General features: G+C 42.3%; 3 protein-coding genes and 1 long non-coding RNA gene across 21 annotated transcripts in view; 2 read left to right on the forward strand and 2 right to left on the reverse strand.

Moving 5' to 3' along the window:
- Window positions 1-14,943: 14,943 nt before the first annotated feature.
- On the reverse strand, window positions 14,944-28,490 carry LOC110508706 (E3 ubiquitin-protein ligase RNF152-like). Of its 6 annotated transcripts, none has more exons than XM_021589436.2 (3): window positions 28,241-28,370; window positions 16,162-16,217; window positions 14,944-16,075 (listed from the first exon to the last, which is right to left on the reverse strand). In XM_021589436.2, the coding sequence occupies exon 3, from the start codon at window positions 15,870-15,872 to the stop codon at window positions 15,345-15,347; it is 528 nt and encodes a 175-aa protein (XP_021445111.2). In that variant the 5' UTR covers window positions 15,873-16,075; window positions 16,162-16,217; window positions 28,241-28,370; the 3' UTR covers window positions 14,944-15,344. The 6 variants fall into 6 exon arrangements, with proteins under 6 accessions (XP_021445111.2, XP_021445112.2, XP_021445108.2 ...); XM_021589437.2 differs by lacking the exon at window positions 28,241-28,370 and adding an exon at window positions 26,208-26,334 and having other exon boundaries at window positions 16,162-16,211; XM_021589433.2 differs by lacking the exon at window positions 28,241-28,370 and adding an exon at window positions 26,208-26,334.
- LOC110508707 lies at window positions 26,478-28,724 on the forward strand. The gene is made up of 3 exons (XR_002471347.2): window positions 26,478-26,557; window positions 28,001-28,042; window positions 28,258-28,724. It is a non-coding gene; the product is annotated as an uncharacterized LOC110508707 (long non-coding RNA).
- Window positions 28,725-51,929: 23,205 nt separating this feature from the next.
- LOC110508708 lies at window positions 51,930-57,135 on the reverse strand. 9 transcript variants are annotated; one of them, XM_036966825.1, is made up of 7 exons: window positions 57,002-57,126; window positions 56,572-56,592; window positions 56,180-56,445; window positions 54,085-55,923; window positions 53,845-53,949; window positions 52,921-53,031; window positions 51,930-52,114 (listed from the first exon to the last, which is right to left on the reverse strand). In XM_036966825.1, exons 3-7 carry the CDS (start codon window positions 56,436-56,438, stop codon window positions 52,086-52,088), a joined length of 2,343 nt encoding a protein of 780 aa, XP_036822720.1. In that variant the 5' UTR covers window positions 56,439-56,445; window positions 56,572-56,592; window positions 57,002-57,126; the 3' UTR covers window positions 51,930-52,085. The 9 variants fall into 9 exon arrangements, with proteins under 9 accessions (XP_036822720.1, XP_021445117.2, XP_021445114.2 ...); XM_021589442.2 differs by having other exon boundaries at window positions 52,933-53,027; window positions 56,572-56,662; window positions 57,002-57,060; XM_021589439.2 differs by having other exon boundaries at window positions 52,921-53,027; window positions 56,572-56,662; window positions 57,002-57,060.
- Window positions 57,136-61,708: 4,573 nt separating this feature from the next.
- The window catches only part of LOC110508709 (E3 ubiquitin-protein ligase RNF31), a 10,169-nt gene continuing 521 nt past the window's right edge, over window positions 61,709-71,356 (forward strand). Inside the window, exons 1-24 of one of the 5 annotated variants that reach the window (XM_036966677.1) lie at window positions 61,709-61,776; window positions 61,917-62,039; window positions 62,386-62,587; window positions 62,787-62,954; window positions 63,621-63,776; window positions 63,880-63,936; window positions 64,106-64,274; window positions 64,637-64,796; window positions 64,946-65,088; window positions 65,298-65,470; window positions 65,635-65,868; window positions 66,158-66,505; window positions 66,729-66,914; window positions 67,221-67,427; window positions 67,608-67,781; window positions 67,984-68,082; window positions 68,282-68,371; window positions 68,529-68,643; window positions 69,042-69,154; window positions 69,592-69,702; window positions 70,474-70,522; window positions 70,615-70,711; window positions 70,837-71,002; window positions 71,097-71,356. The exon at window positions 71,097-71,356 is cut by the window's right edge and continues 521 nt beyond it. In XM_036966677.1, the coding sequence (XP_036822572.1) occupies window positions 62,387-62,587; window positions 62,787-62,954; window positions 63,621-63,776; window positions 63,880-63,936; window positions 64,106-64,274; window positions 64,637-64,796; window positions 64,946-65,088; window positions 65,298-65,470; window positions 65,635-65,868; window positions 66,158-66,505; window positions 66,729-66,914; window positions 67,221-67,427; window positions 67,608-67,781; window positions 67,984-68,082; window positions 68,282-68,371; window positions 68,529-68,643; window positions 69,042-69,154; window positions 69,592-69,702; window positions 70,474-70,522; window positions 70,615-70,711; window positions 70,837-71,002; window positions 71,097-71,147 (3,267 nt within the window). In that variant the 5' untranslated portion in view covers window positions 61,709-61,776; window positions 61,917-62,039; window position 62,386 and the 3' untranslated portion in view covers window positions 71,148-71,356. Of the gene's footprint in view, window positions 62,040-62,385; window positions 62,588-62,786; window positions 62,955-63,620; window positions 63,777-63,879; window positions 63,937-64,105; window positions 64,275-64,636; window positions 64,797-64,945; window positions 65,089-65,297; window positions 65,471-65,634; window positions 65,869-66,157; window positions 66,506-66,728; window positions 66,915-67,220; window positions 67,428-67,607; window positions 67,782-67,983; window positions 68,083-68,281; window positions 68,372-68,528; window positions 68,644-69,041; window positions 69,155-69,591; window positions 69,703-70,473; window positions 70,523-70,614; window positions 70,712-70,836; window positions 71,003-71,096 lie in introns of all 5 variants that reach the window. The other 4 variants (XM_021589448.2, XM_036966678.1, XM_036966679.1 and 1 more) reach the window with 4 other exon arrangements.

Raw genomic sequence — 71,356 nt, forward strand, 5'->3', positions numbered from 1 at the left:
TCTAATTATTGTATAAAATGAATGAGTAAAGATGAAACTATTTGTGAAATTGTGTAATGTGATTTTAAACCGTGAGAGAATTGTATTTCTGTTTAAAGTTTCACTAAGTCATTGGCCCGCCCCCATGAGCACAGACGTCGATCTGGCATCATGGGACAGCTTTTCCATAAAACCCCCACCTGGACAAATCATCTTCAGGCCAAGCGTACCTCGATTACCGAGAGGGCTAAGGTTTGAGTAGAGACGATGCGGACCTTCAGTATAAGCTAAAGTTGTAATGGTTGTTAAACTCTAAGACTATCCATACCGACAGAATAAGAGCAAATCTTCGATACTAATTACTAGTCTGCAGCTAGAATTTATGTTGACTGAATGTGAAGACCGACAACCGCTGAAACATCTATTCTATAAGAACATTTTTGAATGGGACTCTGAAGTATCCATTCTAACAACGAAAGACTTCATGGGAGAGAGAGAAGTTAAGATGAATTTTCAACAGAAAGACGGACGATTCCAACAGAGATCATGACGACACACTGAGCGTAAATATATATGTTGATTGCAGTTATTCCCTAATGAGTGAGCGTTCATGTGCAAAGGATTAGCATTTTAATTATTATAATTATCAACTGTGTAGTGTCTTTTGTCTTTCGCGCCCTTCTCAGTCCCTTTGTCTACCAAGCCGCCATACCAGTTTAGCCCACTAGGGCACATCCCCTATCATTTCCCTGTAACCATACCAACTGTTTGTTTGTTTGTTGTGCATTTCTGTGATTATTTAGGTAGTTAGTAAATAAATGATTAAGACAATTGATGTATGGATGATTCATAGCAAAGACTGGGTTCGTGCAGATAACCAACAATTTACGACGTTTGGAATGAGACTAACGTGAGGTAAAGAATAATTCATTAATTAAAAGGCTAATTGGTCAGATGTTAAAATATCTGAAAAGTGATATTAGGAAAATTATAACTTTGTAATCTGAAGATTTTCCTTGGTGCCCCGACTTCCTAGTTAATTACATTTACATGATTCGTTTAATCACGTAATAATAATTACGGAGAATTGATTTGATAAAATAACAGTCTTCACTTTAATGATGCCAAAGACATGACAGGAAGGACTGATGTATATTGACTAATTGATTTGAGAATGTTTTAGTATGTTTATAACTGTAGGAGTGCATTAGGATTAGTGACTATTGTGTTATGGGTTAGATGGAATGATACATTTGCAAATGTATCTGTAGCAGGAGGCGAGGTACACGAGGCCTGTGGTTGAGACAGAATGTTTACATAGGGCTGTTAAGTGGGATGGAATGTGACGGGTGGAGATCTGTGGTGGCTTATAAATTAAGGTTGTGGTGATAGAGTAGTATCATTCCCAGAGACTATGTATATTGTTACAGGAGATAACTGTCCTCCCTCTCCTCTGAGATAACTGCACAATATAGTGACTATTATGAAGTTAAATTGAACGTTACACATACCCAGATCATGGTGAGAGTAGAAGAGATACTGGTTGCATTTCAGACCATGGTAAACCTTCAAGAAACCTTTGACTCAGAGTTTTGTTAGGTTGGATATTCTTCCAACTTCATTCATCTCTTTAACAATTTCTAACAGCCAGTGAACACTTGACAGATTCCATGAAGTAGTTACTCACGGCAGTTGCTGTAGGGACAGTAATTAAAGGAGGCTATAGTAACAGCATGTAATTGGACTAAGGCGCAAATTATGGAGTTTGAGGTATGCATCATGGGCATTGTCAGTAGTTGTAGGGGTTACTTTAGTAGCATTGCTGGAATATCAGTTTAAGAGGACTCATGCCACATGGCTTGGTAGCTGGTAACTGGGAGACAGATTACCGGAGGCTGTTATTCAAATGTCACAAATGAGTGATTTGGCTATAAAGGGGGAGTTTATGTTGTCAGGAAATGACCCATGCGTTGCAGTGAGTATATCCTCAGGTGAAAGCAGCACATGACGAGCAGGAGATAACCGAGGGCACAGGCTGAATTCTGGAGATTGAGTGTACATCAAGATACACCAGGCAGGGAAGTTGGGACAGCATTGGTCTGGTCCACACACAGTACTCATTACAGCAGCGGTTAAGATCATCATGTCTCTCCTTGGTGGGTTCACAGTTCTCAAGTGAAGTGAGGTTCAGCTGCATAATGGGTGAGTGTAAATTACGTTGACACCATCTGAAATATAACTGATACACGCCACTGCACAGTAGGGAGATGATGAGGAGCAAGCAGTGGCTGTGCACTCGTGGCGTTGTGCCACTGCTCGCTCCGTTTGCTACAAATATGTGTTGTAACTTCTCACTCTGACCTTAAAGGGATAGTACAAGATTTTCTACTGTCCCAGAGTCAGATGAGCTCATGGATACAATTTATACAGTATGTCTCTATGAGCAGTTGTCTCTATGAGCAAGGAAGTTTAGTTTTGCTAGACATTGCTAACTAGCATTAGCGCAATGACTGGAAGTCTACAGGAACAGCTAGTATGACTAACACTAGTTAGAATTTGTGCTAACGCTAGTTAGAAATTGCGCTAACGCTAGTTAGCAACTTCCTTCAAACTGCATGCAGAGACATAAAAATGGTATCCAAAAGTTTACCTGACTATGGGTACTAAGAAAAGGGCTTAATTGCCAAAATCTCACTTTCCCTTTAAAAGTGTGGTGAACTGTTGCTAAATGAACAAAGGGAAACACCAAGTGATATATTAGATGTGTCTTAATTCATCCTTAGTGGTCCTTTATCCATTAGATACTGCATTTGTACTCATAACTAGCAGCAACACATCATGACTTCAGTTCATACTCTATAAAGCTATAATCTATAAAGCTATAGCTAAATAACTGTTTGGTTTCTAAGGTGGCACCAAATATAAAAGCCAATATGGAGCAGGGGATGCTTCTTCTGATGTCTTCTCCATCCAGCCACTCAGACAGAGGATGTGGACTACCTGTTGGAGGAGATTGGTCGTGGTGGTCATGATATATGCATCGGGATTGAGACCAATTTATGAATCCGGGTTTGGTGAATAAGGAATGAGACCACTTTATGAATCAGGGTTTGGTGAATAAGGATTGAGACCACTTTATGAATCAGGGTTTGGTGAATAAGGTTGAGACCACTTTATGAATCAGATTGTGGCTCAGATCAACTGTAAACATTTAGATGAAAAAAAGTAATAACTATCAGAAACCAAAATATACTGTATCTCTAGACACACTAATTGTTCTCAAATTTTGTATTGTGTAAATACAGTCCTTTCTATAAATACATATGGCTACAGTAAAAATAAAAATAAACTGGCTACAGTATAACAGTATAACATAATATATATATATATATATATATATATATATATATATATATATATATATTATGTTATACTGTTATACTGTAGCCAGTTTATTTCTACATTCATTTTATTGGTGTACAACATGAATGTAGCCTGTCTAAGAGGACAATGAGCATTGTTTAAAAAAAATCTATATCATTTCTCAAATGTCATAGTTTCATGCATTTCAAAATATAAATGTTAAAAGTAGGCAAACATTGATGCTGTAGTTTGGTAATTGTATCAACTGAAGGGTTATTAAAGTGTTTACAGTTTTTCTCAATTGCGTGCAAATATATATTTTTTTACAATGTTATCCATAAGACACAGAACTCACTGGCTTTTTGCAAAACAGTTGTTTTCAAAATGTAGTTGCTTTCTCAAAATGTAAATACATTCATCAAAACTACATTATACCATTCAAATTGAAAATACATTCATCAATGACATGACTGCCTGCAAAAATATTAATGCAACCATACTTATATCTTGAGTCCAAGCAGACAAAACAGAATGTTAGTCGGTGTAAAAAAAAATACCTGTAGGTCAATACATTTTTATTCCAGTCACTAAATCATGATGATCAAAATTGTAAGTATAACTATGCAAAGGTGCATAATTATGGGCAAGTCCTCTCCATTTGTGCATATTTCCCCAAACAATTTCATACACAAAGAAAAAACTTTTCCTGAGAAAAAAAGTAATGAAAAATAAGCACATTGTGTGCAGGATTAATGAATCTGTATCATCACAATCCAATTCCAAGCATTCAATACAAAGGTTGGTTTTGGTTTGCTCATAGTTTTGTAGACTTTCCATTGGGGCACAGAAACACAATCCACAATAGAAATAAGGAAACGTGAATACAATAGAAGAACACAACTGATATGAATGTATAGGCCTAAATCCACACCAAAGGAAAGCTCTATAATGGAACACTGTTGAAGAGGATGATTTGGGAGTAATCTAAAGTTACGTTGAAGTAATCCAATTGAATTCTCTGCATGTCCGCAGAGGTATTGTAAAACAATATATAAAAAAATACAGTCCCCATTGCCTACATCTTTCCATAAAGATGAGCAAAAAAGTAAAAATAAAAGTATATAAGTAATACAAATACTGAGCTATATGGTATGATAATAAATATATATATATATATATATATATAAATTGGTATCAAAATAACTGAATGATTCTTTAAATAACAGTTATTGAATCTGCATCAACAATGTACTTTTTTTTGGTATGTTCATCTCAGCTTAAGGAACTGTATTGTGGCCTTCCATGGCTTTTTGTTTCACTGGGGTATAAAAATGAGGTAACACAGATGTAAAATTAATCTGTCATCTATCACCATGGGGAAAAGCAAATAACTCACAAATTAAATGAGAAAAATGGTTGTTGACCTTCATAAATCAGGCAATGGGCACAAAATAATACCTAAACAAATACATATATGACTTACCACTATTAGGGCAAGAATTAAAATGTTTAAAACCACTGAAACAGTGGTTCACTTGCTGGTAAAGGACGCAAATGTACCTTGTCCCCACACACATTGAAAAAGAAGGTTCGGGAGACAAAGGAAAATCGAAGGGCCACAGGTGGAGAATTACAGAACTTTGATCGCATCGTGGAGTCACCAAGTCACCAAATCTACAATTAGACGCCACATCCATGGCATTAGGCTCTTTGGAAGGGTTTCCAGAAAATAGCCATTGATGAGAGCAACCAACAAATGTAAATGCCTGGAATTTGCTAAACGGCATTGGCACTTGGATTGGAAACAGGTGCTATGATCAGAGGATGAATATGCAGAAAATAACCTCATACCTACTGTAAAACATGGTGGTGGATCTTTTATGTTTGCTTCCAATAGTCCTTGGGTCTTTGTTAACCTCACTAGGGTAGGAGACAGCATTCTGAATTTTGGATGAAAAGCGTGCCCAAAGTAAACTGCCTGCTACTCAGGTCCAGGAAGTATGATATGCATATCATTGGTAGATTTGGATAGAAAACACTCTAAAGTTTCCAAAACCGTTAAAATAATGAATATGGCAGGCGAAAACCTGAGGAAAATCCATCCAGGAAGTGCCTTTATTTTGAAAAGCCTGTTTTTCCATTGAAAGCCTATCCACCATACAAAGACTTATGGAACAGTTCACGACCCTATGGCTTTCACAGCATGTGGCCAGTCTTTAGGCATTGTTTCAGGCTTTTACTCTGAAAAATGAGGGAGAAAAAGCACTTTCAATGAGTGGACAGTGGAAATTTCCAGACACAGACCAAAGGATATCAAGAATCTGGAAATATTCTCTATAAAGGGCTTGGTATTGCGTCACAAATCACCTAGCAACCACACCATGCACCATGTTGGAAGACCAGAGTCAGTTTGTTGGATGCCTCCAATCATCCACATGGCTGGCTGCATTCTGCTACCACCAGAAACTTTGGGAAGATTGCTCATTATTTATTTTTTCTAAGGAACCAGAAAACTGAAGCAGTGGGAGAAATCAAATCAAACTGTATTGGTCACATACACATGGTTAGCAGATTTTAACGCGAGTGCAGCTAAATGCTTGTGCTTCGAGTTCCGACAGTCCAGTAATACCTAAAAAGTAATCAAACAAATTCACAATGACTACCTATTACACACAATATAAGGGGATGAAATAATAATATGTACATATAAATATATGGATGCGCGATGGCCGTGTGGCATAGTCAAGATGCAATAGATGGCATAAAATACAGTATATATGTCACGTTCTGACCTTTATTTCCTTTGTTTTGTATTTATTTAGTATGGTCAGGGCGTGAGTTGGGTGGGCAGTCTATGTTTGTTTTTCTATGATTTGGGGATTTGTATGTTTCGGCCTAGTATGGTTCTCAATCAGAGGCAGGTGTCATTAGTTGTCTCTGATTGAGAATCATACTTAGGTAGCCTGGGTTGCATTGTTTGTTTGTGGGTGTTTGTCTATGTTAGTTGCTTGTGTCAGCACAGGTCTCATTTATAGCTTCACGGTCGTTATTTGTTTTTGTATTCAGTGTTCAGTACTTTCTTTAATTAAATATTCATCATGAACACATACCACGCCACATTTTGGTCCTCCGATCCTTCTCGCCTCTCCTCTTCAGATGAAGAGGCGAGAAGGATCGGAGGACCAAAATGCGGCGTGGTATGTTTAATAATGTTATGACTTGTCCCTTTGAATAATGCCACTTTAATAATGTTTACATATCCTACATTCCTCCTCTCAGAGGACGACCGTGACAGTATACATATGAGATGAGTAATGTAGGATATGTAAACATTATTAAAGTGGCATTATTCAAAGTGACAACATTATTAAATATATTTATTAAAGTGGCCAGTGATTCGAGTCTGTATGTTGGCAGCAGCCTCTCTATGTTAGCGATGGCTGTTTAACAGTCTGATGGCCTTGAGATAGATGTTTTTCTCTCGGTCCCAGCTTTGATGCACCAGTACTGACCTTGTCGTCTGGATGATAGCAGAGTGAATAGGCAGTGGCTCGGGTGGTTGTTGTCCATGATGATCTTTTTGGCCTTCCTGTGACATCGGATGCTGCAGGAGTCCTGGAGGGCAGGTAGGTTGCCCCCGGTGATGTGTTGTGCAGACCACACCACCCTCTGGAGAGCCTTGCAGTTGAGTGGGGTGCAGTTGCCATACTAGGCGGCGATACTCTCAATTGTGCATCTGTAGAAGTTTGTGAGGGTTTTAGGTGACAAGGCACATTTCTTCAGATTCCTGAGCTTAAAGAGGCGCTGTTGCACCTTCTTCACCATACTGTCTGTGTGGGTGGACCATGTCAGCTCGTCCGTGATGTGTACACTGAGGAACTTAAAACTTTCCACCTTCTCCACTACTGTCCCATCGATGTGGGTAGGAGGGTGCTCCCTCTGCTGTTTCCTGAAGTCCACGATCTTCTCCTATGTTTTGTTGACATTGAGTGAGAGGATATTTTCCTGACACCACACTCTGAAGGCCCTCACCTCCCCCTGTAGGCTGTGTCGTTGTTGTTGGTCTACAAACTTGATGATTGAGTTGGAGGCGTGCATGGCCACGCAGTCATGGGTGAACAGGGAGTACAGGAGAGGGCTGAGAACGCACCTTTGTGGGGCCCCAGTGTTGAGGATCAACGGGGTGGAGATGTTGTTTCATACCCTCACCACCTGGGGGCAGCCCCTCAGAAAGTCTAGGACTCAGTTGCACAGGGCGGGACCCAGTCTCAAGCTTCATGATGAGTGTGGAGGGTACTATGGTGTTGAATGCTGAACTGTAGTCAATGAACAGCATTCTTACATAGATATTCCTCTTGTCCAGATGGGATAGCGCAGTGTGTAGTGTAACGGCGATTGCATCGTCTGTGGACCTATTGGGGAAGTAAGCAAATTGGAGTGAATCTAGGGTATCAGGTAGGGTGGAAGTGATATGATCCTTGACTAGTCTATCAAAGCACTTCATGATGACAGAAGTGAGTGCTACGGGGTAATAGTAATTTAGTTCAGTTACCTTAGCTTTCTTGAGAACAGGAACAATGGTGGTCATCTTGAAGCATGTGGGGACAGCAGACTGGGATAGGGATTGATTGAATATGTCCGTAAGCACACCAGCCAGCTAATCTGCTCTGAGGCTAGGGATGCCGTCTGGGCCAGGAACCTTGCGAGGGTTAACACGTTTAAATGTTTTACTCACGTCGGGCACAGAGTGGGAGAGCCCACAGTCTTTGGTAGCGGGCCGTGTCGGTGGCACTGTATTGTCCTCAAAGCACGCAAAGAAGTTGTTTAATTTGTCTGGGAGCGAGACGTCGATGTCCGCAACGGGGCTGATTTATTTTTGTAATCCATGACTGTCTGTAGACCCTGCCACATGCGTCTCGCATTTGAGCCAATGAATTGCGACTCTACTTTGTCTCTATACTGACACTTTACTTGTTTGATTGCCTTGTGGAGGGAATAGCTACACTGTTTGTATTCGGTCATGTTTCCAGTCACCTTGCCATGATTAAATGCAGTGGTTCGTGCTTTTAGTTTTGAGCGAATGCTGCCATTAATCCACGGTTTCTGGTTAGGGAAGGTTTTAATAGTCACAGTGGGTACAACATCTCCAATGCACTTCCTAATAAACTCACTCACAGAGTCAGCATATACTTCGATGTTGTTGTCTGAGGCTACCCGGAATATATCCCAGTCCGTGTGATCGAAGCAATCTTGAAGCGAGCAACCCGATTGGTCAGACCAGCGTTGGATAGACCTAAGCACGGGCGCGACCTGTTTATTTTCTGCCTATAGGAGGGGAGCAACAAGATGGAGTCATGGTCAGATTTACCGAAGGGAGGGCGGGGGAGGGCCTTGTATACATCGCAGAAGTTAGAGTAGCAGTGGTCCAACATTTTGCTCGAGCGGGTACAACAATCAATGTGCTGGTAGAATTTAGGTAACCTTGTTTTTAAATTAGCTTTGTTAAAATCCCCATCTACAATAAATGCACCCTCGGGATATATGGTTTTCAGTTTACATATAGTCCAGTGAAGTTCTTTCAGGGCTGTCGAGGTATATGTTTGGGGAGTGATATACACGGCTGTGACTATAATCAAAGAGAAATTTCTTGGAAGATAATGCGGTCGGCATGTGATTGTAAGGATTTCTAGGTCAGGTGAACAAAAGTACTTGAGTACCTGTAAGTTGTTATGCTTACACCATGAGTCGTTAATCATGAGGCATACACTCTCGCCCTTCTTACCAGAGGGATGTTTGTTTCTGTCGGCGCGATGCATTAAGAAACCCGATGGCTCTGACAACATATCCCGAGTGAACCATGTTTCCGTGAAACAGAGAACGTTTCACGGAAACAATCTCAAACAAATTACTGCATAATTTCCTACGGACGTGAAGCGAGGCAACCATCTCTGTCGGCACCATCTTGCTAGTAAGTAAATATATTTTGAAATGATCAAAAACAATGTATTTTCAGCTAGCTTGCTGCAGAAACTAACTCAAATTTGCTGCTCATGTAATATTCGCTACAGTAGTTAGCTAGCTATGCAGTATGTAAAGTTAGCTAATTGAATTAAATATCACCAGCTTGCTAACGTCATATTAGTTAGCCATCTTGATGTATTTATTGTTTAACTAAATGCATTTGAAGCTAGGTAGTTAGCTAGCTAAAAATCATGGAAGAGAGTGAAAGGATTAGCTAACAGTTCCAGCTGTCAGAGAAGGGAGAGTAGGCTACTCAGGATAGAGCATGTACGTTTGTGGGAGGACATTATAAAAATATTCTCCAGTTCCTGTCCCTAGGTGAGAAAAACTGAAGACAGAGATATATAGCAACATAATATTCAGGGCCATCTAATTGTATTATAATGCAGCCTGTTCTTTGTTATGTTTTCTGTCTTGTGTCTGCAGATGAAGAGGTCCCAATGACTTTCGCAAGAGATTATATGTAAACAAAAAAATACAGTTTAAAAGTCACACACAAATGTATAAACCTATTACAACTGGAGCAGGCCAACCCTGCTGGGTGTGCACGATTCTGTTCCAGACCAGCATTAACACACCTGATTCAATGTATCAAACCTCATTAGTTAATAATCAAGTGTGCTATTGCTGGGCTGGAACAGAAGTCTGCTCACCCAGTAGATCATGGATCAGTGGAGTGAGGTTGGCCACCTCTGGTATTTACTTTTTTTTGATCCCCTGAAATTATGCTTTAGTAGTAATAGCCTACTTGTTACTAAAATGTCTAACCTCTACATATTAGTTAGCGTACTCGTACACTTTGAAATTATATGAAATAGTGTTGAATCTTTGAAGTTGTGTTTAACCTGAACTATTATTCAAGATTAACTAGTGTTGGTGTTGATTAATCACAGATCACAATCCTGCAATAAAGAAGGGAAGGGAATCTGTCTCTAATTTGTCTGTTTCTGTGTTGTATTTTCAAATTAACATAACTTTTTTGTTCAGTCAAAAGCTCTCCAATTAGTTGATTGTCACAATTTTCAGGAAATCAGCGATGTGAACCCATTTCGCAGATGCTAATGGCATTCAACACCAATTCAACCATAGGCCTTCAGCAATGGTACCCCCCAGCACACATTTTTATTGTAGCCCCGAACAAACACACCTGAGTCAACTCAGAGAGCCTGATGATTAGTTGACAAGTTAAATCAGGTGTGTTCGTCCGGGGCTACAATAAATGGTACTGTTGGGGGTACTAGGGGACCGGAGTTTGGAACCACTGCCCTACAGTACGATGGCATTAACCTTATGGGAATTTGCAATGCACCACTTGACATTGTGCATCTGAAGTAGAGAATAGCTTAACTCGCACATTTTTCAGATATATGTTCTCAATATAAAAACAATACCAGTAGATAATGTATGAGGCTAATCATAATACTAGATTTGGTACATGCCTTGTGCTGACATGAAATTGTTTAGTGCAAATCCAACCCTTGTAATCTAGGTGGTGAAATGTCAAAGCAAGAAATGATGGGATCCTTCTCTTCAAACATACAACTACTACCACCAAGTTCAATGCCAGATACTTTTCTCCCAGAAGGTCTAAGTGGCACTTGGCGGTGCCACTGTGATAATGAAGATTGTTTGCCTAAGACTACCACGACAATTACATTGTCTACGTGAAATGTGTTTAAATGGTAAAATAAAGACAATAGTTGGGCTATAAGAAATGCTTTTTATTCAATGGGGCTAGGCAAAGAAGAGATAGCAAAATACTTTCATTTCACCCATACAACAATATATTATTTAAGTACAGTATGTTTACAATACAAACAATAGTCTTTTACAAGTTCCAAATTACACACACACACACACACTTTGAGGGGGCAGTTTAGTCATGACGACAAGGTGAAGGTGCTCTCTACATATCTGACACAACAGAATCATTCAGATTGTCCAAAGCACAGCATATGACAACCATCTCATATAACTGAGGGATGTCTCCTTTCATATTTGGAAAAGTATCAAGTTGAAGGAGAAACTGATGTTGCTCCTCTTCACAGTGGGAATCCAGTTGACATGGGTGTCTTGATAGAGGTCAGCTGGTAAACCTACAGTACATAAACAAATGAGAAGCACACCTGATGTTAGAAAATCACTTATTCAGGTCACATATACAAATCAGGGCTCTTAAGTATTTGGTTGTTTTTAATGGGTGTTTTAATGTCATATGGATATCATTTATTGTTGGACTGGAACAACCAAGTCAACAAATTAGGTTGTCATATCCCATTGTGGCTTTTGTCATATGCTGTAATGACCATACATTTTCCTTCCTCTTATGAATAAACTTATCAAATTATCATTGGGTTATTACCATTGGAGTTTTGTGGGAAAATAATGTCCTCCAGGATATACAGAAGTGGTCAAATGACACAGATGCTAAGCTACAGGACTGTTTTGCTAGCACACGGACTGGAATATGTTCTGGGATTCTTCCGATGGCATTGAGGAGTACACTACATCAGTCACTGGCTTCATCAATAAGTGCATCGATCACGTCGTCCCCACATTGACCGTACGTACATACCCCAACCAGAAGCCATGGAAGACAGGCAACAACCGCACTGAGCTAAAAGGGTAGAGCTTCCGCTTCAAGGAGCGGGACTCTAACCCGGACGCTTATAAGAAATCCCGCTATGCCCTCCGACAAAGATCATCATCAAACTGGCAAAATGTCAATACAGGACTAAGATTGAATCGTACTACACCAGCGCCGACGCTCGTCAGATGTGGCAGGGCTTGCAAACTATTAGTCTACAAAGGGAAGCACAGCCTCGAGCTGCGCAGTGACACGAGCCTGCCAGAAGAGCGAAGTAACTTCTATGCTCGCTTCGAGGCAAGCGACACTGAAGCATGCATGAGTGCATCAGCTGTTCCAAATGACTGTGTGATCACGCTCTCCGTAGCCGATGTGAGTAAAACCTTTAAAACAGGTCAACATTCACAAGGCCGCAGGGCCTGATGGATTACCAGCAAGTGTACTCCGAGCATGCACTGCCCAACTGGCAAGTGTCTTCACTGACATTTTCAACCTGTCCCTGACCGAGTCTGTAGTACCAACATGTTTTAACAGACCACCATAGTCCCTGTGCCCAAGAACACCAAGGTAACCTGCCTAAATTACTACCGACCTGTAGCACTCACATCTGTAGCCATGAAGTGCTTTGAAAGGCTGGTCATGGCTCACATCAACACCATTATCACAGAAACCCTAGACCCACTCGAATTTGTATACCACCCCAACAGATCCACATATGATGCAATCTCTATTGCACTCCACACTGCCCTTTCCACCTGGACAAAAGGAACACCTACTGTACGTGATAATGCTGTGCATTGACTACAGCTCAGCGTTCAACACCATAGTGCCCTCAAAAGGTCATCACTAAGCTAAGGACCATGGGACTGAACACATTCCTCCTTAACAGAATCCTGGAATTCCTGATGGGCCACTCCAGGTGGTGAGGGTAGGTAACAACACATATGTCACGCTGATCCTCAACACGGGGGCCCCTCGGGAATGTGTGCTCATTCGCCTCCTGTACTCCCTGTTCACCCATGACTGCATGGCCAAGCACAACTACAACGCCATCATTAAGTTTGCGATGGCACAACAGTGGTAGGCCTAATCACGGACAACGATGAGACAGCCTATAGGGAGGTCAGAGACCTGGTAGTGTGGTGCCAGGATAACAACCTCTCCCGCAACGTGATCAAGACAATGGAGATGATTGTGAATTACAGGAAAAGGAGGCCCGAGCACGCCCCCATTCTCATGAACCGGGCTGTAGTGGAGCAGGTTGAGAGCTTCCTTGGTGTCCACGTCACCAACAAACGATCATGGTCCAAACACACCAAGACAGTCAGTAGACTGAAAAGGTTTGGGATGGGTCCTCAGATCCTCAAAAAGCTTTACAGCTGCACCAGAGAGCATGGTTGCATCACTGCCTGGTATGGCAACTGCTTGGCCTCTGACCCCAAGGCACTACAGAGGGTAGTGCTACGGCCCAGTACATCACTGGGACCAAGCTTCCTGCCATCCAGGACCTCTATACCAGGCGGTGTCAGAGGAATGCACTAAAAATCGCCAAAGACTCCAGCCACCCTAGTCATAGACTGTTCTCTCTGCTACCGCATGGCAAGCAGTACCGGATTGCCAAATTGAGGTCCAAAAGACTTCTTAACAGCTTCTACACCCAAGCCATAAGACTCCTGAACAGCTAATCAAATGGCTACAGAAACTATTTGCATTGCCCCCCCCTCCCCCTCCCCCTCCCATTTTTACAACGCTGCTACTCTGTTTATTATGGATGCATAGTCACTTTACCTCTACCTACATGTACATATTACCTTGACTAACCTGTGCCCCCGCACATTGACTCTGTACCGGTAGCCCCTGTATATAGCCTGTTATTTTATTGTTGCTCTTTCATACACACACACATACATACATACATACATACATATATATTTTTTTTTACTTGTTTAGTTAATACTTTAACACTTATTTTTCTTAAATACTGCATTGTTGGTTAAGGGCTTGTAAGTAAGCATTTCACTGTAAGGCAACCTGTTGTACTCGGCACGTGACAAATACAATTTTATTCAATTTTTGATATGGATGTCATATTGTACAATTTGCGTCTCCCTTTTTCAAGGGATCCAGCTTTTGTCAAATGAATGTAATATTTGACATTTCATGACAGATTAGGAGAATTTACACAGCAGGTTAGGAGAATTAGGTTAAGGTTCAGAAAAAAAATTTGTTGTATTTTAGCTAAACCTTCTACATTCATTTGACAAAAGCTGGATCCCTTTTAGCCAGGATCCCTTTTCGGCCTAGATTACATGGTTTCTTTCAAGACGAGGTCGTTTTTATTGATCTGTTATCAGTGTCAGTAGAGTATTATTAAAAACAGATTCTGCTAAGGTCTCCACGCCCCAGTCCTATAAAGTGTAGTATAATTGCATTAAATGTTTGACAAAAGCCAAATTTTTCAGTGCAACGGAAAGAAACGTCTCTGATATAGCCTATGCCACTATGTGCTTATCAATAGCATAAATCATCACTATCCAATCTATTCATCACATTAGGAATAGTAGGATTACATTAGTCGGCAAATGCAATGCTAGAGGCATGTTATAAAAGGGGCATTTTTAATGGTAAAAAAATAAGTGCTTCCCCAAAACTTGAAACCCAAGCGACACATGCTTGTGACTAGACTACAAGCGATCCAGCCTAGCTAATTTTGGCTAACACATGGTTAGCAAAACAGTGAAACTAAACTTGAAATCGATCAGACTTGACTTACCAGTGATGAAATGATTAGAGTAAACCCTGTATTGACAGCTGTCTGGATTCAGGTCTTGAAGGGCAAAAAAGTTTTTGCTTTTCTGACAGTTCTTCCATCTTAAAAATATTAATTTAGAGCCTTGATTGTGTGGGACCTAAAGATTAAAATGTCACTAAAAAAGTCAAATAGCATCTGTAGGTGAAAAGGAAGACTTGAAGAAATACAAATCACAGACCTCTAAAAATGGGTCAGTTTTATGTTTTTCATATGAATTAACACAAGTAAGCCTTTCGCTACACCCGCAATAACATCTGCTAAATGTGTATGTGACAATAACATTTGATTTGTGCTTTTCTGGGTGAATCACAACAGAGAAGCATAATGGTGATTGGTTTAATTTTTTAACTGTCTATTGCACAAAGACATGAGAAATCATTTGAAAAAAATAAATAAATAATGATTCAATATATCTGAACACATTCGAAATACAAAGTATGGCAACCATTTCCTTACTCAGTATGGCAGTACTATTTGTGGTTAAGAAATAGCCTGAATGTTGGCATTGTGACAATGTCCTGTAATTTTGGGGAGTGAGACATAAAGATCCGAAATAGCTTATTATTATCATCATCAAGTCTTTCAGCCACAGGATATCATGGTGAACCGTTCTGAGTTGCAGTTCATGCTGTGCAGTATAATGTACACAAGTAAGAGTAGGACAAATCCCACAACAGCCACTAAGCAGAACCTGGTCCCAAATGCGCTCTTACAACTACCTTCCTCCCCTTCCCTCATTCCATGTTCCTCCTCCATCCCTGTAGCCCTCTCATGGTGTTCTACTGGAAGGTAGGCATTACACGGAAGCCGTATGAAGACAGGTGTGTATGGGACAGAGATGATGGCCATAGTGTCCGGGTCATCTAGGAGTTGGGAGACAGAGACCCCTGGGGGCAAAGTGGTGACACAGCGACACCAGGGGCAGCGCAGCTCACTCTGGCTCATCCTCATCTGGGTCAAGCACACTGAGCAGCAGGTGTGCTGGCAGTCCAGGAGCTTGGGCCTATGCCACGAACTGTAATAGTTGAAACAGATCTGACATTCTAACATGGAGTCTTGTTGTGAGATCTGACAATCTAGAATGGACTCTTGTTGTGAGAGAGATTCCATTATGATGAGTTTGGTCTGTTGTGTCAATGACAGTCACAAGATGTCAAACCACAAACAGTCTGTGGTTCCCGTGGTATGAATATGCAGATTAGGGAACCCTTAGAGATTTACAGATGTTTCTGCTCTTGACGTCTCTCCTCCTCTCTTCTTTACAGATGTTGTGTCACAGTACTTAGTTTAATCCATGTCTGGCTCCATCAACCCTATTAGAGAGAAGACATTTGTCAAGTCAGTGTGTGATTCCGTAATCCTCATTAAATAACTCATACTGAAAAAGCAAAAAGACCACCTGGTCATGTCCTGCCCACTGAGCTCTCTGTGTGTGTCCGCTTCAAGACCCTGTGACTAAGAATAAAGCACAATAAGCCTATTTTGTCATTAACCTAAACAGGAAAAGAAACTAAGCAAATGAGCAAACCTGTTTCTGATCTGGCAAGAATGTTGACCACTAGATGTTTATCACTCAGCAGCCCCATGGCAAAGTTCCTGCATATTTCTTAAAGCGGCATTTTGTAACTTTTTTCTGCTCCAGTAAGTCACTAGTGTTCATCCAATGTGAATCAAAAGTAATAATATTGCGCCTCTAGCCTGCCTGACAACAATTTTCCCTGTCGGGTCAGATTTTCCCAACATATTCTGTGCTGTGAATAATGAGTGACGTGTTTCCGTAGCTTAGGGATATTCTAACTGGTAGGGGTATGATAGCTAGCAAGCTGAGCCCATGTTCAAACTTGGCGAGCAGAGATAGCTATCTTACAGACATGGCAGACGCGAGGGGCCAACGACCTAACCCAGCAGCAGCTACTCCTCCATATACGCCAAAGAAACAGAGAACTTTGGAGAGCAGACAGGCGAAAACGGATAGCAATAAAGCACATGCCAAGACGAGAGTAAACCTCGGATCTGCATTCACACTTTCTCTCTACCGCACCTGCTGTCTCTAACCGAATGCTCGGCTATGAAAAGCCAACTGACATTTACTCCCGAGGTGCTGACCTGTTGCACCCTCCACAACCACTGTGATTATTAATTATTATTATTAGACCCTCCTGGTAATCTATGAACATCTTGGCCATGTACTGTTATATTCTCCACCCGGCACAGCCAGAAGAGAACTGACCACCCCTCATAGCCTGGTCCCTCTAGGTTTCTTCCTAGGTTTTGGCCTTTCTAGGGAGTTTTCCCTAGCCACCGTGCTTCTACAACTGCATTGCTTGCTGTTTGGGATTTTAGGCTGGGTTTCTGTATAGCACTTTGAGACATCAGCTGAAGTAAATAGGGCTTTATAAATACATTTGATTGAAGGGATTCAAAAACGACAGAGTTTGCATATTTTCTGCTGAAAAGGTACAATATTGCTAACTAGATATAATATATTTCTAGATATAAAGTTAAATGTCGGTTTTTATATTTAATTGTAAATATTCATTCTAGGGCTCTATTTTGGATTACTTGTTTTTATTATTGTTTTCAAGACACGCATCCATTAGTTCGTATTAGCTAGCTTGATAATGTTAGCTATTGTGGCTAGGTTGTTAGCTGACTGACATTGGTTTGTTTAATTTGATTATAAAATGTGGCTTCACAAGATAGTTGTTACTAGCCAACTTGTGTATAACGTTACCTGTTATATTTCTGAAGTCTGGTCTGAAAGTCATGTTGATATTGGTTAGCTCTAGCTAGCTACTTTTCTTCACACTAGTCTACGGGCACGGAATTGCCTAGCCATGATTATAAAGCCCAGTTCAGATATGTAAATTGAGACACAACGCAACAGTTTGTTTAATCTGAGCAGTCTAGTTTTAGAACGTGTGATGTCTTTGGTTGGAGTTTCCAAGATTCAAATCTTTAGCCGAAGTCTTACGACAAGACGGATCCATTTAGCCAATCAAAGAACAGTGCACTAACATTATGTTCAGTCAAGCAGCTAGCCAAGCAGAGCGATAGCTAGCTTTTTTGCTGCACATATCTAGTCTAGCTTGCTGATATTTACAATAGTATCCAGCTGCAGCCCCCTGTGACTAAAACCAGTTTGTCTCTAAAACCAATACATCACCATCTACTGGCAGTGGTTAATCCCTACCACATACATGTGAACTCCTCCTTTTATTTCCTAGATCCCATTCCTTGCTCCCTTTCCTGCTTTATTTTCCTCCTTCCATTTCATCTCCTCCTTTACTAGCTTAATTTCCTATCTCATTACCTTTCCTATTTTTCCTGTCTTAGCGCACTTTCTTTTCCTTCTCTCTCCTCCATCCCATAAATCCCTTTCCATCATCTCCTTTCCTAGCTCCTTTCCACACTCAATTTTCTTTAATCCTTTCATCCTTTCCTAGATCCCTTTCATTTCCTAGACTCCTTACCTAGCTCCCTTTTCCAACATATTTTCCTCCATTCCTAGGGTTAACCATGGCCAGTAGAGGAAAGGAAGAAGGAAAGGATAAGTTCACATGTAACAGGTAAAATAATACAATTGATGAAACATCAACAAAGTGTCTTAAAAAGGGCGTTGGGCCACCACAACAGCTCCAATGCGCCTTGGCATAGATTCTACAAGTGTATGAAACTCTATTGGAGGGATCCAACACCAACCTTCCACAAGAAATTCCATCATTTTGTGTTTTGTTGATGGTGGTGGCACTGCAGAATCTCCCATAAGTATTCAATTGGGTTGAAATCTGATGACTGAGACACATACCCTTTAAATCCCCTATGCTCCTTTGAGACCCCTTGTTTAATAGTCACATGTACAGGGTTGCAGGTGTGGTTGCAAGGTACAGTGTGAAAATGGTAGTATTCGAGCTCCAACATTCAGGACTAACTGAAATAAAATAATGTCCATTGGGGAAGTAGCAGGAGGGGGGAGCTGGTAGCTGACTAGTGTGGGCTATTCAGCAGCCTGATGGTCTGAGGATAGAAACTATTGGCCACTCTTTCAGTTTTTGCCATGATGCTCTTGTACTGCCTACGTCTAAGTGATTGAAGCGGGGAGAACCAGGCATGGTTTGGGTGGCTGGGGTCCCTGATGATATTTTTGACCGTTAGACCATGTCAGCTTCTCTGAGATGTGTACGCCAAGGAATTTGAAGTTATTGACCTTCTCCACAGTGGCCCCTTTGATGAGGATAGGGGAGTGTCCAGCCTGGTTCCACTTGTAGTTCACAATCAGCTCCTGAAATCTCTTCTTCTAGTCTTGGTAACCAAAATAATGGTCAAAGGGGCATTTTTATGCATGATGATAGCACAAAGGGATGTTAATTGCTTAATTAACTCCAAAACCACACCTGTGTGGAAGCACCTGCTTTCAATATACTTTTTATCCCTTTATTTTGGCAGTTACCTATATGTGGTAGTGATTAACCACAGCCAGTAGAGAGGAAAGGAAGTTAGGAAAGGAGGAAAGGATTCTAGGGAAAAAAAGGAGTTCACATGTATGTGGTAGGGATTAACCAAAGCCAGTAGATGGCGATAGTATTGGTTTTAATGACAGGCTAGTTTTAGTCACAGGCTGCTGTGGGTCTGCAGCTGGATGCATCTCAATATTTATCTAATGCGTGTATTTCATGACACTCCTTTGCTACAAACTGTCTCAACTGAAAGTCTTGTCTTCAGTTTTGCAGCTTTGTCACTATATTTTTTTAAGGAGGTGTCAGGCCCCTCCAGTGACTTTTATTGGTAAAAGAGGCTAGCGACATCTTGGGGAGTGTTGACCACGAGAGTTTCTATTGTAGTATTTAACCACCTTACAGCAAAGGTGCACACACCGGCAGAGAAACACAAGGGAAGGGATTGTGCTGCGGGAGAGGGGGCGAAAATGCTACATTGGGGACCGCATTTGTGCAACAAAAATAATTGGCAACACTGCTCGTCGTCTTGAGCTGTTGTAGCCTACAACACAACATTCTAAAACTAACTTTGATCTCGTCTGGTCTCATGCCGGCAGTTGAATCTGAACTGGGCTTCATTACTTGATGTTCAAGCTCTTGAAAATATATTTTCAGATATAATTTCAGTCATAAAATGAATAAATCTACATCAATGCCTGGCATGCCTGCATTTCCAGCCCCACCATTGTCGAGTATAGGAGCAGAATCAGATCAGTAAGCACAGACTTTAGCGAAGTATTTTTTACCTTGTCTGTTCCATAGTTTTGTTTCACCTAGCTGTCCAAGAAGAGGAATAATATAACAAATAACAAAGTAGACTTCTTATAATGATAGGCATCTATGTAGCTCAGCTGTTTAGGAAAATGAACTATCCAGGATTTACTTTGAGTATTGAGGACATACCATCCCAATTCTAGCCTACTGCACAGATGATGTTATTCCATATTTGATCAAGCTCAAAAAAGGTATGCTACACATGTATCGAGTACAAAACTAACCTTCCATAATAACAATATTAGGTAGGTGCTTACATTTGTCCTATTTCACACATGTACAAGTAGAAACAGAAAATCTATCAGATATTGACTGAATGATAGCACATAATGGTTGCCTCGCTTCACATTCGCATTGCTTCGCGTTCTTAGGAAACTTCGCAGTATTTTGTTTTTTTATGTATTATTTCATTACATTGCTACCCCAGGAAATCTTAAGTCTTATTACATACAGCCGGGAAGAACGATTGGATATAAGAGCAACGTCAACTCACCAACATTACGACCAGGAATACGACTTTCCCGAAGCGGATCCTCGGTTTGGACCACCACCCAGGACAATGGATCGGCTCCCAGTAGGCAACCCAAAACAACGACGCCGCAGAAGGGGCAGACGGAGTGGTCTTCTGGTCAGGCTCCGTAGACAGGAGCGGTGAGCCCGAGTATACTACTTGCCAATGTCTAGTCTCTTGAGAACAAGGTAGACGAAATTCGAGCAAGGTTTACCTTCCAGAGAGACATCAGAGATTGTAACATTCTCTTCTTCCTGGAAACATGGCTCACTACGGATATGTTAGAGTCGGTATAGCCACCCGGTTTCCTCATGCATCACGCCGACAGAAACAAACATCTCTCTGGTAAGAAGAAGGGCGGGGGTGTCTGCCTTATGATTAACGAGTTGTGGTGTGATCATAACAACCTACAGGAACGCAAGTCCTTTTGTTCACCTGTCCTAGAATTCCTTACAATCAAATGCCGATCGCATTATCTACCAACAGAATCCTCTTCGATTATAATCACAGCCATGTATATCACCCCCAAGCAGATACCTCGACCGCCCTGAAAGAACTTCATTGGACTCTATGTAAACTGGAAACCATATATCCTGAGGATGCATTTATTGTAGCTGGGGATTTTAACAGAGCTAATCTGTAAACAAGGCTCCCTAAATTATCAGCATATCGAATGCACGACACATTCTGGATCATTGCTACTCCAACTTCCACAACGCATACAAATCCCTGTAATAAAGCATATCACGAGTCACTTTAAACAATGCCACTTTATATAATGTTTACATACCCTACATTACTCATCTCATATGTATATACTGTACTCTATACTATCTACTGCATCTTGCCTATGCCGCTCGGCCATCGCTCATCCATATATTTATATGTACATATTCATTCCTTTACACTTGTGTGTATAAGGTAGTTGTTTTGAAATTGTTAGATTACTTTTTCGATAATGCACGGTCAGAACTAGAAGCACAAACATTTCGCTTCACTCGCATTAACATCTGCTAACCATGTGTATGTGACCAATAAAATTTGATTTTAAAACATTTTACTGCACAGGCAAATAATGTATGAAGGACTTGGGTGGGAATTCTAAATATTTTGGTATAAAATAAAGGGAGTATTTGCATATATTAACAAATGGGTGGAGAAGGTTTGCAACCACCAGAAATGTGCTGTCTAGGCCTACCTGCACTCACCAGCCCAGTTTACACTGCCTCATTAATTACTGTTGTTGTCACATTCTGTGTCAATAGCAGGATGGCCTTGGATTACAAATCGACATGCTTGGCTTTAGATTACACACATCTATACAAACCTGAAGTTTTTTTGTGAAATCAAACAATATAAGTAATTTTTCGGAAGATGCTTTCATTTCAGCGCATATGACTTGTAAACATTTAAACTGTATTAAACGATTCCCTGATGAAAGACATTGACCCCATTTCAGCCATTACCGGGGTGTGTTTGACAGAACTTTACAAACATTTACATGGTTGCAACGTTAAAGGGAAGAAACGACAGGCACAAGCACGTGTATGAAAGAGTCGCAAGCGTAAAATTTAAGCAAGGAACTAGAGATGGCTAAAAAAGACAGATCTAAGGTAGCTGGGGCCTGCACGTTGCTAGTTCAAGTGTACATACAGTATTTTATACGCATGTATGAATTGAAATGTTTTGTTTTTTTTGCATAGCCCACTCCTCGGAGAGTGGGGTCACGGCCAGGGATCAGCCATTGACGACGACCCTATAGCAATTAAGGTTTAAGTGCCTTGCTCAAGGGCTCCTTAGCAGCTTCTACCCACAAGCCATAAGACTGCTGAACAATTAATCAAATGGCCATACTCCCTAATAGTATTTTATTTTTTATTGGAAAAGAAGACTAACTCCTAAACTGAATATTTATCGTGAAAATCTAAGACTGATGGTCATCAAAGGCAATTATATCAAACGCTGCATATTACACAGGCATCCCAATTCTGATATTTATTCCACTAATTGGCCTTTTGACCAATCACATCAGCTCTTTTCAAGTCAGCTCTTTTTCAGAGCTGATTTGATTGGCTGACATCGAAGAAGAAAAAAAATCTTAATTTTTACTTTACTTTTTTTCCCCCTGCTCTGGCCCTCCATTGATTTAGTCACCATAATTTTGGCCACCCTACAAAGGTAAACACCATAATAACTTAACTGATAATGATAGAGACATGAGTTTTGGACCATTGGCTCTCAGAGGATTATCTACACAATTAAAATATTTTACCCAGTTGTCAAAAGATGCGTGTGTGATTGGACACACTATAAATCATGATGAACTTCACAGGGTGGTGAAAGTGCATGGTGATGAGCTTGATGCTCCTTTGCAATAAATATTGAGGGTCTTATTTTGGTGACATGTTGATCTTTACTTGTGCGCTCTGGCCAACAGCTCGCAGGTACATGCCAAGACCAGAGTAGGCACATTTGCTATTTAACCCATCAATCTTTGTACCAAAACTAATCGGTAGAGTTGAAAATGCGATGGAAACGCATTGAACTTTAGATTAGAACTTTAGAACTTAAGCAATTTGTGTGCCCTATGTCATCATGCACTGATTTTTATGGCAACAAGTCAGTTTGGTGGAAACCCTGGTGGGAAAATGCACATATTTTCTTCATGCGGAATTTAGAATATTCGCATGAAAATATTCCGGCGGATTCCGATAAGTTCACCGATATATTGTGCATCCCTATATGTAAAATGTGTGTTTATTAGGGAGATAAACAAGAATACAAGGTAGTGTGTCTAACCTTATCGAAATAACAAAAGCATAGTGTAAGGGAAGCATTCTTAAAAATTACTGAACTGGTAAAGCACTGAACTGATATCACCCAGACAAAGAAAAAAATAAAAGTACTTACAGAGATACCACCAAATGGAATATCTTTCATAAATGGGATCCAAATGAAGAATAAAGTACAGTGTAGTCATGGAAAGTATTTGGTACTTAAATAAATGGAATAGTGCAGTGGTGAAATGGTAACAGTTGTGTGTTGTAAGGTGCAGGAGTCTCCATGCGCAATTCAGGCAGGCGCACCAGCGAGGTTGTCTGTGGTCTGGGATGTCTAGAGACCCTGGGATAGCTCTCTGGTTCTCCATGATGTAAAACATCACTCCAGACAGACAGGAAGCAACCAGCTCTTCTCCCCTTTCTTCAAAAGGACAGCTCTTTAGCCTGCAATGATAATTAGAACACCCTATAGATAACCCCCTTGATAGACGCCCCTCTTCGAAAATCAAAACAGAAAACATTCCATACTGATATCGTTGAGGCATAAAACACACTTCTCCTGCTCCACGGACTCACAAAAAATGAAAATAGGACCACCTCTTGTCTTGTTTCTTGTCTTTTTCACCACTGTAGACCACTCATTCTCACTCTCTGTGCTCTCATCTTCTCCCGACACGCCGTCAGTATCAAACAGAACATCCATTTCGCCCATCTTTCCTTCCTGCAGAGAGCACTTTTGAGCACAGGCGACTACTCTGAAAGCTGGGGTTCTTCCATGGTATATTGGCATTAGCGTGCATGCTGCCACCGATGTGGGGACAGGGTGGAGATATATTCATACAAACTACAAAAAATAAACTAAAATCAAATTACTTTTCTGTTAAAAGTAAAAACAGATCTGATCCCTAACACAGGCTCAAGGGGAGCCTGGGAGGGCGGGCCATCTTCCGGCACCAGTACCCTTTGCAAGTCTTCCAATGTAAACTCCTGAAGTCCCAAAAACGTTTCTGCCGCAGCCAAAATAATATCCAGTTTCTTTGACACCGGCAATGAACACCACAGAAATCCACCTTTTTAAACACACAGTGTACCTTTTGACTGGCAGCAAACATTTACTACAGGCTGTGGTGCATCCACTACCATATCTTCACTAGCGTCATTTGTTCTCTCAACTCTTTTAAAATCGCCTCCACATGAGATTAGATTGACCGCTCAAACTTTTGCTAACTCAATCTCCTTCACCCTTATAAGGCACCCCAGGAACTCGGGATCATGATCCCCACCACAATTGAAACACTGTTGTCCTCATACACACCGTTCGTCTGCACACACATGAAAGATGGCCAAATCCTACACATTTTTACACTGCAATGGTTTGGGGACGAAAACTCTTACAGCGTATCTTACACAACCAAGCATCACATGCAGGTTCTCTTTATATATATAAAAAATACAAATAAAACATCAGGGCCAACAGACTTTCTTCTTTTTCCCCATTCACCCAGCGAGTCAGACGCCAGGTACAAACCATACCAGGATTTCTCTTCAGGTATTCAACCTGAACATCAGTCACCCCCCTGAGATGACTCCTTCGATGAGTGCTCTGCTCCGAAGTTCAAAGCACGATACTTCTGTTGTCCGGATTATTTTGAGGCCCACTGCAATCTTCCTCTGTTCTTCAGAAATAAAATTAAATCAGAATAAGACCACACTCCTGGTCACTCTGACAGACTCCACTTTGCCCAGCACATACTTCACCATTCAACACCTCAAACCAGTCTCCCGCATATGCATTCTTACTCAACAAAACAGATTCCAACAAGAAACGATTAATTATCCAACATAAACATATACTCCACTCCAATTTTAGGCAATTTTCTTTTTGTTCCATTTTTGGACTATTGTCCATTCAGGACATTCATCTTCACCAACACCTGTGCACACATTGTTACACATGCAACTTTTGATTCGAACTCGGCATCCACTTTCGCCATCTCTCCCTGCCAAACGAGCGCTGGGGTTTCTGGAAAAAGGTGTTCAAATAGACAACGAAAAAAACTGCATTATTGCCAGAGGGGTCTCCAAAAACACCTGTACACACATTGTTACACATGCAGTGCAGCTTTAACAAGGTAATCTTATGGGCTTAGTTCAGGTTGAAGTTTAGTTGAAGAAGCAGTCGTGAGTTCCAGAATGCATGTCTACCCCCTCCCCCCTCCAAAAAAGCACATGAAAATAGTTAGTACTGACTGACATACCAACCAAACCAGTTCACCAGCTTCTCTAATTATCCCTCTATCAGCAGTAGGGATACTGTGCTGTGGCCTGGTTACCACAGTTACTACAGTGGCCTATCCCAAGTGCTAAAGTTTGCACAAAGAACATTAACTTTAATTAGCCAACTTAGCCTTCTAGGACAAAGTCCGTGGATTTTCCATGCGCAAGATAATGCTTTGCCATGAACTTCAAAATGGTTAAATATGAAGTCTAAATGGGAATTCATCTGAAAATGGCTCTGTGAATACCTGGATGAAGCTGTAATTTGACAGCAAAATATTACATGAAGCCACACATTAGGCTTTATAATAGTAAAGTTAAAAGGCATGTCTCTAATTTAAAAGGTTATGTAAACACTGAATGCCATAAAAAGTAGGCTTATTTTTCAATTGATACAAGCAGTGCTATTGCTGTATTGAATTTTGGCATTCGAGCATGTAGACATAATCGGCTTTGAACTTGAACTGAGGCGAGCATAGAAGACAGGCAACTTTTGAAGGTAGACAGCCTACTGAACAAGGTTCGGAATTGCACATGCAAACTGAAACTACACCGCAAACCCACATATCAGTCAGCAACTAAAGAACCGACATGCAGACCGTCTTACCGTACTTTGTGATGCCAGTCCTACAGAACATATGTTACTTGTTTTGTTGCAGTGATTATTGTAGTAGCCTGCTTGTTTTGACAAAGTTAAACACACCCTCGATCTCCTGTTCAGTCAAAACAATGAGAGGATTATATTATCTGGCCCGGGTTACCCCGGTGGGAGGAGTTTGCTTAGTGGTGAAAAGTGATTAAGTAAACTCCTCCCACCGGGGTAACCCGGGCCAGATAATAGATCCTTGGTGCTTTTGCCAGTTCACGTCATTTGCAACAAGCCGGTGCACCGCGGCTCAGGTTAATATAACTCCCTTATTGTTCTGCCTGAAGTTAGACGCGCCTACCTACCACATGGTGAGTAAACTACTTCACAACCTTATTTATCAGGATGAGTTTTGGATACTTTTTAGATTACAATTTTTATGTAAATATTTAAATTCCTCACTTGTGACTACTAGACAAGGAATCTGCAGTGCCTTTTGCAACCAATTGTGAATAAATCTTGCTTCTGTGAAGTGTTGTGTTTATAGAATTCAGCAGTCATCAGTTGGAGTCCAAAATACCTCACTGATCATAATCCCCATTTCCATCCACATTTCAAATGCCTCCACCACACCACATTCTGCCAAGTAGCTTCCTTCTCCAAAGATGGAAAAAAAAGACTAACTCCAAAAATGGGGGGGACTAACTCCCTTCACCCTAAACTGAATGTACCCTGGAAATCTGAGACTAACCACTGGGCACACACTGGTTGAATCAACGTTGTTTCTGAACCAATATGGAAAAGACATTACACTGACATCTGTGCTGAGTGGGTAGCTAGGTTTGTTATCCTATTGGTGACAGATTTAATGCAAATATTCTAAAATCCACATAAAAACAAAATGCACATTTTCCCACCAGAGATGTGTTTCGGTCAAATTGACTTGTTGCAGATAAAAGTATTTGCATGATGACGTAATGCACATAAAAAATAATTTTACGGTTAAATTCCCCATGTACTGAATAGAAAACACAAGTTAAATGGGCTTCCATCGCATGTTCAACTCTACTGATGGTTTTGTCACAAAAAAAAATGTGTGTTATGAGCCAGTCTCTGGTCTTGGCACATGCGCTCTAGCCAACATCTCGCAGATATATTGAGATTATTATGGACAAAATAGCGAGATTATTTTTATTTGTCAAACCGCAGCCAAGCATCAATATTTGTCGCCAGAATAAGACCCTCAATATTTATTGGAAAGGAGCATCAAGCTCATCACCATGCACTTTCACCATCCTGTGAAGTTCATCATAACTTCTATCATCTGTAGCCTAATAAACTGCATGCTTTCTTGAGTTGTAGTGGGAGGACCACACAACATCCCACTGAGCACACACTAGTTCAATCAGCGTTGTTTACACATCATTGTTACGCTGAACCAATGTGGAATAAATGTTGAATTGACACCCAGTGGAATATGACTCCAAGTTTACTTCTATATGATGGTTATGTCAATATTTGTGCATAAATGTGTTTCCACCTGCATTTCTCGCACAATGAATTCATCCGACACAAAAAGATCCCACTTTGTCTAGGTTTTTTCTTTTGTCGACATTTGGAAAGTTTACAGACACATTTACCTGTTTCTCTTAGATCTGTCATTATATTTGTTCATCCGTCATGTACTTTACTCACGTAAAAAGGTTGGATCTTCAAAGGCAATTCTGTAATAGGCTGCATTTTACGCAGCCATAGTTGTCAAATGCTAAAAGCGTATTCCAGATTATGAGTTTTCTGATTTGTTGTCTATCTAGGTCTACATCTGAACTGGAGTCCTTCCTGATCTACATACACATGTATGCAGTTTGCTTTCCCTTCTTCAGTCTATGGAGATTTGCTTTTCTTCCTCCACTCTCTGGAGAAAAATGAGTATGATGTAAAACCCCCAAATATCAATTAGTAGAACTCATTACAATATAATACATGTTATCGCTGTTATATTTTCAACAGATATCAACACTACAATTCTGTAACTGTATAGACAAAATACTCACCAAATATTCTCTTTCAGCTACATGAGACTGTGTCTACGCATTGAAAACTGCATAGGACTACACATCCATCGCAGAACGAGAGCAATGTTGACAAGAACGGCTCTCACTTGGGGCTTCCAAGGAGAATGATCCTGAGATAAGATTAACCAAGACTCCTGAAGTGCCACCACCAACAATGGCTGAGCTGCTACAACTTTGAGGAGAAGTCGCCACGCCACAGTTAGCACACCTGAGCATTCCCTTTTGTCAGACTTCCTGGGAAGTGTGAAAACCTACAGAGTACTCAGAAATGTTGTTGAAAGTGGAGGGCTTACAACCAAACATATAAATCATATGTAAATAAGGGATGTTTGTGTGGGCAACAAACTTGTGTGAGAAACAATATTTGTGCATTCTTTATCTAGCATATAGGCATCATTATTTTACTTTTGGAATGGTTTTCAAATGATTTACTAAGCTGTTATCTTTTTCTGGATATCTATACTATTGACAGTTTTCACTTCAAATTAGCAGACCTACAGTTGGGTATATATCCAGAAAAATGGATGGACTACTCTGATGAAAATACAGTACAAAACAAGTCGGTCTGATTACACAGATAAGGTCAAATAAAGTTTTACTAGAGAGATAAACAAAAATACAAGGTCATTTCTGTAACCTTCTCCAAATAAAAAAAGCATAGTAAGGCATGTGTCAAACTCATTCCATGGAGGGCTGAGTGTATGTGGGTTTTCGCTCCTCCCTTGTACTTGATTGATTAATTAAGGTCACCAATTAGTAAAGAACTTCCCTCAACTGGTTGTCTTAAATGAAAGGAAAAACCCAATACCTGCAGACATTAAACCCTCCATGAAATGTGTTTGACAACCCTGGTGTAAGGTACTGTAATGATACCACCCAGACTGGGGGAAAATAATCATCACAAAAAAATGTTTGTACAAAGATATCCCCAAATGAAATATTTTTCATAATTGAGATCCAAATGAAGAATAAAGTACAGTGCAGTGGTTGAAAGTTCAACTGTTATGTAAACATGCTTGTTAATAAATACATGGAATAGTGCAGCGGTGAAATGGCAGCAGTTTGTCGTAGGTGTAGAAGTCTCCCTGCAATTCAGGCAGTTGCACCAGCGAGGTTGTCCGTCGTCTGGGATGTCTGGAGACCCTGGGATGCCTCTCCGGTATTCAAAAATCACTCAACGTATACTGGAAGCAACCAGATCAAGCACCTCTCCCCTTTCTTCCGAGGACAGTCCTTGTAATTTAACCTGTAATGATAAAAAAAAGCAACATAAAATTACAGAATGCAACCAAATGCTGTGTTTTTTATTTTTTTATTGTACCTTTATTTAACCAGGTAGGCTAGTTGAGAACAAGTTCTCATTTGCAACTGTGACCTGGCCAAGATAAAGCAAAGCAGTTCGACACATACAGCAACAGAATTACACATGGAATAAACAAACATACAATCAATAATACGGTAGGAAAATCTATATACAGCATGTGCAAATGAGTGCAAGTGTGATGTGATTTGAATGTTGTGAAACTGGTAAACAGTACCACAGGTGAAAGATTTTTACTAACCTTCATCTCCGTCAGCCTCTCCTTGCAGTCGGTCTTCCTGTCCAATCATCTCTGCAACCCAGCCTGTGTCCCTGGATAGTCAGTGGCTCTTCTAAACTGTAATCCTACAGAAAAAAAACATGCATACAACCCAAGTTGATAATCACCTGAAAAGAAAAGTGGACATTGTCTCTGTGAATACCTGGATGGAGCTTTAATTTGAAAGCAAAATATTACATGAAACCAAACATTACTACAATATAGCTTAATTCATGAAGTTGAAACTTTTTAGAGCTGAAAGACGATGGCCAGAGCTTACCCATGATGTTGCACAATAATTTAAGTCAATAAGTCATCGTTTTAGTCCAAATGTACAAAACATTAGGAACACCTGATCCTTCCATGACAGACTGACCAGGTGAATCCAGGTGAACGCTATGATCCCTTATTGATGTCACCTATTAAATCCATTTCAGTCAGTGTAGATGGGAAGGAGACAGGTTAAAGAAGGATTTTTAATTCTCAAAATATTTGGGACATGGATTGTGTGTGTGTACCATTCAGAGGGTAAATGGGCAAGACAAAGTATTTAATTGCCTTTGAACAGGGTATGGTAGTAGGTGCCAGGCACACTGGTTTGAGTGCGCCAAGAACTGCAACGCTGCTGGGTTTTTCACACGCAATAGTTTCCCGTGTGTATCAAGAATGGTCCACCACCCAAAGTCTGCCAACTTGACACAGCTATGGGAAGCATTGGAGTCAACATGGGTCAGCACCCCTGTGGAACACTTTTGACACCTCGTAGAGTCCATGCCTCAACGTATTGATGCTGTTCTGAGGGCAAAAACAGATGCAACTCAATATTAGGATGGTGTTCCTAATGTTTTGTAAACTCTGTGTTTGGGCTTGAAGAGCCAAATCCGAATGGCCCACTCCGTGCAAATCTGTGTGAATATGTTGTCTTTTTCTATGATATGACATACAAATTCTTTTTAGGTTTTATTTCATTGTTACCACCCACCAGCATGGCATTGTTTATTAATCAGAAACAGCTGCAAAGTTCTTCCTCTTCGCAACTGAGATGAGCCAAACAACCTTGTGTCCACTTGGCCGTCTGAGTCATGGAGCAAATTGACATAGATTTTATCCCCTTACGGTTTTGCACCTCCACTTTTTTTTTTACCAGAAAGTTATAATCCATTGGATAAAATATATAATATATTGTTTTATATCTGACCATTTTTTAAATGGGATAATTGCTTGATATGATGGTATTTTGCAGACCCACTCCCTAATCGCCCCAAAATGAATGTTTTTGACCACTATAGTTTTGCTTCACTACACGCTGCACTGCTTTGATGGGTGGTAACGTTAGCTAAAAAGCACAAGTGTCTATCCAGATAATGAAGAGGCACCCGCAAAAGAAAATGCAAGGAAATTATAGTTAGTTACATGTAATTTGTGGCGTGCATGATCATGATCTTACAACCCACAGCTGCTGCCATTTCACTACTGCACTATTCAATTGATGTATTACCATGTACTGTATGTTTACATGAACGTTTAACACATTCCACCACTACACTGTACTTTATTCTTCATTTGGATCCCAATTATGAAAAATATTCCATTTGGTAATACTGTATCTAAGAGTAGTTTATTTTTATTTTTTTCCTCAGTCTGGGTGATATCAGTTCAGTACTTTATCAGAATGTTTCCCTTACACTGTGCTTTTGTTATTCGGAGGAGGGTACAGAGACTACCTTGTGTTCTTGTTTTTCTCCCTAATAAGACTTTATCTGACCTGAGTTGTTTTGTAGTGTTTAGTAAATAATTCTGAAACCATTCCAAAAGTAAAATAATGATGCCTATATGCTAGATAAAGAATCCACAAATATTGTTTCTTGCACAAGTTTGTTGCCCACACAAACTTCCCTTATTTACCTATAATTTATATGTTTGGTTGTAGGCCCACCACTTTCAACAACATTTCTGAGTACTCTGTAGGTATTCAGACTTCCCGGGAAGTCTGACAACCGAGAAAGTGCAGGTCCTTCCCGCTCAAAGGTGTGCTAATTGCATCCTGTGTTGCGTGGCGACTTCTCATCAAAACTGTAGCAGCTCAGCCAATGTTGGTGGTGTCACTTCAGGGAGTCATGGGTGATCTGATCTTAGTTGAGAGCCCATTCTTATCGACACTGCTCTTTAACAATCAAGGATGTACGCTACGTGACCAAAAGTATGTGGACACCTGCTCGTCGAACATGTCATTCCAAAATCATGGGCATTAATATGGATTTGGTCCCCCCTTTGCTGCTATTACAGCCTCCATTCTTCTGGGAAGGCTTTCCACTAGATGTTGGAACATTGCTGCACGGACTTGCTTCCATTCAGCCATAATAGTATTAGTGAGGTCGGCCACTGATGTTGTGCGATTAGGCCTGGCTCGCAGTCAGCATTCCAATTCATCCCAAAGGTGTTCGATGGGGTTGAGGTCACGGCTCTGTGCAGGCCAGTTAAGTTATTCTACACCGATCTCGACAAACCATTTCTTTATGGACCTCACTTTGTTGCTGGAACAGGGCCTTCCCCAAACTGTTGCCACAAAGTTGGAAGCAAAGAATCGTCTGGAATGTCATTGTATGCTGGAGCGTTAAGATTTCCCTTCACTGGAACTATGGGGCCTAGCCCAAACCATGAAAAACAACCCCAGACCATTATTCCTCCTCCACCAACGTTTACATTTAGGACTATCAATTTGGGCAGGTAGTGTTCTCCTGGTATCGGCCAAACCCAGATTCGTAAAGATGGTGAAGCGTGATTCATCACTCCACACAATGCGTTTCCAATGCTCAGGAGTCCAATGGTGGCGAGTTTTACACAACCCCAAGCTGACGCCGACGTTGCTTCCAGAGGCAGTTTGGAACTCGGTGTAATGCAACCGAGGACAGATTATTTTTTACGCGGTACGCACTTCAGCACTCGGCTGCCCTGTTCTGTGAGCTTGTGTGGCTTACCACTTCGCGGCTGAGCCATTGCTGCTCATAGACTTTTCCACTTCACAATAACAGTACTTACAGTTGACGGGGGCAGCTCTAGCAGGGCAGAAATTTGACAAACTGACTTGTTGGAAACGTGGCAACCTATGACAGTGCCACCTTGAAAGTCACTGAGCTCTTCACTGAGGCCATTCTACTGCCAAAGTTGGTCTATGGAGGTTGCATGGCTGTGTGCTCAATGTTATTCACCTGTCAGCATAGGTGGTGGCTGAAATAGACAAATCCACTCATTTGAAGGGGTCTCCACATACTTTTGTATATATAGTGTAGGTATAGTCCTTTGCAGTTTTCAATGCATAGATACAGTCTCCTGTATCTGAAAGATTGAATCATATTTGGTGAGTATTTTGTCTATAGAAATGTCATCTGTTGAAAATATAACAGTATTATATTGTAATGAGTTTTTGGTTTTACATCATACAAACCTTTTTCTCCAGAGACTGGAGGAGGGAAAGCAAATCCTCAAAGACTGAAGAGGGGAAAGCAAAGAAGGACTCCAGCTGAGATGAAGACCTAGATCAGGGATTGGCAACTTCCTTCCTTAGGGCCTGATAAGTGTAAGACTTTTCCCCAGCTCCTATAGCTATAGCACCTGATTAAAATAAATGCATTCTAAACTGAAGACCATCATGATTATTGGAGTCAGGTGTGTCAGCTGGGGCTGGGGCAAAAATGTGTCACCAATCAAGCCCCCAAGAACTGGATTCCCATCCTGACCTAGATGGACAACAGATCAAAAAACTCCATCAATCCAAATCCTGATTTGGAATTAGATTGTATCTATTGCAGTGAATACACAGCTAGCCTAATCCTGATATTTTCACTAGTTGGTCTTTTGACCAATCAGATCAGCTCTGAAAAATATCTGATGTGAAAAGATCTGATGTAATTGGTCAAAAGGCCAATTAGTGGAATAAATATCAGAATAGGGCTGCCTGTGTAAACGCAGCCTATGACAGAATTGTCTTTGATGACCATCAGTCTTAGTTTTCCAGGGTATTATTATTCAGTTTAGGATGAAGGGAATTCGTATTTGTTTCATCATTGCAGAAGGAAGCTATTAGGCAGAATGAAGAATGAATGTTTCCAGTCATTCAATATAAGGTCTTGTTAGTCTTTTATTTTTTTTATCAACATTTTATTTTGTCATGTTACAGTCTTATACTCAATACATGTGTAGCCATGCTTTTGGGCTAGGTCTGTCTACATCTCAGCCAGACAGCTCAAATTGTGAATAACATAGTAATATCTGTAATGTAGGCTAATATTGTCATCAATATTCAAAAGAACTGCTTATTTTCCCCATAAATCTGTACACAATACCCCATAGTGAGTTCTTAGAAATGTTTGCAAATGTGATATTTCCAGGGGTGTTTTAACAAAAAAACAGAAATATCACATTTACATAAATATTCAGACCCTATACACAGTACTTTGTTGAAGCACCTTTGGTAACTATTACAGCCTCGAGTCTTCTTGGGTATGATGCTACAAGCTTGGCACACCTGTATTTGGGGAGTTTCTCCCATTCTTCTCTGCAGATCCTCTCAAGTTCTGTCAGGTTGGATGGGGTGCGTCGCTATACAGCTATTTTCAGATCTCTCCAGAGATGTTCGATCAGGTTCACGTCCGGTCTTGGCTGTGTGCTTAGAGTCATTGTCCTGTTGGAATGTGAACCTTCGCCCCAGTCTGAGGTCCTGAGAGCTCTGGAGCAGGTTTTCATCAAGGACCTATCTGTACTTTGCTCCGTTCATCTTTCCCTTGATCCTGACTAATCTCCCAGTCCCTGCCTCTGAAAGACTTCCCCACAGCATGATGCTGCCACCACCATGCATCACCATAGGGATGGTGCTAGGTTTCTTCCAGACTGGACGCTTGGCATTCCGGCCAAAGAGTTCAATCTTGGTTTCATCAGACCAGAGAATCTTGTTTCTCATGGTTTGAGGGTCCTTTAGGTGCCTTTTGGCAAACTCCAAGCGGGCTGTCATGTGCGTTTTACTGAGGAGTGGCTTCCGTCTGGACACTCTACTATAAAGGCCTGATTGGTGGAGTTCTGAAGAGATGGTTGTCCTTCTGGAAGATTATCCCATCTCCAAAGAGGAACTCTGTCAGAATGAGCATCAGGTTCAATTCCTTCGACCTTATGGCTTGGTTTTTGCTCTGACATGTACTGTCAAATGTGGAACCTTATATACTATAGACAGATGTGGGCCTTTCCAAATATCCAAATAAATTTCCATATCTAATCAATTTAATTTACCACAGTTGGACCCCAATGAAGTTGTAGAAACATCTGAAGGACAATCAATGGAAACAGGATGCACCTGATCTCAATTTCGAGTCTCATAGCAAGGGGTCTGAATACTTATGTAAATAAGCTATTTATGTTTTAAATTCTTTATACATTTGCAAGAATGTGCATTTTGATGAGGATTTTTTATTTATTTAATCAATTTTAGAATAAGGCTGCAATGTGGCAAAATATGGAAAAGGTCAAGGGTTCTGAATACTTTCTGAATGCACTGTAGATGCCTCGCATTGTAGGATGTCTACTTTGTTATTAGGTCAAACATTGTTCTTGGCCAGCTAGGGGAAACAATGATGGAACAGACAACAGGAGCCACACTCACTTAAGTCTGTGCTTACCGCTCTTAGTCCAGTTTCCCAAAAGCATCTTCAAAGCTAAGTTCATCGTTAGAACCTTCACAAGAGCATCTTAACATTTCCGAGCCGTTTTCCCAAACCGTCTTTATTAGCGCCAAATCTTTGAATATTCATTGAATAATTGAATATTAATATTCTAAAAACAAGGATATGGGAGAGTGGGGTAAGCTGAGCCATTTTTTACATTCAGAATCACTACCTCAAGTGAAATCTAGTATTATTTCTAATAAAGATATCTACATATATTTCAGAATGCTGTGTATCCCTGGAAATAATCAGAATTCATGTAAACGTAAAATGCGTAAAGTGTGCTGGTAGGCCAAAGTTGAATTCATGGAATGTGGCTGTGGTATATCTTAAATGTATGCATTCATTCTGCCTACATTCAGCCTATGCCTACAGTCAGATATATCTCTTGGCCAGTTGTCTGGAACGGGGATGTTGTTTCAATGTGCCAACTCGTAGGCAAGTTCTCTGCATTTGAGGCAACAAAGCCAATGAAACTGGTCTGTGAGATTCTTGATATGTTTAGCATGTTTAGCTCCCGAGTGGCGCAGTGGTCTAAGGCAATGCATCTCAGTGCTAGAAGTGTCACTAAAGACCCTGGTTTGATTCCAGGTTTGATACACAAGTCTGGTTCATCCTTGGGAGCAATTTCCAAATGCCTGAAGGTACCGCGTTCATCTGTACAAACAATAGTACGCAAGTATAAACACCATGGGACCTCACAGCCGTAATACCGCTCAGGATTACCGTTCTGTCTCCTAGAGATGAACGTACTTTTGTGCGAAAGCTGCAAATCAATCCCAGAACAACAGCAAAGGACCTTGTGAAGATGCTGGAGGAAACCGGTACAAAAGTATCTATATCCACAGTAAAACGAGTCCTATATCGACATAACCTGAAAGGCCACTCAGCAAGGAAGAAGCCACTGCTCCAAAACCGCCATAAAAAAAAGCCAGACTATGGTTTGCAACTGCACATGGGGACAAAGATCGCACTTTTTGGAGAAATGTCTGATGAAACAAAAATAGAACTGCTTGGCCATAATGACCATTGTTATGTTTGAAGGAAAAAGGGGGAGGCTTGCAAGCGAAAGAACACCATCCCAACCGTGAAGCACGGGGTGGCAGCATCATGTTGTGGGCGTCCGTTGCTGTAGGAGGGACTGATGCACTTCACAAAATAGATGGCATCATGAGGATGGAAAATTATGTGGATATATTGACATTAATTTCAAGACATCAGTCAGGAAGTTAAAGCTTGGTCGCAAATGGGTCTTCCAAATGGACAATGACCCCAAGCATACTTCCAAAGTTGTGGCAAAATGGCTTAAGGACAACAAAGTGAAGGTATTAGAGTGGCCATCTCAAAGCCCTGAACTCAATCCTATAGAAAATTTGTGGGCAGAACTGAAAACTTGTGCGAGCAAGGAGACCTACAAACCTGACTCAGTTACACCAGCTCTGTCAGGAGGAATGGGCCAAAAATCACCCAACTTATTGTTGGAAGCTTGTGGAAGGCCAACCAAAAGGTTTGACCCAAGTTAAACAATTTAAAGGCAATGCTACCAAACGCTAATTTATGTAATTTATGTAAACTTCTGACCCACTGGGAATGAGATTAAATAAATAAAAGCTGAAAGAAATAATTCTCTCTGCTATTATTCTGACATTTCACATTTTTTAAATAAAGTGGTGATCCTAACTGACTTAAGACAGGACATTTTTCTGGGAATAAATGTCAGGAATTTAGTTTAAATGTATTTGGCTAAGGTGTTTGTAAACTTCTGACTTCAACTGTCTGCGCAATTGATAGACATACTGTATTAAGCAATTAGGTTACACCTGAGCCGCTTCAATATTTGTGTCTCATGGATCAAAAAAATAAAAAAATATGACTTTGAGTACATTTAAGAGCTACAGAGAACTCTTTAGCCTATATATTCTGGAATCAATCATACAGCTCCTATAACAACATAGTTAAGTTTCACATCTTCGTGTGACATCTTATTTTATTTTTTAGATGAATCATTAAAACACTCATATGCCTAAATTCCATTGCTATTGGGAAACCAGTTGCTGATTCTGCTCCAATAATTGACAATGGTGGGTCTGGAAACACAGACTTGCCAGGTGTTGATGTTGATTTTTTCCTTTCATGAATGAAAAATTACATTTCAAGTTCAAAAATATTTTCTAGAGCTTTGACATCAAGTAATGAAGCTCAGTTCAGATACAACAGCCGACATGAGATGAGACGAGATCAAACTAGCTAGTTTTAGAATGTTGTGTTGCACAACCAGCCTGGTCTCATATGTTACGTTTGGTATGGTTATATAAGAAAGAGGGTTACTTAAGGCAAAACTAAATAGGGTGGTTGGTCGAGGTGGAAAGGTGGGCGTATAACGCCAATGTCTAGCAACCCAAAGCTTGCGTGTTTGAATCTCATCACAGACAACTTTAGCATTTTAGCTAATTAGTATCAACTACTTAGTATGTTAAGTAACCCTTCCCTTAACCCTTTGCCTAGCTAACGTTAGTCATCTAGCCAACATTAGCAACAACAGATTGGAATTCGCTACATATTATATGTTTTGCAAATTCGTAACATATTGTAAAAATTGGAATTCAGAACATATTGTAAAAATTGGAATTCAGAACATATTGTAAAAATTGGAATTCAGAACATAATGTAAAAATTGGAATTCAGAACATATTGTAAAAATTGGAATTCAGAACATATTGTAAAAATTGGAATTCAGAACATATTGTAAAAATTGGAATTCAGAACATATTGTAAAAATTGGAATTCAGAACATATTGTAAAAATTGGAATTCAGAACATATTGTAAAAATTGGAATTCAGAACATATTGTAAAAATTGGAATTCAGAACATATTGTAAAAATTGGAATTCAGAACATATTGTAAAAATTGGAATTCAGAACATATTGTAAAAATTGGAATTCAGAACATATTGTAAAAATTGGAATTCAGAACATATTGTAAAAATTGGAATTCAGAACATATTGTAAAAATTGGAATTCAGAACATATCATACGGAATAGATGATGCACATCCACAAATTAATACATACCATACGAAACCTAACATAGCAGATTCATTGGAGTGTCCCGGATTTAGTTTACTATGTTACATCAACAACAACAGCTGACTAAAGACGGGGGAATTCAGATCAAGAAGACGAGACGATATTTGCAGTTTCCACTCTGTAACTCTTTACAATGAGGTGATCAAATGTTGAAACAAAGTTGACAGTTGTTGCAGCAATGTGTTGTAGCAAACGAGTGTCATGACATATATGCACCAGAAACAAGGTACCATTTGTGACTTGTCAGATAAATATCGAGATGCATCCAGCTGCAGCACCACAGCAGCCTGTGACTAAACCTAGCCTGTCATTAAAACCAATACTATCGCCATCTACTGGCCGTGGTTAATCCTTATCACATACATGTGAACTCCTTTCATTTCCTAGATTATTTTCTTCCGTTCGTAATTTATTGTCCTTCTTGCTTTCCTTTCTACTGGCCGTATTTAATCCTTACCACATACAGGTAACTGTGTGTGTGTGTGTGTGTGTGTGTGTGTGTGTGTGTGTGTGTGTGTGTGTGTGTGTGTGTGTGTGTGTGTGTGTGTGTGTGTGTGTGTGTGTGTGTGTCTCAGTCACCAGATCTCAACCCAATTGAACACTTATGGGAGATTCTGGAGCGGCGCTCCACCACCATCAACAAAACACCAAATTATGGAATTTCTTGTGGAAGTATGATGTCGCATCCCTCCAATAGAGTTCCAGACAGTTGTAGAATCTATGCCATGGTTCTGGCGGAAGCTGTTCTGGCGGCTCGTGGTGGCCCAGCACCATGTTAAGACATGTTATGTTGGTGTTTCCTTTATTTTGGCAGTTACCTGTACATGTGAAATCTTACTTTTTTATACTAGATTCCTTCTTTGCTCCCTTTCCATTACTCTTTTCCTACATTCCCCTGCTCTCATTCCTTTCCTAACTTCATTTCCTCTCTACTGGTGGTTAATCACTGCCATATACATGTGAACTCCTCCTTTTCTTTCATATATTCCTATCCTCACTACCTTTTTTAGGCTGCTTTCATAGCTTCCTTTCCTTTCCTCCTTTCCTAGCTTCCTTTCCTCCTTTCCTATCCATCTTTATTTTCCTAGCTCATTTACTCCTATTCTAGTTTCAAGTTATTTTCTTTACTCCATTCTTTCCTAGATTCCTTTACACATTCCCTTTTTTTCTTCCTTGCTAGCTTCCTCATCTCCCTTTCCTTGTCCCAATTATTTTCCTAGCTCCCTTTCCTTTCTCCCTTTCCTCTCTACTGCCTGAGATAATAATATCCTGGGAAAGGAGGAAAGGAAGCTACTGTAGGAAAGGCGGACAAGAAATGGAGCTAGGGAAGGAGGAAATTAATCTAGGAAAGAAAAGGAGGAAATTAAAGGAAGAAGGAAAGGGAGCTAGGTAAGAAAGGAAAGGAAGCTAGGAAAGTAGAAAAGGGAGGTGGTAGGGAAGGAGCAGAGGAAAAGGAAGCTAGGAAAAGAGGAAAGGAAGCTAAGAAAGGAAAGCAAGCTAGGAAAGGAAAAAATAAAAGGAGCTAGGAAAGGTGAAAAGGAGCTACGAAAGGAAAGGGAGATAAGGAGAGAAGCGTGGACAGGGGAGCAGGGAAGGATAGGAGGAAATTAAGATAGGAAAAGAGGAAAGGAAAGGGAGCAAGGAAAGGAATCTAGGAAATGGGACCTAGGGAAAGGAGGAAAGGAACTAGGAAAGGTAAGGAGAAGGGGAAGGAGGAGAGGAAATATAAGTAGGGAAGGAAAGGAAGCTAGGAAATGGGACCTATGGAAAGGAGGAAAGGAACTAGGAAAGATAAGGAGAAGGGGAAGGAGGAGAGGAAATATATGTAGGGAAGGAAAGGAAGCTAGGAAATGATGGAAGGAAATGGAGGTAGGGAAGGAAAAACAGTTAGGAAAGAAGGAAATTAATTTAGGAAATTAGGAAAGGGAGCAAGGAAAGAGCAAGGAAAGGAAGAATTGAATCGAGGAAAAAAAAGGAGGAGTTCACATGTATGTGGTAGGGATTAACCCTGGCTAGTATATAGTAGTTTTATTGACAGGCTGGTCTTAGTCACAGGCTGCTGAGGGGCTGCAGCTGGATACTATTGTTAATATCAGCTAGCTATGTACAACAAAATTGGCTAGCTAGCCGCTTGGCTGAACAAAGAACGTTAGCGCACTGTTCAAGTTTTAGTTTTAATGTGCGTTAACGTTCCATGTATCAAATTAAAGGACTCATTACATGTTAGTATAACTTGAAGCATAATTTAACATTTTTATCCACATGTTTCTGTCATTAAAAGGGATATAATGTGTATTTGCTGTAACATTGAATGTGTGTATTTTACCCAAAGCATGTTTTTAATCTACAGGCCACGTATTTCATCCTAGGGACAGTTTAACTGTTTTCTGTACAATAGGAACATGTTGTAGAAATCTCAGGTTTGTGTCAATAGGGATGTGCTGAATTCTCAGATTCTACGGGGTGGTCGTGACACCCTGTCCGGCCTATCAGAGCCCGCCCTCTGTGAATATCCCTATAAATTACAGGACTTGCTAACAGACAGTGGATCAAGTTTCTTTGCGGCGAGGACACTCGAAGTTGAACAGAATGATCCAATCTCCTTTGAAGTCAAACTCCTACTCAGACAGAAGCACTAATTCCAGAGTTGATCCTGCAGAACGTACTGTTTGCATTTGAGACTATCTGACAGAGTTCACGATCCATCCCGGCTGGAATCAGAGGAATAATTTGTTGCACGGAAGAGCTCTCATAGACTTCACTTTCTTGAATAGTGAGTGAGTGAGTGAGTGAGTGAGTGAGTGAGAGAGACAGACACTTGGACAATGCTCTTTTTCCCAGCTCCATCTCAGCTTTATTCCATCCTAATGGAATCTCACTGGGCAGGCAACACTGATATACAAGTAATATTACCCTGTTACATTCTTAATTTCCTCTGAAAGTGGTGTTGTGTGTGTAAAGTACTGGAAGTCCTTGAGTATTGTAAGGTCTAATTTACAAATCATGAATTAATACTGTCTCGCTACTGTCCACATCGAATGCTAATTGGTAGCCTAGTTCATGTCTATTCCTGGTTGGTGTGTTCTATAATTTCACGGTTGTGAAAGCCTATGCATCCTTCTCACATTTTCTTTCAATGAATAAGAGCACAACATTCTCAAACGCCCTCAGAATGTGGTGGTGTGTGAATTTGCCTGAGTTGAGTACGGAAGTTCATTTATATTGACCCGTGGAGCCTCTCTACGTGAATACCTGTGTTAAATCCCTTTGTACCCTGTTTTATATTGTATATTTTAACTACCTAATCTTGTAACTTATTTAGTCTAGTAAATTAAACCTTGAATTCATTGTTTGTGGCACTGAAGTGCAAAGTATTTGTGGCACTGCGAGCGACTCTTTGCTATGAGACTCGAAATTGAATTCAGGTGCATCCTGTTCCCATTTATCATCGAGATGTTTCTTGATTGGAGTCCACCTGTGGTAAATTCATTTGATTCGACATGATCTTGAAAGGACCACACCTGTCTATATAAGGTCCCACAGTTGATAGTGCATGTCAGAGCAAAAACCAAGCCATGAGGTGAAAGGAATTGTCTGTAGAGCTCCGAGACAGGATTGTGTCGAGGCACAGATTTGGGGAAGGGCAACCAAAAAATCTGCAGCGTTGAAGGTCCTCAAGAACACAGTAGCCTCCATCATTCTTACATGGAAGAAGTTCGGAACCACAAAGACTCTTCCTAGAGCTGACTGCCCAGCCAAACTGAGCAATCAAGGGAGAAGCACCTTGGTCAGGGAGGTGACCAAGAACCCGATGATCACTCTGACAGAGCTCCAGAGGTTCCTCCATGGAGATGGGAGAATCTTCCAGAATGACAACCATCTCTGCAGCACTCCACCAATCACACCGTTATGGTAGAGTGGCCAGACAGAAGACATTCCTCAGTAAAAGGCACATGACAGCTCGCTTGGAGTTAGCCAAAAGGCACATAAAGGACTCTCAGACCATCAGAAACAAGATTCTCTGGTATGATGAAACCAAGATTGAACTCTTTGTCCTGAATGCCAAGCATCACGTCTGGAGGAAACACGCCACCATCCCTACGGTGACACATGGTGGTGGTGGTGGCAGCATCATTCTGTGGGATGTTTTTCAGCTGCAGGGACTGGGAGACTAGTCAGGCACTCCTCTGATTTCAAAACCCGGTCAACCTCTTGCATGACAATGACATTGTTTCTTCCCTACCACTGGTTCAATTAAAATCTTTTTACCTAAATCAGGGATTTCCACTGTCTGATTAATTTTCAGAATCAGAGTCAGCATGGTACATCTTTGTCAATAGCACAATTAATTCAGGGCAGCAATGTTGAGAGCAGTAGAAAAACTTTTTCAGTTCTTCAAGATATCTTTCAAAAAAATTATCCACACACACTGAACAGCTCATTTTATAGACAGAAGCAGGCTACATGGCAGACCAATCCGAACTCATCTCTCAGACACCTAGAGGTGTAATTGATAGGCCAGGTAGCCAGCCCAAAGCTATTTGAAGCGCTGACTGAGTCAGAGGTGTGATTCATCTTAGGACAGGGAAGGCTGCACAACAATTCAATTAGCATTGCCTTTAAATTGTTTAACTTGGGTCAAACGTTTTGGGTAGACTTCCACAAGCTTCCCACAATAAGTTGAGTGAATTTTGGCCCGTTCCTCCTAACAGTGCTGATGTAACTGAGTCAGGTTTGTAGGCTTTCTTGCTCGCACACGCTTTTTCAGTTCTGCCCACAAATGTTCTATAGGATTGAGGTCAGGGATTTGTGGTGGCCACTCCAAAACCTTCACCTTTTTGCCACAACTTTGGAAGTATGCTTGGGGTCATTATCTATTTGGGAGACCCATTTGCGACCAAGCTTTAACTTCCTGACTGATGTCTTGAGATGTTGCTTCAATATATCCACATAATTTTCTATTCTCATGATGCCATCTATTTTGTGAAGTGCACCAGTCCCTCCTGCAGCAAAGCACCCCCACATCAGTTTGCATAGAATCCAGTGAAGTTCCTTGAGGGCAGTCGTGGTATCAGTTTGAGGGGGGATATACACAGCTGTGACAATAACCAACAAGAATTATTTTGGGAGATAAAAAAGTCTGCATTTGATTGTGAGGAATTCTAGATCAGGTGAACAAAGTGGCTACCCCCTTGTAGCTTGTAGCTCTATGAAGACCAGTCAACTGGACTGGGGACAGGGAGGGTCGCCTCGCTTCATAGGAAATGGATGGCGGCATTTATTTTACTTTTAAACTTGGACAAAACGGAGATGCTAGTTCTAGGTCCGGTGCTAGCCACTGGCTTCCTGTTAAGGCTAGGGCTGATTTCAAGGTTTTACTGCTAACCCACAAATAACTACATGTACTTGCTCCTACACATCCCTCTGATTTGGTCCTGCCAAACATACCTACAAGTACACTACAGTCACAAGATGCAGGTCTCCTTGTTGTTCCTAAAATGTCTAAGCAAACAGATGAAGGCTGGGCTTTACCTACATTTTTATGGAATAGTCTGCCAATCCATGCAAGAGACGCAGACTGGAGTGACGAACCACCCTTGTCTCTGCCTAGATGGGTCCCCTCTCTCCACTTTGATTTTGTTCCTATTACAGGGGCTGAGTAACTGGCTTGCTAGTGCTTTCCCATGCTGTCCCTAGGAGGGGTGTGTCACGTCTTGCCAGGATTTTTTCGTTATACTCAACTTGAGTAGGTTGAGTCACTGTCGTGATTGTTCTGTCCGGTTTTGGGCCCCCCTCAGGCTCGTGCGGTGGGGGGAGATTATCGTGGGCTATACTCTGTCTTCTCTCAGTCTGTCCTCTTGGGTGTAATTCTCTTGTCTTATCTGGTGTCCTGTGTGATCTTAAGTATTCTCCCTCTAATTCTCCTGTCTCTTGTTTTCTCCCCTCCTGGAGGACCTGAGCCCTAGGACCTACCTGGCTTGATGATGACTCCTGGCTGTCCATGTCCCCAATCCAACTGGTCGTGCTGCTGCTCTTGTTTCTGCTGTTCTGTCTGCGGCTATGGAACCCTGACCTCTTCATCGGACGTGGTACCTTAACCTGGACCTGCTGTTTTGACCCTCTCTCTCCCTCGCTCTTTCTTTCTACTACATCGGCTGTCTCGACCTCTGAATGTTCGGCTATGAAAAGCCAACTGACATTTAATCCTGAGGTGCTGATAAGTTGTACCCACTATAACCATTGATTATGTGACCCTGCTGGTCATTTATGAACATCTTGAACAATGATCTGGCCTTAATGTACTCTTATAGTCTCCACCGGGAACAGCCAGAAGGGGACCCCTCAGAGCCTGGTTCCTCTCTAGGTTGCTTCCTAGGTTCTTGCCTTTCTATGGAGTTCGTCCTAGCCACCGTTCTTCCACATTGCATTGTTTGCTCTTGTGGGATTTAGGCTGGGTTTCTGTATAAGCACTTTGTGACATCTGCTGATGTAAATAGAGCTTTAAAAATATGTGATTCATTGATTGACCTTGTTTTTCTTGGGCACTGTGATGAGGTTGGTTTCCTTATAGCAGGTGGGGACTTCAGCCTGGGACAGGTTGAATATGTCTGAGAAGACGCCTGCCAGCTGGAACACACTCTGATGATGCGGCCGGCAGCATTGTGCCATCTGGCCGCCGACATTGTGAGTATTCACTCATTTGAGTTTTCCTCACGTCAGAGTCAGTGTGTGAAAGCATCTGGTTGTCCGGAGCAGCGAGAGTCTTCCTGGCTGGCTCTGTAATGTCTGCCTCGAAGTGAGCATAGAATGTGTTTGGCACGTCTGGGAGGGAGACTTCGGTGGGCACTGCACAGCTGGATTTGCTTTTGTAGTCTGTGATAGTCTGTTGTCCTTGCCACATGCGACGTGAGTCGGAGTTGTTGAACATCAATTCAAGTTTGAGTCCATTGTCTTTTTGCATCCCTAATGGATTTTGGGAGCTCGTCCCTGCTCGTATGCAAATTTGAGAACAATGCTACCTACATTTTATCAGTATATTGTTTGCACGACATGTAGGACTAATACTCTCGACCACTGCTAGCTACTCTAACTTCCGCGATGCATACAAAGCACACCCCCACCCTCCCTTCATCAAATCTGAGCACAACGCCATCTTGCTCATCCCGGCTTATAGGCAGAAACTCAAACAGGATGTACCGGGGACGAGAACCATTCAACACCGGTCTGACCAATCGGAAGCCACATTCCAAGATTGTTTTGATCACACGGACTGGAATATGTTCTGATCAGCCTCAGAGGACTATATTGACCTATACGCTGACTCTGTGAGTGTGTTTATAAATAAGTGCTTTGGAGACTTTGTACCCACTGTGACCATTAAAACCTACCCCAACCAGAAACCGTGGATGGATGGCGCCATTTGCGTAAAACTGAAAGCGCAATCCACCGCATTTAACCATGGAAAGAGTTCTGGAGATATGGCTGAATATAAACAGTGTAGTTATTCTCTCCGCATGAAAATAAAACCAGCGAAATGCCGGGACAGAGACAAGGTGGAGTTGCAATTCAATGGCTCAGACATGAGACATATGTGGCAGGGTCTACAGGAAATTATGGACTACAAAAACAAAAACAGCCACGTCACGGATACCGATGTCACGCTTCCAGATAAACTAAACACCTTCTTTGCCCGCTTTGAGGATAATACAGTGCCACCGTTGCGGATCGCTAACAAAGACTGCGGCCCCCCCTCTCCTTCTCAGTGGCTGACGTGAGTAAAACATTTAAACTTGTCAACCCTCGCAAGACTGCTGGCCCAGACGGCATCCCTAGCCGCATCCTCAGAGCATGCGCAGACCAGCTGGCTGGTGTGTTTACAGACATATTTAATCGCTCCCTAACCCAGTCTGTTGTCCCCACATGCTTCAAGATGGCTACCATTGTTCGTGTACCCAAGAAGGCAAAGATAACTGAACAAAATGATTACCACCCCGTAGCAGTCACATCTGTCATCATGAAGTGCTTTGAGAGACTAGTCAAGGATCATATCACCGCCACCTGACTACTGGCCACACTAGACCCAATTCACTGCATACCGCCCCAACAGGTCCACAGATGATGCAATAGCCATCACACTGCCCTATCCCATCTGGATAAAAATAATACCCATGTAAGAATGCTGTTCATTGACTACAGCTCAGCATTCAACATCATAGTACCCTCCAAGCTCATCATCAAGCTGGAGGCCCTGCCTATGCAACTGGGTCCTGGACATTCTTACGGGCCGCCCCCAGGTGGTGAAGGTAGGAAACAACATCTCCACTTCACTGACCCTCAACACTGGGGCCCCACAAGGGTGTGTGCTCAGTCCCTGTTCACTCACGACTGCGTGGCCATGCACGCCTCCAACTCAATCATCAAGTTTGCAGATGACACAACAGTAGTGAGCTTGATCACCAACAACAACGAGACAGCCTACAGGGAGGAGGTTAGGGCACTCGTTGTGTGGTGTCAGGAAACAAACTCTCACTCAACAACATAACAAAGGAGATGATCGTGGACTGTAGGAGACAGCAGATGGAGCACCTCTCTATCCACATCGAAGGGACAGTAGTAGAGGTGGAAGGTTTTAACTTCCTCGGCGTACACATCACAGACAAACTGAAATGGTCCACCCACACAGACAGTATGGTGAAGAAGTCGCAACAGCGACAACCTCAGGAGGCTGAAAAAATTTGGCCTGTCAACCAAAACCCTGACAAACTTTTACAGATGCACAATCGAGAGCATCAACTGCAAGGCTCTCCAGAGGGTGGCGCGGTCTGCACAATGCATCACCGGGGGCAAACTACCTGCCCTCCATGACACCTACAACACCCGATGTCACAGGAAGGCCAAAAAGATCATCAAGGACAACAACCACCCGAGCCACTGCCTATTCACACCGCTATCATCCAGAAGGCGAGGTCAGTACAGGTGCGTCAAAGCAGGGACCGAGAGATTGAAAAACAGCTTCTATCACAAGGCCATCAGACTGTTAAATAGCCATCACTAACTCTGTGAGGCTCCTGCCTACACTGAGAACCAATCACTGAACACTTTAATAAATGGATCACTAGTCACTTTAAATAATGTGACTTTAATAATGTTACATATCTTACATTACTCATATCACATATTTATACTGTTTTGAGACCCAATCACTGGACACTAATAAATTGATCACTAGTCACTTTAAACAATGCCACTTTAATGTTTACATATCTTACATTACTCATATCACATGTATATACTGTATTTTATACCACCTACTGCACCTTGCCTATGCCGCTAGGCCATCCATATACATATTCTCATTCACCCCTTTAGATGTGTGTATTAAGTAGTTGTTGGAATTGTTGGATTACTTGTTAGATATTACTGCACTGTTGGAATTAGAAGCAAAAGCATTTCGCTACACTCGCATCAACATCTGCTAACCATGTGTTTGTTACCAATCAAATTTGATTTGCCTTGCAAGCGCCACTCTCAGCATTGTACGGATATTGTGGTATGTCCAGATTGTTGTGGCGACAACAACACATTTCCTAATGAAGCCTGTGACTGACGCTGTTTATTCCTCAATGTTGATGGATTTGTCCTGGGTGGATGGATCTTTGAGCATATTCCAATCAGTATTTTCAAAACAATCATGTAGCATTGAGTCTTCCTCTGTCGTACTCCTCACTATTCTCTGTGTTGGTGGCTCCCTCAAGTTGCTGCTTGTAGGCGTAGAGTAGGAACAGAGAGACGTGATCTGATTGGCTGAAGTGGGGGCGAGGGATGGATTTGTATGCATCACAGATGTTCAAGGACACCTGGTCAACCACGCTGAATCCTCGTGGGACAGGATACGAGAGCATTAGTGAAGTCAGGCGATTAGGCAACACTAATTAATTCCAATTCATCCCAAAGGTGTTCGATGGGGTTGAGCCAGTCAAGTTATTCCACACCGATCTTGACAAACCATTTCTGTATGGTCCTCACTTTGTGCAAAGGGGCATTGTCATGCTGAAATAGGAAGCATTCAAATTTCCCTTGTCTGGAACTAAGGGACCTAGACAGAACTATGAAAAACAGCCCCAGACCATTATTCCACCTCCACCAAACTTGACACTACGCATTCAGGCAGGTACCGTTCCCCTGGCATCCGCCAAACCCAGATTTGTCTGTCAGACTGCCAGATGGTAAACGTATTTCCACTGCTCCAGAGTCCAATGGCGTGAGCTTTACACCACTCCAGCTGACACTTGGCATTGCGTATGGTGATCTTAGGCTTGTGTGCGGCTGCTCAACCATTGGGCTCCTTAGTAAGGCCATTCTACTGACATTGTCTGTTTAGATTGCATGGCTGTGTGCTTTTATACAACGGGTGTGGCTGATATAGCCGAATCCACTAAATTGAAGGGTGTCCACATGCACTAGATATACACAAAAGTATATGAAAAATAAAAACATATCTTGAATACATAAGTATTTACACCCCTGAGTCAATGCATGTTAGAATCACCTTTGGCAGCAATTACAGCTGAGTGTTTCTGAGTAAATCTAAGCGCTTTTGCACACCTGGATTGTACCATATTTGCACATCACTCTTTTTCAAATTCTTCTATGTCAAGTTAGTTGTTGATCATTCTAAGCTGAAATATGTAACTGTTTTAAGGCCATGCCATGGATCATTCAGATATTTGATTGAGAATTTTAGGAACTCTTTAGTTATTTTAGGAAATATTGAATTTGGCCTTCAATACAATAGCCCATATAAATGCACAGAATAACATTCATAAATGGCAAAAAACAGTAAAAAAATAAATCACAAGGAATAAGGTTTTGAAGTGACTGTCCTATCTAGGAGATATGAGAGATCAGGGGGGAAAAAAATGGTGGGACATATTTAACCCCTTATTTATGTTGCCGCAAAACTACCTCCATTCATTTGTATAGGTTGTCTTTAGACATGTCCCGTGACACGTGTGAGGGTCAGAGAAAAACTGAGAACATCATGTTTGTGAGAGTCTCCCCTTTCTACATTAGGGTCATATTAGTCCGTAGCCAAAACGGTTCAGACGCTACAGACAAAAGTCGCCACATCAGTATTACAGACTTCAGACGAGTCCCCTGTGGCTGTGGGGGTCATAGGGCAAAACTGAGAACATCATGTTTGTGAGAGTCTCCCCTTTCTACATTAGGGTCATATTAATCCGTAGCCAAAACGGTTCAGACGCTACAGACAAAAGTCGCCACATCAGTATTACAGACTTCAGACGAGTCCCCTGTGGCTGTGGGGGTCATAGGGCAAAACTGAGAACAGCAGGTTTATGAGAGACTCCCCTTTTGAAGGCCAAACCATTTTCGTGAGAAGATCGTGTCTGACAAACAGCGCTGTAGCTCTGCCACTTTCGAGAAGGCGATATAGTCGGAAGCGTATTGAGACGTAGCCCATATATAAAACATCTCAAAATGTTATGAACTTGAAGGTGTCAGTCTGGCCATGATTTCACTTCTGTGGACATGTAGGGTAGAGGGGGGCTGGGAAGGGTAGCCTAAAAAAAAAATGGCATATAGGCAACTACAACATTACAACACTTTACTCTGCGCAACAGTGCAAAATTGAGGGATGAACGGATTTCACAAGCTAGTCAAAACACCCAATCGCTCATCTTTGAAAGCAAGCTAGCTAATTAAAACAATTGTTTTGCCCTTACAACTTTCCTTAGCACGTTTTTGTATCAATGGCTAGCAAGCACAAATTCCCTTTGACAGCTAGGTTTATTACTGTAGAGACACGTTGTAGTTTGAGACAGCTTTGTGTTTGTTAACAAAGGGGATGCAGTAGCGTTAGTACTGGTAGAGCAGTGATTTACTCACTGAGCTATACATGAATTTAGCTACTTCTTATGGATTTACTCCACCGCAGTTAACTACAATAGATAGCTAGCCAAACGTGTTAGTGACCCATAGGCCTACTCTTGCTGCTAATGTTACTGGAGCACTGCTGTGCATAACATGTCTCCAGAAACAACTACGAATCCCAGCTGTGTTGACATTTCACCTATCCACGTCTTCATAGACTTTTGTCACTAGCTAGCTTACAGCTAATGTTAGCTAGGTAGCCATGATGCTAGCTCCTGATAATTCAGCTAACGTGTGCCTTGCCAGGCTGCTTACTATAGCCAAGTGACCTTCAGTAGCTCATCAGAATAATGGCCATTTTCTTACTCACCGTCAGCCCATCCAAAATGGCTCCAGATCGAACTAAGTGCATTACAGACAGAAGCCGTATCACCAGGTTGTAAACCGGAGGTAATGAGCCCACATGTACATGTTTTGTAGGTGGTTCCAAATTAGCCAAAGCCAGCCCTCGCAAGACACGGCTAGTCAGATCGAAATGTGCGTAATTCTATCTGTTGACTTGACTTAAATCATTGTGCAACATTATGGGTAAGCTCCGGGCATACCTTAGTCTTTCAGCTGAAAAAAAAAAAGTTAGGTTTAGGCATAAGTTTAGCAGTATGATTGGGGTTAGGTTTAGTTGAGGCAGGCAACAAGGCAGGCAGAAGAGGCGTATTATCAAAGAAATAAACTAAGTGGAGAGTAAAATAACAGGTTCAACAAGGTGCTGGTGCAACCAAAGAATAAGTTGTTGAGAGGCGTGGTGGATGACTCTGTAGGCTGTATCTAGGAGACAGACCACTGACTGTCGTAGCGAGCATGGGGGGAGACAGGCTTGTATTCACTACACAGAGGCAAACAGGATGAAATTGTGGGAGATACTAGGTCAACTTGTCCAATAAGAAACGTCAGCTTCCTTTTCCGTTTCAAAACATTTGTATGAAGTGAACTTAAGATATCTGGTAAACAGATTGAAAAGTACTGGGGTCGAATGCCGTCTCATTTTCCAGCAGTGCTGATTCTTGTAGTAGCCTGCTTGTTTTGCTCAAGTTAAACACAGACCCTCGATCTCCTGTGTGCAGTCAAAACATTGTCCTGTCTGAAGTTAGCCACGCTTACCAACCACATGGTGGGTAGGCAACTTCACAGCCCTATCAGTAAGAGTGTTGGGTAGGCTACTTTTTAGATAACCTTTATGGGAGTATCTAAATTCATCTTTCACTTGGGACCCCTTGACAATGAATATGCTGTGCCTTTTGCAATCGCTAGTGAATAAATCTTGCTTTTGTGAAGTCTTTATAGAGTTCAGAAGTCATGAGGAGTCCAAATTCCCTTACTGATCAATAAGCCCCATTTCATGAACATTTTCTACTTTTAATTTAAAATTCTTCCACCACTTCAAAACTCAAGGAGTTAATTTGGAGAAGGAAAAAAAAAACTTTATTTTAGATAGGCCTATAAATAGGGTTATTAAAAAATGTCTTCATTGTCATTTGTTGACCGTCTGTCTGGTCAGTCAGTACCTTGGGTTTCTCCCATTTGCTCCTGTAGAGAAAACACAGCGTTAATAAATAACAATTAAAAATAACTTCAGCATAAGGCTTCATCTTGGAATGTTAATTGAAGCTAACCCGGCCTCTGTAGGTAGAAATCTGAGGCTGAAGAAATGTAACAACTTAAGTTCATACAGAGCTATTGATGCAAGCACTGACAATCCATGATATCAATATTAGTGTTAATCATGTTTTGAGACTATACAGTGTTTGTTTCCATTTACTTTTACAAACATTGGAGTAAATCAACCTTATATTTTTGATTCTGAACGAGGTACAATCAATAGATACATGTATTTAATTTGTATGTCTAAAAATGAATTTGGCAATTAACAATTTCCCCTTTAAAAAAGGGGTAATCTACAGTTGCTACATACATTTTTGTACTTAAATGAATTATATGTACCTATTGATTCTGGAAAAATATAACTTATACATGCCTCATGTGGACTGTCGTACCCCATCAGAACCAAAACTAAGCTTGTTTTACTCCAATGTTTGTAAGAGTAAATGGAAACAATGTGTAGTCTCAAAACATGTTTAAAACTAATGATATCAGATTGTCAGTCCTTGCATCCATAGTTCGGTCTATGAATTTGAGTGGTTACATTTCTCCAGCCTCATACCTCAGCTTTTTACAGAAACGGGGACAGGGAAAACACTTTGTTATTGTTTCTACTGCTGATTGACAATTTAACCTTACTTTATGAAACAGACAGAATGGTGTGACTGGCCATTCATAGAACGCATCCGTATCAGTCTAAACCATAAATCATCCATCAAGGTTGTTATCCTTGCCTCTTGTTTTACCAGATCTGCCATAATACCCAGTCCAGGGTTCTTCGTCACCATTCCTCTGGGTGTTCTGCTGTCCAAAAGGCTTGTTTGATGGGTTAGTCTGTGCTCTGTCTGGTGAAGAAACCAGTGACACCATCAGGTATTCAGCATTGAAAACACTAACAATACCGTGGAAAATAGTCAGTAGAATGACTAACATTATACAGAACAAAAATATAAAAACGCAACAATGATTTTACTGAGTTACGGTTCATTTAAGGAGATCCGTAAATTGAAATATATTCATTAGACCCTAATCTTTGGATTTCACATGACTGGGCAGGGGCACAGCCATGGGTGGGCATAGGCCCACCCACTGGTGAGCCAGGCACAGCCAATCAGAATGGGTTTTCCCCAAAAAATTATATACAGAAATACTCCTCAGTTTCATCAGCTGTCCGGGTGGCTGGTCTCAGACAATCCCGCAGGTGAAAAAGCCGAATGTGGAGGTCCTGGGGTGGAATGGGTCTGCGGTTGTGAGGCCGGTCGGAAGTACTGCCAAATTCTCTAAAACATTGAGACTGCTTATGGTAGAGAAATGAACATTCAATTCTCTGGCAACAGCTCTGGTGGACATGTCTGCAGTCAGCATGCCAATTGCATCTGTGCCATTGTGTTGTGACAAAATTGCACATTTTAAAGTGGCCTTTTGTCCCCAGTGCAAGGTGCACCTGTGTAATGGTCATGCTGTTTAATGAGCTTCTTGATTTGCCACACCTGTCAGGCGGATGGATCATCTTGGCAAAAGAGAAATGCTTACTAACAGGGACGTAAACAAATTTGTGCACAAAAATTGATGGAAAAGCTTTTTTTTTTATTTCAGGACCTGAAACATGGGACCAACACTTTATATGTTACATTTGTATTTTTGTTCAGTATACATACCCTGTGGTCTATTCTGCCATCGTCCCCGTTTCTTTGAGTTGTTCAGCCCATATCCATTATCACAAGTTACATGATCAGGCATGGCCTTGTTTGCTCCCCTGGAATCTGCAGGAGAAAGACACTATATAAAGTGTCATTTTACAGCATTGTTTCAGTGTGCATTTGTGTAAGAATATATCAAAGCAGACTAACTTAGACCAAGTTTAGGAATTATCAAAAAGTATGGTATGCCCTCTTTACCCATCTGTCGTCTCTGATTCTGTGGAATGAGACGCTGCTGTGCCTGAGGCTTGATGAGATCGGCGGCCACCTTGGCCACATTTCCCTTATTCAGTCTGCCTGTGTGGCGCTTCCTGAAACTCACTCCGTTTGGCTTCGGCGCCTCACAGTAGCAGTTCCTCTCCTGTAGCTTTGAACACATCAGACCACACGTCTTAAAGTGTCCGTTTGATGAGGGAGCCGTTGGCACCCTAACATCTGCAATCTGCTCGCAGTCCTGTCGACTGGGTACAATAGGCCCAGTCTGTTTGGCAGGTTCCATCACCTCCGCCTCCATTTTCTGGTTGCAGCAACCTGTATATCTGCAGCCAGGTGCTTTGTCTCCTGCTAGGCATTTGGAGGAATATGGTTTAGGGTCATCTGGAGAGCAGGGAGGGCTCAGGACCCTGGGCTCTGTAACTTTCAGAGCCTTCTGATTTGGGCTACGTTGAGCCTTGGGTTTCACTGACCCTTGAGTGCTATTCAAAGATCCTTCAACACTTGGGATCATTGCACTTTGGCTTGTAGGATAACCTTTTTCCACAAGCTCCATGTGTAGGTTGTGGCTAAGTTTGAGCTGCCTTTTCCTCCTGGGAAGAGCTTCAGAGTTCAGCCTCTTTGATGGGATGAATTTATCCATTGGCGTGCTGAAAACTTGCTTATGCTCTGCAGTGCCTAGTTGATGCTTTCTGTAGTACATTTTTCCCATGTCGGCCAGCAAACAGGAAAAGGGAACATAAGGGGGAAGTGTGTCTACCGATGACAGGGACAACCTTTGACTTCTCTCGGTTATAGCCAACAGTTGACTAGCTGTGTGGCCTCGACTGACATTCGCATCCGATTCTTTCGCAGTCGACGCTTCATGATCCAAAAGCCCATTCTGTATCAGCCACTCTGTGGAGGGGACATATGGCGCCAAAGACTGCACTGACCAAACAGACGCATTAGCCTTTTGCTGTATTTGGCTATAATGGAAGGACTCTTGGCATGAAGAAGTATTCACATCAGCCATGTTCTCTGCCTCTTTCACATTTTCTAAAGTCAGCGAAAACCTCAGACTTCTCCTCCTCTCTGTTATAGCTATGACCTGACTGGCTGCGAGGTCTTGACTGACGTTGGAAGGATCTGCTTCTTTCTCAGTCACCACAATGCCATTCTCCATAAGCAACTCTTTGGAGGGGACATACGGGGCCAAAGACTGCACTGACCATACGGACTCATTCAACTTTTTGGGTACCTGACTATAAAAGGACATCTGGCTTTGATTAGGATGATCATCTGACACTTTTTCAGACAACTCTTGTGCCACATCTTCTGGCACCATCAGTCCATTCTGTGTCATCCACTCTATAGAGATGCTACGTGAGTGGATGGTCTTTGTTCCTGCAGGTGGGTCTTTGCCAGTACCCTGGCTCCTCAGTATCCCCTGGAATCCAGTTTTGGAGGCAATGGGGGAATTAGGTTCTTCTTCTGGGCAGCTCTGTTTCTCTGCTTTGGAGCTTAGAGATGAGGTGGTGGTAGAGTTGGTGCCTCTTCCAAAGTCTGACCTAGCCAGTAGTCTAGCCAAGGGGGGACCATCCTTCACCACTTCAGGTGGTGGTTCAGTTTGTACTTCAGAGTTGACCATCTCTATGGGTGTGGGGTTGTGGTAAAACGTTCTGGACATCCTGCTGTTGTTCTGGTAGGCCATGGCAGCAGGACGGAATTGGTATTGTCTGTATTCTGCAGGGTGCAGCTGGGAATGAGGAAGAATATAACCTGGAACCTCCATGTATGGGTGGGGAAGGAAAGGTGGCATAACCATTCCCGGCATACCGTAACCTAAATACAAAATTAGAAGGAGTGAGTGTCATTGAATCTTTGAATTGTATTGAATACTTTTTTTTTTTTAAATGACAGCTGAAAAGCATGGGGTTCCTCAAATTATGGAGGTATACATTTTGAGCTGTACAATACATGTAGTAGATCAGAACAAAAATGTGGTTTACGGATCATGAATATTATTTTATACCTCCAGACTGGACATTATACAGCATTTATACTACTGGGTAAGAAAAACATTTAAACTTAGCCATCCCTGGAAATCCAGAGCAGGGGTTGTAGGGCATGGGCCACTGGTAGTGGTAGAGGGGGAGAGGAGGAGGGGGCTGCACATAGAAGTAGGGTCGAGACTGGTGCACATGAGGATGGGGCTGATGATCGGTCAGATGGGGCCCTGATCCTTCGGGTCCATGCACTGGGTGCCATGTGCCAGGGTTGGGCTGAGGAACTGGCTGTTGTGGCCCAATGTGCCCCGCTGCCACATGTGGTCCATTTTCAAATTGTGTTGCTGCCATACCTAAACTAAGGAAAGAAACAGATGGAAAGTAAAAGGAAATGCATTAAAAAAAATTAAAAAATCAATGAACAGTCTAACAATTAGTGATGTTACGGAACGCTGAGGTGTGTCGAAATCGCTAAGCAGTTTACCTCAAAGCAGTGTGCCGATGCCTGTATCACTATCAGAAGCACATGATCAATGACATCTGAAGCTTTGTTTCATCAAACAACCCGATTGGTCCTGTATTTGTTTCGGTAGAAGACAAAAAGGCTACGCTTCGAATGCACTATGGGGTGTGGGACAACAATAAATGTGCCACAAGTGTACACTTTCTTGATCAAAGCCTTGAGTAATGAACCTACAGTATAACACAATAAGATGGAAAGCCTCAACACTTCAGGAAGCTTTGTTTGCCCATCAGTACCAACAAGGTGATTAAGTGAATTCAGGTCATTAAATAATTCCATTGAAAAATAAGTGCATCTTACAAATGGTGACACCACCAATTAAATAAAATGACCCTGAATAAGAAAATAACTGCAATACAGAGCACACAAATGTAAGAAATGACCTGCTCACCACCAGAACAATAGATCAACTTGACTTGCCTCACAACAAACTGATTAAAAGTGTGAGCTAGACACACCTGGCCTTAAATTGATGATTACCAAAGGTGTGGTTTCAGTTTGAAAAACAGTTCCTGGGATGTCTTGGGAAACGACAGTTTTACTTCCATGCTGATTCAGTCATTTCAGTCATTCTAGTGCATTCTGAAAAAACAAGCACACATCAAAAGTCAACCCTCATCCCAGTTTATTAACCTCTTCCAGTGCTTGACTTGGACTAGGACAGGTGCCGGTACTGTTTATATTTAGGTGCAAGAGCTCCACAATACTTTTGAGCTCCAGTATTAAAACATGTGAGGTGCCAGTACTCAGCTCCTGTGAGCTCCTTACCCAAGTCAAGCACTGATCTCTTCTTAATCTAAATGTTACATATCTTTACGACACTTAAGAGTGTTGCCTCTACAGTACGCCCCTCCAAACTAAATTAGGTCATGCATTTGAACAGCTCTTCCTAATCCGCCAAAAAATGTGATTAAAGCTGTGAGTCATTCAATAACAAGCCTGATATGTTACACAGTAGTTATTTTGTAGTTATTTTTCATTTGCTTTACAAAATAGTTTGGAGTTTACTGTCTCTATTCTCCAAAAATGAAGGTGAAACTTCAGGGGTGTGTTCAAGTTACTGGAAGACATGCAACATTTTGCCTCATAAAAGTCTTAATTTAATGTCAGAATAAAGAATGCATGTGATTATCTATTATCTTGAAGTATTCGTACAACCTAGATTGCAAGGCTAATTATGCTGGGCCTAACACGTTTCAATTACTGATCCAATCTGTAGAACACTAACCACAGCTTTCATGAAACTACTGAAGCATCAATCTATTATCCATGTTGATGAATGCATCCCTGTACTCTTTAATGTAAATGAAAAAACAGGTTTTAAAAGTGCAAGGTTTTATTGGCAACACTGTGCAGGCAAGTAGATATGTTTGTCAACATTACACAGCGATGTTCAAAATATCTACACAGTAACAAAACGAGACATGTAAACTTCGACTGGCACTTGAAGCCAAACATCTCCTCTCACCAAGAAATTGCATTTCCACTGCTTTATAATTGTATTGCCTGGGCTTCAACCCTCAGTGAACAATACACTGACACTGTAAGAGGAGTTGAAATGCTGTAGAGTAGACTGGGCCTACCCGTCCCAGGTTGTTTGGTCTGCTGGTCAACATGGGGTTAGTGTCACAGTACAGTCCGGTTAGGCTGCAGCCCAGGCTGTGATTAGGATCGATGCACAACGTCCATCAAGGCTACAATCAAGCACTGGAAATGCAGGCATCTACTGTACAGCAAGTTGTTGAACTGCTGCCGTAGATATTATTTTTGTAACACTTATTCAAACATTACGAGTGTTTTAATTTATTACAATGTGCTTTGTGTGCATTTCATAGTGCAAGTGAATGTATATATTAGGTCAGGGTTTCCCCCAACTGCTCCTGCTCTTCATGACACATGACTTCATTGTGGTCCTCACAGCAGATTTTAAACAGGGTCCTTCAGCTCAGCAGAATGGGATGGAATCAGAACCTTGTCACGGAGCCAGACAGTCAAGTGAGTGGTGGTCATGTGAAGCCCAATTCAGATCAAGACTCCTAGTCAAGGCTCCTAGTCAAGGCTCCTAGTCAAGGCTCCTAGTCAAGGCTCCTAGTCAAGGCTCCTAGTCAAGGCCCCTAGTCAAGGCTCCTAGTCAAGGCTCCTAGTCAAGGCCCCTAGTCAAGGCTCCTAGTCAAGGCTCCTAGTCAAGGCTCCTAGTCAAGGCTCCTAGTCAAGGCCCCGAGTCAAGGCCCCTAGTCAAGACTCCTAGTCAAGGCTCCTAGTCAAGGCCCCTAATCAAGGCTCCTAGTCAAGGTTCCTAGTCATGTTTTACATCCTCTGGAGGATCCTCTGTTCTCTGGCCTGTCCCACTATCCAAGGTTCTTCAGTATTCAGGTGGAGCTTCTCAGAGTGGTATTGCTTGGCCAGCTCCTCCAGGCAGCTCTGGCTGGACTCTGCATTATAGCCCACCACTGTACTTGAATACGCTGCTGGGCAGAGTCCCTCGGCCTCATTCTACCCTGTTGGGGCTGTCTCTGTGGCAGAGGCCTCGGCTCCAGCTCCTACTGGATTCTTTGGCCACAGTCGTCCCAGGGGAAGACACGGTCGTCCCAGGTGAAGACACGGTCGTTCCAGGGGAAGACACGTCGTACCAGGGGAAGACACGGTCGTACCAGGGGGAGACATGGTCGTTCCAGAGGAAGACACGGTCGTACCAGGGGAAGACACGGTCGTCCTAGGGGAAGACACGGTCGTCCCAGGGGAAGACACGGTCGTTCCAGGGGAAGACACGGTCGTACCAGGGGAAGACACGGTCGTCCTAGGGGAAGACACGGTCGTCCTAGGGGAAGACACGGTCGTCCTAGGGGAAGACACAGTCGTCCCAGGGGAAGACACGGTCGTCCTAGGGGAAGACACGGTCGTCCCAGGCGAAGACACGGTCGTCCTAGGGGAAGACACGGTCGTACCAGGGGAAGACACGGTCGTACCAGGGGAAGACACGGTCGTCCTAGGGGAAGACACGGTCGTCCCAGGGGAAGACACAGTCGTCCTAGGGGAAGACACATTCGTCTGAGGTTGGGATAAGTTTGAACCTCAGAACAAGCGTTCTCTCACCCAACACAGGCCTGCTGCTGGAAGTGGTGACAGAACTGGACGTCATAGGTCGCAGAGGAGATGTGGGGGTTAAACATCCTACTGTAGTTGACAGGCTGTGTCGGCGCCTGTGGAGCCACATACCCCAGGTACGGCATATGGAGCCATATATGGACGCCCATAAGGCATAGCTGGAAATAGAAAGAGAGAAAATATTAGAATTGTATTAGAAAATTACATGACACAAATTAATTGACAAAGATTTAAGAAAAAGTAGCCATTGTACCTGATGGGAGACGCCCATATGGATTGATGTTCCATTGACACATATTATAAAATGGTTTAGTTGGTGGTTGAAAAATGGTCTTGTGTGATTAATTATATGGTGTGGTTGCCCAACTCCCATTGAGAGTGAAGGATTATTCATATTTGAAACAACTGAGAAAATACAGTAGTTGATTGACTTGACACTTCATCCATCACAAAGAATCAATGAGTAATGTTTCAATTTATCAAACTGAGTTGGCTAATAAATAAATCACCTTCCTTTGCTTTGTCAGGGGCAGAAAGACAGCACAGGATATTTATTATACACCGCAATTCTACTGCAAAGAGGAAACTAAAAGTTAAAACGTCAGTTAACCTACACACATCATTACATTGTGGTCCCAAGTCAGTGTAGAAACATAGTTGCAGAGGCTAAGCCTTCCAATAAGGCAACAATCTGACTGCATCCATGAACAAGAATAAATATAGGTACAGTATATGCCATTACATTGGCGTTAAACACATGAAAATGAGGTGACTAAAAATGAATAAAGACATACAAACCTAACCGTGAACGTGATGGTCAGGAAAAAGTGAGACCGTATATGAAACGAGAGCAAAACAAAACTCACCCATTACTCACCCTCCTCATCAGATGTATCACCTACGGTGCGTGGGGCATTGCGACACGCGCATCCCACTCCGATTAGGGTGTTACGAACTGTGAGCTGACAGTCAAATTACGCAATTAGTCATTTACACCACAAGGTGGCCCCAAAACTACAAAAATGCGTGTACCGCATCAGCTTTGCGACGTTTCTTCTAACCAAGCCATTTTGGCTCCCCTGATCTCTCTTTGAGAATAAGGTTATGGCCATAGAGATAGATAGATGAACTCATCTTTGTGTCTGTGCCAACATTGCATCTATGACAGCTTGGGTAGCGCCATTGAGGTTATCTCTGTCGATGTGCCCTTGAGCAAGGCACTTAACCCTAATTGCTCCTGTAAGTCACTCTGGGTAAGAGGGTCTGCTAAATGACTAAAATGTTTTTTTAAATTAAATCTCCATTTTGACTGATCCCTCCTGATCACCTGGTCAGACATGACCCCAACAGGGTCACCAGAAGGGATCAGCCAATGAAGTTGGAAGTCCCACGATCCCAGTTGACAAAGGCCCCTAGTGTCCGGTCTGGAGCGGGAAGTCACAAGCTCTGCTGGGTGGCTACTGTGTAGCAACGTAGCGTTGCCAAAAGCCCTTGTCTACCCTAGAAAGCCTATGTAAATTACGATAGCCAGAAAGGCCCCCCAAAAACCATTGACAGCCGTTTTGGGCTCTAAAATGTGTTTATTTTGATCAAGGTTGACCCCACAGTGAATTATTTAAAACTGTGCTACAAATCGAGATATATAGTGACCCTTCTGACTACTACATTTGTCATCACACAGGACCATGTGCTGACACAGGCCAATCACAGGCCAGCAAGCTACAAGGAGGCTCCTGTTGACTCTCAGGCAGGGTCGACAATGATCCTTTGCTAGTTTTTGACCACTATCACCATGATCCTTTGCGATTTTTGGGTGCATTCAGCAATATGGCATGCTTCCAATTCAAATACTTCTGGCTTCATGTGCTATGGGGAGTTTTCCTTGGGGATACGTGGATGACATCAGTACTGTCACTATTTACTGTTTTGTTTTTGTCTATGAGTTGACTCCATTCAAATGGTGGAAGCTCCCATGCGCTGCCCAGGCTGATGATGGCCTTTCGGCCACTAGAGGTCTCTATCATTCTCTATGGTATAGACACACAATGGCGATGCATGGAGGTTCGTTTCTTTGCGCAAGGCAGAATACGGCATTTTTCTCATGCAGTTGTTTACATTTATAGCTTGGTACTGCAGTTATACTTTTCGACCCTGTTACTGCTGGTTTTATAAATGAATTAAGACGTGTATTTGTTTTTTAGCGAACAAGCCTGTGTTGAGATTCGTGCATAACATGGTGTTTTGAAAGCACCTGTTTTATAATGAATTGATATCTCATCGTGATTCAATGGCTGTCCGTGTAGACAACTGAACGAAAGCACTGGGTAAGAGGATATGACAGTATTTCTACATAGGTGCAGTTGTAGGCTTTAACCTTGCTATAATTGCTACAACAACGTTAAGTTTACTCATTGTGTTGTTGGAAATATAGAGTACTGCATAATGAGTAAATCAGTGTCTCTCTGGTGTGTGTGTCCGTTGATATGACTGAGCCTTGCGGTTTAACAGCAGGACACACTGTCAGGGCACACAGGTAACCTCTTATGAATGGATGTCAGTAAGGCAAGAATCTTGCCACTGCTCATCAATACTGCCTTTGGTGTGTCAGTGCCCACAATGATTTGCTATCTGATCTGTGTGATTATTATTATGATGATATCTCTTTTCCAGGATGGCCAGTATACTTTCAAACCAGCTAGAGAAGGTACGATGCCATGCGGAAGCCTGTCTACATTCCACTGGCTCAGTGCTGGAGATCCGGGCAGGAATATTAGCTATGGCCAACATACCCTTACCACCGTCAGCCAAATACCACTACATCGCTGCTGAGACCATGATCATTGAGAACAGCATCGGTAACAACAGGAAAGAGGTTAGTTAGTTTACTGTTTCGAGCACACACTCAAACTATGTCCACATCACATTTCACCTTCACTTAGCCTACATCTTGGAATACAGAAGTTATTTTCCCTCTCTCTCTTTAATTGTGCTGAATATTATTGTTCAGTGTCCATTCTTTTGTCAACCTCTTTCTGGATCTACCCTTTTATCTTTGTTCTCTCTCCTGCCAGACCATAGGTTCCCTGCAGAGACTGTCCACAGCACTGAACATTCTGGAGAAGTATGGCTGTAACCTCACCAGCTCCAGTAGGCCCAAGTACTGGCGCACTGTCAAGCACAACAACCCCGTCTTCAGAGCAACAGTAGATTCCATTCAGGTGAGGATGTCTTCAATACAGGTAGGTTAGATTCTGGGTAATGATATGTAGTCTACTACCTTGTCACTATAAACTTATTGGCATTATGCTGATATAGGCCTAGTTCAATACAGTGTTTCCCCAAGGATTTCTTTCAGCAGCAGTGGCAAAGTTGGTCTGTAGTGGCTGGGGGGGGGGGCAGACATAGGTTGCAGTCTCTGACCTAACATTTTAGTGGCAGTCCTCTTGGCCGCAGAAACAAAATGTTGTTGTTTTAAAGCTAAATTCCAGCAATTCTACACATTTTTCCATAAGGCAGAGAGAAACAAAATGCAGTTTTAAAGATAATTTACTAGATAAGTCTTATGATATCTGAGTGACTCAAACATTGTAAATAAAATCAATGGGGGCCCCATATTTTGGTGATTGTTAGTTCTCAAAGATGATCTTGTTTAAAAATATACTGCTCTATTATCTTTTCTATGTACTTTATATTTGGTTTTAGCCATTTAAATTTACACTGAAAACATTTGACCATCCTATATATATTGGAGTGGCAGCAACGATTTGCTGTTAAATTAATATTGGTAACACTGATTGAGTCTATAGCTTACTATCGTTTTGATCAAGTTATTTGTTCACACACCATTAACTCTACTAAATTTGATGTCAACATTTTTGCATGAAACCTCCTCGGTTCTACCCCAGGGAGGAAGGGCAGTGCTCTGTCTCTATGGTTACTCCAACCAGCAGCCAGACGGACTGAGTTTCCCTGATGTGGTCGTGGAGCCTGACATTGAGAAGGTCGCAGCGGTCACCTTGGAGGTCATGAGTCTACGCATGGAACTGGACATGCTCCTCAAGGTCTGAACCAATGGCATTGTCTCAAAGACTGTTATTCTGAAATATTTCAGAGGTTCATGAAATCAGTTGTTGTACTGAGTCGTTGTTGTTGCTACTTTCACAGGAAGCTCACCCCCACCCAGAGTTCTTTGAGAGAATTATCCCATCACTGAACCAGAAGGTATGTTTCCTTTCTCCCATAACCGGTCCTCTTCCTCTCTGCCTTCTACTTGTTTTTTAGGTCGCCCTAATAGCCTCTCTCTGCTTCAGACAGTGTTTATATTTGTGTGGTTTTGTGTCTGTTGGTGTCCACTGCCATCAGATGACTGAAATATCCTTTATGATTCCAGGATGACTTTGGACCGATGTCTGATGCAGTAGCTATTCCCTCCAGCCTGAGAGAGAGCCAGCCCCTATACATGTCTCTATCCTCCCTGTCTCAGTCTCCCACTAGTGCCTTTCTTCCAGTACGGACCGCTAACGCCTCAACCTCAACCTCCATCTCTACCAGACACACAGGTTAGAACTGTGCACAAGCATGTTTTTGTTGGGTACCAGAAGTTCTCACAAGGATAGTAAAACAAGGAACATTTGGGGGGGGGGGGGGGGACGACATTTTGCCGGTCCCTACAAGGAAAAATGCTATTTTAGGTTTAAGGGTTAGGGTTACAATTAGGGTTAGAATTTAAGTCAGGGTTAGGGGTTACGTTTAGGGTTATGGTTAGATTTAGGGTTTTGGAAAATAGGAATTTGGATGGGAATCAATTATTTGGTCCCTACAAGGATAGCAATACAAAGCTGTGTGTGTGTGCGCATGAGTGTGTATATTTCTAACATCTGAAACGTACATTTCACCTTTTCTCGTTTCTCTTCCCCTGCAGCCAACTGCACTATCTGTGCTATATTCCCAGTGGCTGCCCATTGTAACTCTTGTGTCCAATGGCTGTGTACGGAATGTGACAGACTGTACCACTCTTCCGCAGAACGAGCCAATCACCACAGGACTGTCGTGACATCCTCTAAAATGCGAAAGAACCACAGGTAAAACATGACAAATAAGACGAAAGCGAAACTGCACAGTAAAGGAAGAAAATTGATACATTTTCATAGGTGGTGATTACTGCTGAAAATGCAACTGTCTCTGTGCTCTGTGTGTTTGGCACAATATTCACTTCCTCTGTCTCTCCCAGTAGCTCCCTCCCGTCATGGCACTGTACCCACTGCACCAGGGTCAACTCCATCCACGACATACTGTGTGAGATGTGTGAGAGGCCACGCCTGGCCTCCTCTGGCCCTGCTAAGGATGAGTTCCCACAGCCCTTCACCATCACTGGTCAGTATACACACACACAACAGTGTATGTGTTTTAATAGTGGTGGTTTGTCTTTTCTCCACTCCAATCTGTCTCACTCCTCTATTTCTGTGTTTACTTCGTATGCTTGTTTTATTGTCTGAAAATGTAACTCTTAAGCTGTTGATGAGTTCATATTCACCTCTTCCAGAGCCCTGTGTTGAGTGTGTTTTCACTATGTATGTCACCAGAGTGGCAGTGTAAAAGCTGTACGGTAGTGAACGCAGGCAGTAGTATCCTGTGTGAGGTGTGTGAGCGCCCCCGTCTGGCCACCAAGCCTCCTGCAACCCCCACACACCCCCTTCCTACGCCCAACCGGCCTGCTGCTCCAGTACTGGGCATGCCAGGAGACCCAGACAGCCAGGTGAACTACTGTTAATGTCAGTACAGGAGCAGCACATTTGAGTTGAAATGAAAGTTTCGGATTCTGCCTTCATCAAACAGATTGTTGTTCCTCTTCCCGTGAGTCTCGAAGCTCATGTCAATTATCTCTTCTTTTCCCATCTTCTCTCTACTTCTCTGTTGCAGTGGGTGTGCCAATTCTGTACTTATGTCAATTACACTCCAGCGTCAGTGTGTGAGATGTGTGACCTTCCTCGACCCGAGCCCGCCAAAATGCCAGTCAAACTCCACCCTCCGTCCCAGGTCAAAAGGGTCCCTGTGCTGTCTGTCAAACCCAAAGACCCGCCCATGGAGGACCCTGATTTGAGGAGACAGAAACTGATGAGGGAAGAGGGGCTAAAGCTGATTGAGCTTATTAGAGTAAGTGAAGGCTTTCTGTAGAACTATAATATGGTGTGTAATCGCATTATCCCACTAGTAATGTTACAAGATATTAGTGAATTTAAGATTTAGATTCAGAAAAGTATTTTTTGTACCATTGCTGGGCGATTTGGTTGCAGGAATATTAAAACTACAGATTTCAGAAAACAAATGAGTGAAAATAACCTAGCATCCTCTTACTTATTCATACAGTGTGGTGAGTAGCAGCAGCTGAGGCCTAGTCAATATGTATGACAGATTTGTCTTTATTTCTCTCTCTCTCTCTCAGGATGGAGAGAAAAAAGGAGTGAGTCCAGAGGAGGTGTACACAGGCATGCGCATCTCCGGGGGCGGCAACATCCTCCCCTGTGATTGGCTCAAAGCGGAGCTACCTCACCTGCTCGACCAGATCTGTGCCATGGCTGCGTCGTCTCGAGCAGCAGACCTGAAAACAGGACTGAACCAGAACGGGCTCTCCAACGAGACTGGTACTGCAGAGGATACTGGTGTGGAGGAGGAGCAGCCCAGAGGGGGAGGAGTGACCCTGTCCAGGGCTGAGGCCAAGATGGCCTGGCTGTCTGCAGGGGGAGAAACTGAAAGAGCAGCCAGACAGTCTCTCAGAGACAGACACGCTAAGGTGAGAGACAGGGCAGACCTTGCCCAGGTCTAAGGTCAGTTGTACTGGCACTTTTCCTAGCTGAACTCTATTTACGTTTCCCAGACCTGTATTAAGCCTAGTCCTGGACTAGAACACACTTTCAATGGAGATTCTCCACTAGGAACTATTTTTAATCCTGAATTAGCCTTTTAACACTCAAAGAAGGGTTTGGTTTCTCATGTACCTGTCCTGTCATGTACAGGTGAAGGAGCTATGTTCTCTGGGGTTCAACGATGAGGCGCGGTGTCAGGAGGTACTGAGGCAGAACGGGGGGGAGGTACGGGGGGCTCTGTCTCTGCTGCAGCGACCGCTCATGGAGCCCTTCCACCAGCGCATGTGGAGCGACCAGCCCGAGCCCACCATCGACATCAACCACCCCGACAAACAGGTAGGACACTGGGGCTCTCAACTGCACTATGTACTTTATTCGGCCCATACATTGAGCTGAACACAGAATAGATATATTGATGGTAATGTGCTCACAACTACCACCATTAGAAAGGTCCACAGATCGTACATGTTCTTCAATCATCTGACAGTTGCTTGATCTCTCATGTAAATGTATATTTTACAGTGAAAAGCATTATTTTGTAGTAAGGAATATCTCTCCTTTCATCATGCCTCTGCATCAGTTGGTCCACTCCACTGGTCTGATCTCTCTCTCCTCTTCCTCCTCCCTCCCCCCTGGGACCAGCGTGTGTGTCGGAGGCTGCTGGCGGTGTATGACCTGCCCAGCTGGGGTCGCTGTGAGCTGGCCCTGTCCTTGCTGCAGGAGCGCACCGCCCCCTACTCCCTGGACGATGTAGTACAGGCCGTACGCGAGTCACAAGACCGAGACTTCATCCGCCGGGTGCTGGCCAAAGAGTGCCCCATCTGCCTATCGGACTTTCCCCACAGCAAGGTACTCTCTCGAGTGTGTATGTTGGGGGACTTGTGGGTGTTTGAATGCATGTCAGCACTAACTTGCCTTTGCTCAAAATGAAGTAGAAACTTTTCTGTGTGTTTTCTTTGCAGTATCTAACCCCTACAACTCTCATACACCTTTCTCTCTCGCTCTCTTCAACTTTCCTTCCTGTTTCAGATGCAGTCTCTGACCTCCTGTCAGTGCTCGGTGTGCTGTGGCTGTTTCCAGCAGCACTTCACCATTGCAGTGAGAGACAAGCATATCAGAGACATGGTGTGTCCCGTCTGCTGGGAACCTGACATCAACGACCCCGAACACCTCAACAGCTACTTCTCCACCCTGGACATCCAGGTAGTACATCACACAGAGAACAACCTCACACAAAATATCCCTCAGATTCTCTCTTTGAAGAGAGAAGAAACACAGAGTGAAGCCCAATTTTTGGGGATTTCAGAGGCTTCTCTCCCTTCAAAATGCAGGTGTGTGTGTGAGGTACTGTCTATAATGATGGCTACACCTGTAATAATAATTTCCTGTGTGTGTGTGTGCACAGCTGCGGGAGTGTCTGGAGCCAGAGGTATATGATCTGTTTCATAAGAAGCTGACTGAACAAGCTCTCATCAAGGACCCCAAGTTCCTCTGGTGTAGTCATGTGAGTTTACATCTCAGTATCCTATGTATACAAAGGCAAAGGAAAAATGTGTTTTTGCTAATCCCCATTGAGGCTGTTAAAAATAATAGTGACATGCTACACCCATCTTCACTAGCTAAAAATGACCAGTACCTGCTCTTAAACTGTTGAAGTATTCCTCCTCCCTTCCCTGTCTTATTTTCATAACTTCTCCCCCCAGTGCTCCTATGGGTTCATCTATGATGGAGACCAACTGAAGGTCACCTGTTTCCAGTGCAGGAACAGCTTCTGTGCACAATGCAAGAAACCTGTAAGTGTGAAACATGAACTCTGTGTGTGAGGGAATCTGAATCAGAAATTGCAATTAATTGGGGCTATGAGGAGATGATATTTGGCTTTAGAGTAAAGATGCTGGAGCCCCATCTCACTCCATTATCCCCTCGTCTCTCTTTCTGTGTGCCCTCTAGTGGGAGTCTCAGCATGGTGGTCTGTCATGTGAACAGTACCAGTCCTGGAAGAGAGAGAATGACCCAGAATACCAGAGGCAAGGCCTGGCCGGATACCTGCGCGACAACGGCATCAGTGAGACACACAGCACACACACCTTCTAAATGAAACAACACCTCCTCATTGAGAGCTACTGTAGTGTTTAACCAGAAAAGGCCGGTACTTGCAGAGGTGTGAACGGCCAGACACTTCACTAGGTGTTGGGCTGAGAGAGATCAAATTGGTCTTACTCATAGTTCATCTTCCAAACCAGCACATTTCATTAGCGTCATGAACAACACTCCCGTAGAGGTAATGTAGGCCTTCTGCTTGAACTATGCCAGTTGACTAATACCTTGTTTTAGCAAAGAGGTAGAGTCAGTTACAGGGCTTTTTAGGTCCCTCCACATCCTTCAATCAATTGATTAATTAATCAAACTATTTACCCTCTTCCTCAGATGCATTCTCATGTCTGTACTCGCTCTCCCCCTCAGCCTGTCCAAACTGCAGGTTCCAATATGCCCTGTCTAAAGGAGGCTGTATGCATTTCTGCTGCTCCCAGTGCAGGTACCAGTTCTGCAGCGGATGCAACAACCCCTTCCACACTGTAAGTTCCTTCTCAAATGACTTGGTGTCTCTGTGTTGAGTTCGTCGGTCGTTCTAGTTCCTGGCAAGGGTTTGAATGAGAGTTGACTTGGTGTCTCTGTGTTGAGTTCGTCGGTCGTTCTAGTTCCTGGCAAGGGGTTTGAATGAGAGCTGACTTGGTGTCTCTGTGTTGAGTTCGTCGGTCGTTCTAGTTCCTGGCAAGGGGTTTGAATGAGAGTTGACTTGGTGTCTCTGTGTTGAGTTCGTCGGTCGTTCTAGTTCCTGGCAAGGGGTTTGAATGAGAGTTGACTTGGATGTCGTTTTAATTTGTTTTTCTTCCTCCAGTCAATTTCATTCTGCACTCTGTCTCTCCCCACTCCTTCCTCTCTCTCCCTCCCTCCTCCCACACTCTTTCCTTCCTTCCCTACCCTATTCTGTCCCTCCCTCCCTCTTCTGTAGACGTGTGCAGTGATCCAGTGCAGTGTGACAGGCCTGCACGCCCATCACCCTCGAGACTGCCTCTTCTACCTGAGGGACTGGGAGCCTGTCAGACTGCAAGCACTGCTGCAGGTAGGCACCACACACCATCCACACAAACACAGATGCTCGCACACCATTACAATCACCATAACCACATTATAGCTCTCTGACTCACAATCGCAGTTATAACTAGGGGTGTCAAACAATTCAAATAATTAAGTTAATGGCATTAGTTAATCGCGGTTAATTATCCTTTTTTAATTTGCTCAAATTTAGCCCTGAAAGATGTGTCCATTTCAAAAAGCAGTGCATTGAAAAACAGGCATACTATTATTTGATTGTAATGGACAGAAACACAAAATCATCTACGTCAGAAGGTTTTCATAGCATTTTCACCATAAACAACACAAGTCACTGTAACATACAGCTAGCTGTAAAAGCTCCCTACTCCCTCTTATCAATGTTCTTGAAGTTTAACACTTGTGCGCACACAGACACACACACACTATCTTTATCAAACCATAAAATAGCGGTTTGCAAGTTGTTTAACAGCCCATGCCGTGTGCATGAATCCACAGAAAAAATGCAAAGCATAGCTCGGTAATATTGGGCTTAACTTTGACATGATTTTGGCTAGAGGCACGCCGTCTTGAGCGACGTGAAGGGAGAAGCATTAACTGTAGATGTGTTCTGCGCTTAAAAGGGTCCGTGCGGTGAAGAAATGGAGATGTTAAATGATTTGAAATAGCATGTCAGGCATTAACACGTCATCTCTGACAGCCGTCGTTATAATGGATTTTACTCGAAGAGTATCTGGAGATGGATTGTATTTCCTGTTCATTATTTGATTGTTGTTTGCAGAACAAGTGTGTTGAGTTCAACACTAACACCCCTCCAGGAACTCAAGCCGGTAAGATTCTATCTGTTCTTTAGTTTTTACTCAGCAAAACTTAAAAGAAATGGAGAGATGTACTACTTATTCTCTTCCCCCCCTCCCCTCAGGGATGTGTGGCGTGATTGAGCAGAAGGATGAGGGTGGGCAGCAGACGGACTCGGCCTGTGGGGCTCAAACTCAGCCTGGCCATGCAGGACTCTGCGAGTATGTCACTGCCAACCACCCTATTGTGTTTTTCAAGGACCCAAAGGCACTTTAGATTACAACAGAGTGTTCCCATGAAAACATGCCTAGATGTAACTAACTGGTTTTTGCCTAATCAATTCCAGGAAACACTACAGAGAGTACTTGGTGAGTCTCATCAATGGCCATTCCATCGACCCGGCCCCTCTCTTCAATGCCAACGAGCTGGTTTTGGCCTGTCGGAGATACCAAGTGGATGATGCCCGGGGGGAGATGGAGGACGACGTAACATACTATCCTCGAATGCTGGAGGTTTGCATTGATGATCCTTGTGGAGGGGTGTTGTTGTTTTTTTCCAAACATTTAGTCACTTGGTTTAATCATTTCTCATCTAATCTTATTTCAGAAACTGATTGATGAAGTACCACTTGGAGACAAGGTTCCTCGGAAGAAATGAAAATGAATCATTTGTTTGTTTGCTTTTAACAATCAAGTGTTTTTAGTATTAAGTGTTGGGATTTTGACTCAAATCACCATCAAATGTGTTTGTGTCATTGTAACTGTTACACCACACAGCAGAAAGCTATGCTTATATCCCCATGATTGAGCTACAGTTATTTATGAATCTATATTTGGGGTAAATGCTCAGAGGCACATTATTAAAAA

Source organism: Oncorhynchus mykiss, chromosome 28, assembly GCF_013265735.2.
Source record: "Oncorhynchus mykiss isolate Arlee chromosome 28, USDA_OmykA_1.1, whole genome shotgun sequence".
In the NCBI taxonomy this organism is placed as follows: domain Eukaryota; kingdom Metazoa; phylum Chordata; class Actinopteri; order Salmoniformes; family Salmonidae; genus Oncorhynchus; species Oncorhynchus mykiss.

Excerpts from the sequence above, each read along its gene's own strand:
- LOC110508708 (XM_036966827.1), bottom strand. The coding sequence starts at position 56,438 with ATGGCAGCAACACAATTTGAAAATGGACCACATGTGGCAGCGGGGCAC. Across the intron at positions 55,924-56,179 it reads CCCCTGCTCTGGATTTCCAG|GTTACGGTATGCCGGGAATG; the intron begins GGATGGCTAAGT and ends TTTTGTATTTAG. Across the intron at positions 52,115-52,920 it reads CAGATCTGGTAAAACAAGAG|GAGCAAATGGGAGAAACCCA; the intron begins GCAAGGATAACA and ends TTTTCTCTACAG.
- LOC110508706 (XM_021589434.2), bottom strand. The coding sequence starts at position 15,872 with ATGGAATCTCTCTCACAACAAGAGTCCATTCTAGATTGTCAGATCTCA.